General features: G+C 37.7%; 1 protein-coding gene across 6 annotated transcripts; it reads right to left on the reverse strand.

The window, feature by feature from the left end:
* Positions 1 to 2539: 2539 nt before the first annotated feature.
* On the reverse strand, positions 2540 to 49283 carry Pdzd8 (PDZ domain containing 8). 6 transcript variants are annotated; one of them, XM_074111368.1, is made up of 16 exons: positions 49067 to 49283; positions 41316 to 41369; positions 38517 to 38688; positions 28363 to 28545; positions 25428 to 25620; positions 24537 to 24747; positions 23905 to 24070; positions 22741 to 22941; positions 20582 to 20782; positions 19575 to 20188; positions 18446 to 18659; positions 17845 to 17950; positions 11826 to 11948; positions 7300 to 7423; positions 3688 to 3880; positions 2540 to 2844 (listed from the first exon to the last, which is right to left on the reverse strand). In XM_074111368.1, the coding sequence occupies exons 3-16, from the start codon at positions 38667 to 38669 to the stop codon at positions 2695 to 2697; spliced, it is 2832 nt and encodes a 943-aa protein (XP_073967469.1). In that variant the 5' UTR covers positions 38670 to 38688; positions 41316 to 41369; positions 49067 to 49283; the 3' UTR covers positions 2540 to 2694. The 6 variants fall into 6 exon arrangements, 5 of the variants coding, with proteins under 5 accessions (XP_073967469.1, XP_073967464.1, XP_073967474.1 ...); XM_074111363.1 differs by lacking the exon at positions 41316 to 41369; XM_074111373.1 differs by lacking the exon at positions 41316 to 41369 and having other exon boundaries at positions 2754 to 2844; positions 3688 to 3893.
* Between the last annotated feature and the right edge of the window lie 4727 nt (positions 49284 to 54010).

The raw sequence follows: 54010 nt of genomic DNA on the forward strand, positions 1-54010 counted from the left end.
ACTGTAACAAAAAAAAGAAGAAACTTCTGCAAATTCATAGGAAAATATTAGTGTTACGTAAATATCCCATATTTCGGCATGTTATATAAGGGTCTTCAGAATTCGTTATTTACTTTTATTATTCCTGTACAGATAGGTAATACTTTGGAAGCTTGTCAGTGATGGATATTGGGAATTCGGCAGTAATGCAATGCACGTAGGTATTTATTATATAATTTTAGTTCAAACTTTATTTATGTAAATTATAATTTATAATGTAATCTTCTATTGAATTAATAAATAAACTAAACTAATTTTATATGAATTTATTTTTGGACCCCTTATTTGGCTCCTAATTAGTTCGTGATGGCTCTGCTCTTAAGTTCATGAGTTCGTGGCCCCAGCTGTTTCAGGACAGGTAAAGGTTTCCAGACAACTTTGATGATAGGTAATTTCTTCATAAAAGACGGCTATAAGTTTGTTTTTTAATTCCGGATTCATAAGTAGGTATATGGCAGCCCTCGTACTGTGTCAACGTCAACTAACCAACAATTTAAAATGAGCTGTATTTTTATACTTGTACAAATACGAGTATCTACATGTTTTCACCCTTTTCAAATGGTATTTTCGAGTGATGACAATTCAAACATCTTACCCGGGGTACCTATCATCAGGCATCTACATACTTAAATGTTACGAATGGTTGTATGCAGTACCCCTAGTGTAAGTTTTAGGTTACAAAATACGTCTCGATCGCGTTCGCGTTAAAATCTCAATTTGTATGGAAACTCGAACATCGCAAACGTTCCGCTAGAGGCGCTGTTCGTGTTTCCATACAAATTTAGATTTTAACGCGAACGCGATCGAGACGTATTTTGTAACCGAAAACTTACACTAAGGGCACTGAATGTTATCTAACTGCCAAGTTAACAATATTGAGTAATTATTTGCTAACCGGCTTTTTATTGCGCACTCACATTACTTACTGTCAAGTGCCATCAAGTACCTACTTACTAACGCAGTTAAGAATGAAAATCGTATACCTTGGGGCTCAAAGGACGTAAAGCACAAAACACAACTTTTCAGGAAAAGCAAAAAACTGAAAATAATAATAAAATAGTTTTGTTGTTTCTAATGTCACATAAAAGTCTTCTATTGACGAAGAGGTTCGAATTTCTTGTAGTTTTTGTTAATATACTCCAATTGGATGCAAACTGTATGTGTATGATTACAGAGTATACGTGCGCTATACGCCCTGGTGAAAACATAAGGATTGAATCAGATGTAGGTACTTTAAGACTTAGTTAACTTTTGGTTCACAAGGGTGTAAATCACATTATCACAAATTTTGCTTTCAATGGGTCGTATAGGAAAGTTCAACTTCTTCTTATGGCAATAACTTAGGCCGTTTCAAAGAGTAAGAAAATCGTATTATTCCATACTTTTGATTATATGAGGTTGCGGTCTTAAGAAATCAAAATAAACGTTAAAATATTTGGTGGTCGTAAAGGAGGCTTTTACGCCGTATGTCTTAATTTTTTTTTAGAGGCAATAAAGGGAGTGTAGAAATATGGGTCGCTTTAATACCGGTGTTTTATATTTACTGCCTTGATGATTATACAAAGTAATTTATTGTTCTTTATATCCCAAATTTTGAAAATAATTGTGTTTAGGGACTAAAACACCAAAGGTCGTAAAGGACATTTATGAATGAATGAATGAATACAGATCAATAGAGAGAGAAAAAACTGTATAAGATGCCATAGAGAGTGCTTTTACGCCCAAATGTCCTTTACGCCCTTTGAGCCCCAAGGTATCGGTATACAATGTGCGGTAAGAACTCAAAATAATTATGACAAATGAGTATTTGCTCAATTTGAGAATAATTTTTCAAGAGACAAGGTACCTACAAATCAAAAATATCTGAACATGCATCTGCGCCGAGAGTAAATAGATTCGTGATCACATATATTTTTGATCCTCGACCGTACTACCTTTAATCATTATCCCACTATACCGCTGAGTATCGGCACAAAATTTGGCCCACCCTTCATACAAAAATTACCGATTCTGCATACATTTGAGGGCAAGATGTTTTGCCGCTCAATATATTAACAATGCGAAAGTTTGTAAGTCTGTTTGTTTGTTTGTTACTTCATCACGTCTAAACCACTGAACCGATTTAGATGAAATTCGGTATACAGATAGTTCGAGTCCCGGGGAAGGGCATAGGCTAGTTTTATCTCGGAAAATTGCATAGTTCCCGCGGGATATCGATAGACGAATTTTGCACGGACGGAGTCGCGGGTAACGGCTAGTTTTAGATCTAATGGCGGATCCAACATGGCTGGTACACAATACACATGGACAGTACTGAGTTTACTTTTAATGTATCAAGGTTCATCAAAGGTAGAACTTAATCAAAGCCAACGAGACGAGATAAATAACTCATGAGACAGAAAAGGAGCGGGATAGTAATAATGACGCATCAGACAAAGATGAAGTATATCTCGTCTCGTTGGCTTTGCTTCAGTCCAAGAGGAGGAATAACAAAACACGCTGACAGTTGACACATTTATTGAGTATAATAAGGGTGTGCTCAGGCGGACTCATCACGTGCGCGGAAACATCAGACAGGGATCGCACAGTTTTCCGTTCTACAACGCAGGTTGACTTGGACAGTGGGTTAACAAAAGACAGAGACAGTTGACACGTTTATTGGTTTACGGGCGGGTCGCGGCCCTGCGCGAGTTGCGCGGCGGCGCAGCAGTGCAACATGAGGGCGGTGAGGGCGCAGGCGCGCGCTTCGCTGCCCGCGCTCGTGTCTTCTGATCCCGCGCATAGCTCTTCGCGGACCGCTTGTAGCTGGAAAATAATTTAGGGGCTGTTTCACCATCCATTGATTAATTTTAATTTTAACTGACGGATAAATGTGTTTGTCCGTCTATTCGAACAAAACAAACAGAGACAGCATCACATTTATCCGTCAAATAAATTTAATCAATGGATGGTGAAACAGGGGGTTATAGTTGAAATAAAAATTGTCAATTTACTTCAATAGTTGCTATGATAGTACCTCTACTGTCTACCCAGTAAGGCCAAGGGGGCTTATTGTCTAACACACTTGGAATCACAATAGTTTTCACCGCTTCTTTCTGTGGCATGTGTAGGATGAGAGTAGAAAGAGATGGTGAATGCGATCGCAAGCGCACGTGCGTTAGACTCTCTCTCTCTCTCTCTCTCTCAGCCATTCACCGGGTGTCACTCTTTACCGGCCCGGATATTACCGACCCTGGCTTTCGTGCACAGTCCAGTTTATAAAGTTGTGAGCAAAACGACTCTATTGTTAACGGTGTGGAAGCGTGTTCAGATATTTTTGATCAAATTATTGCTCAGAAGTTTATGAACTCAACTGTACCATCAGCCAAATATGTGGTCTACTACCCTAAAGTTGATAATCGTTTGCATTTCATTAAACAATAATGCCAATAGACGTGTCTGTTAACTTGAAAGTTCGACTTTAGCGACATATTCATTTGATAAGTAGTAACGTGTTTAAAAATTGATAGACCACTTATTTGGCTGATGGTACCTACACGCCCATAAAAGCTTATGCCAGTTTCTATGGACGTGTACACGAAAAACAGGGTCGGTATTACCATTCCGGTAGTATCCGGGCCGGTTAAGTGTCACCCCACCCCCACTCACCATCTCATGTATCTGGTGGGGCGCGAGGCTGGCGGCGAGGTCAGGCGCGGAGTCCCTCGCCGCCGCGAGCAGCGCGTCCGGCGGCAGCGCGCTGCGCAGCGCCGGTCGCAGCATCGCCCCCACCCCGCCCCGCGCCAGCCACGCCGCGCCGCACGCGCCGAACGGGTTCCCCGCCGCTTCCAGCGACTGCTTCCTGCGCGTCATGGCTGCGCGTCAAAACGAGGCCGGCTATTGCTTCAAGCGATACAGCTTAGCTCGGGATAGGGTTTAAGCGACACAAGCGTAGCGTGATATCTTTTGACGCGATTTTCACTCAATATGGAATATGGGATCCTTTCGACTGCCATAATTTATAAGTCATAATTTAATGTTTGTCATAATTTTTGCTAGTCATTTTTTTCCGCCGAAACCATACTTTTCATAAATTTTTAAATGGTCATTCCTGTAGAACTTTATAGGTATAGGTTAGTTTAGATTTGTTTTATTACAATTCTGAAAAATAAATGGTTTCAGAGAAAAAAAGAGTGTAATGTTTGGGAAAAGTCGACGACACACCCGAAGTAGCAATCAATTATTTTGAATCAAATGAGTGACATTTTCATATCCATTAATACGAGTATGGGACTTTATTAATTTAGGGGCTGTTTCACCATCCATTGATTAGTGTTAACTGACGGTTAGGTGTGATGCCGTCTCTATTTGTTTTGTTCGAATAGACGGGGACGGCATCACATTTAACCGTCGGTTAACGCTAATCAATGGATGGTGATACAGCCTCTTAGTGTCAAATGACAGAACGGCTGTACGATTGGTACTGAAGCTAATTGATATAGCACGATAAAAACGAACTATTGCGACAAAAAAATGTTTGAATGTCCCATATTCGTACCATACCCGGGACTTTATCAGGACGATATTTATCTGACATTACTTCGACGCTTCGACCATATTGCAGCAGCTGTGACTCCGTTTTTCTTGTGACCACACCATCGCCAAGGTAATTTTAGCAATATATCGTCGTTATACAGTTTCGGGTGTGGTACATTACTTAATTGTCACAGCGTAATAAGTTTTAATAATGAAACACTTCTTTGCTTCGGCTCCAACTATAGTGTGAGCCTGAGCACCTAATTTTTTCAGAAAGTTGGTAAAAAGCCGTCAATTTGTAGGAAATTACCTCTGTATGTTGTTTAATGTGACCGTGGAAAAAAAAACAATAATCGCTAGATTTAGGGCCTGTTTCACTACTTGTCGACTAGCTTTAAGTGTCAGATAAAAGTAATGCTGTCTTTGTTTGTTCGGACAAAACAAACAGAGACGGCATCACTGATATCCGTCACTTACAGTTAGTCGACAAGTGGTGAAACAGGCCCTTTGCCTCACTACATGTTATTATTACGCTATGCCAAAACCAAGAAACAAAAAAGCAGGAATTCCAAGGGGAACCTACAGACATAATAAAAAATTAAAGGAAAGGAGCAATTAATAATTTTAGGCACAAACACTTAGTATACGAAATTTTAAAACCGAAGTTTAAAATATAATTGTAATACTTTTTACTAAGAAAATAAATAGTAGTGGCTTAAAATTCTTATTTAACTTTTCTTAAATAGCGGTGTCCTAGTCAAATTGTAGTAACGCAGCATAGCTCCTTGCACCCGAATTGATGGGCCAACGCAGACGAAGATCAAGATTGTATTACTTCCTGCATGTATACAAACATATACCTAGTTGCAAGAAAAGGCGAGTCAGAAAACAGTTTCATAATAATCATTATTCATCTTTCATAACTATGACGTAAAATAACCTTGTCATCATGAATATGCACGAAATAAGAATTATTACGATACTTAAATTATTCACCAGCAAACTTGCTAACTTGGTTGGAGTGCTATCAATGGACCCATTCTTTTGTTAGGATCTGGCCCAATTCGGAACAAACTCGACTTCGCATAGATACAAAGTTTACTACGTAGTTTCGAAAATGTCAAAACTTTTCTGTTGAATAAATAAACTGAACCGACAAAGTATCTGTTTCTGGTAAATTAATTGATCGCGGAAGGCTCAGCTCGGTGTTGGACGTTGAGTTTATAGCCTTCGGTATTTGTTTAGCCGGTGGTTTTATCTGAAAAGATCTACATTCTTACTGTTGATCTTCCTCTAATATTTCGTGTTATTAAGGCTTCGAGCCTAGCAAGCTTACACTTAGAACATTTTACCTTGTATTTCTATCGTAAGAAATAACGAATACATACAATAAGGTAGAAGGCACCATCTATCTATCGATTGATGTAAGGTCACCCGGGGCTATTGTAGCTGGGGGGATATTGTATCTGAGCCGTCTGATGGCGTCCTTACGACGCCATGTTCTTCTCGGCCATTTTACGTTGTGTTCGCCAGAAGATTGTCTTTACACAACACACATGCACATGGCGAACATGGTGTCGTAAGGACGCCATCAGACGGCTCAGATACACTATCCCCTCAACTACAATAGCCCCGGGTCACTTTACTTTTTATGAGCTGTCAAAGTTCATGTTCATAAATAATGCACTAGGCGCACCCTCACTGAACAGCGGTATGTCAAGACATCGACATCTTATTTGGCCACCTCAATCGACTTATCGTCACTACTTTGAAAAAATCTCGTATCTAAAATCAATATGTCAACAAAATTGAACCTTGATGTAATGTCTATAAAGTTCACTCAGAAAAAAATATCTATTTTGAACTACGAGTTTTTTTAAAAGTAGTGACGTTATATATCTAATTTTGCAGTTCATTAAATAAAATCAATCTGGATTTCGATGTTAAAATAAAGTGTTATTTGGGGCACACACATATTTTAGCCAAGATGACCTTAAATCATGATCATAATGGGGCAGGTAGAATCCGTCAATAAAGAGTAGAAATCGCAGAAATCAACTCGAGGAGCTGTTTATCTCGATATACTTGAGCAATTGCGTGGATCAACTATTTCTTATTGTTATTCTGTCCCGTCAGCGAGGGGACAAAAGTAGTACAGTTTAATAAAATAAATATTGTGTCACATTATACTAACATGCTTATTAGATGACCAATGATGGAAGGGGCTTAAAACTGCCACAAAAATGTATGTTTAGCAAATTGTAATACTATAAACTTACGGTCTAAAGAGTGACTTAGGAGACCGTAACTATAGCAACGAGTGACAAGAAAAAGTTGATCGACGCAATTAACAGAACCTTTTTGATTTTGTAGAAAATAGGCCCTCTTTCTGTTTGTACTTTCTACTGTCGGATCGTCTACTCGCATTGCGTAGAAATAATTTCGAATATAAGAATCGAAGCCGAACGCTATAAATCAAAAGCGGTTGTAAGGGATTAGCGCATCACTGGCCCTGGGGTAGTGCAAGAGGAGCAGTCGCTCTAAACGTCAGATGGCAAGGGGCGCCATTGTACAGTTTCCAGTGCGAAACAAAATTTTGATGGCACCTTTTGAGAGGCGCGGAAGCGGTGTGACAATCTCGCTCTACCTTGATCAAGGGCTAGGGCGGCGCTGGATTAGCGGGCAAGTTTTCGGGAGGTAACGGTGTAGGGGGTAGATTCACCTCTACCTGTATTGCGTGGTCACCTGGGAGTGTGGCTGGGCGAGGGAGGCAGCGAGCGCGAAGAAGCTGCCGTCTTCGGGGCAGAGAGGGAGTGGGCCGAGCCGGCGCGACGCAGCCCGGCCACTAGCGCGCTCATTGTACCACCACCTGACGGAATTGCACTTAGTCTTCAACTGTTCCTGTGTGTACGCTTCTTATGTATCACGACACGACACGTCAGGAAATTATAAATTTCGGCTTTACTGTTGAGTAGTTCATAAAGCGTGCAAAATGATTTTTTTGCTGATGACACATTTAGGTAGATAAACCAAATTTTAAAAAGTATCAAGTTTTGCATTATATAGTAATCTGCAATAGATTAACCTGACATTACTTTAGTGCGGGAGGGATGGAGTTTAAGAGGAAAAACCTGTGCCCAGCAGTGGGACGATGTACTAGGCTAGTAAAACAAATCTAGCCCGTACCTCAAGTATTCTATTTACGAGTCTTTACGGTAAAAATATTTAAGTCAGTATGTCATTCTTACAGTCACACACCGTGGCGTTCTAATTTTAAGCAGCGTTTCCACCAGAGATGTGCGAGGATGTGTTGCGAGGTATATGTTTTTCATGAACCAATTGTGGCCAAACGCAAGCCTTTACTGTATAAAAAAAATAGAAACGCTTCATTTACCTCACCACGCTCTGCTCAGCTGTTTCCACCAAAGATGTGTTGTGCGAGGATGTGTATAGGTAGAGTCATTTCTTGTAAATATTTCATTTACAGTATGTTTTAGCTCTTAAGTTAAATATGATGTAAAATGAGTTTTTTGAATAAATTATTAGTATTATTAATAATAATAATAATATTATTCGCGATGACGCGTGCCGTGGTTCTTATTACACTGTCATTAATGTCTAATTTTGACAAAATCACGCGTCTTCGTGGATGGCACTACGTATAAATGAAGCGTTTCTATTGGTTAATGAAAAACACATACTTCGCAACACATCCTCGCACATCTCTGGTGGAAACGCTGCTTAGATCAACTGACAACAATTGCGTTAGGATTGCAATCCGGATAGTTCGAAATCCGAAATAACCGAAAAAATCCGGATTTTTGCTGTCTTTATAAATTCGGATTTTAAACTATAAATCCGGTTTTTTCGGATTTCAATTTAAGTTGACATTTAACCAGAATCTATTGAATTTCGTTACTCGCATTCATTCATGTGTTCGCTTCGCTGCCAGCCAGCCGTCATGTTGCCTGCCACGTGACATAACCTTTGCGCAATAAGAATCGATTTTGTAAAAGATCGATATTATGGAATGCGATCTGCAATTATTTAACCGATTCTCGAAAATCCAATCATATCTCAGATTGATTCGTTTACTTAGAAGACCGGATTAAAAAATCAAATTAGGTATGCTATTGTAAATGTTCCTTAATTGAGAATAAACATCTGAGGTTTGTGTGTGCCTTTGGCATTGAAGGTTAATTTTTGAAATACCTTTTTTATGTAATTCCTTAGGGTAGGTACAATTTTTTTTTTACTTTTGGTGAAAATAAACACTCGTTGGGATACTCCTTTGCATTAGAGCAATGATACAAGAGGCATCTATTTAAATTCAATAACAAAATAGCTATACGATATTGAAAAAAAAATCGCCACCGAAATTACGATATTGACAGCGAAATTTCTTCTTTATTAATTACATAGGAAATTAGTTTCAAATTAACTATTACTATGATGTATGTACGTAACTATAATTTATTTTAAATTATTAATTAAAATTATTCTTTGTTCCCAATATTTGAATGTAGGTTCGATCAAAATAAATCGAATGCGAAATCGATTCGCTTGACCTTTCATAATCCATAATTTGCAAAGTCGCACTTGCACCTACTGTAAATGATAGACACAATATATAGGCATGTTCATTAAGCAGACGCGTTTATACTTGTTACTAACATTCATCCTTCCACCTCCGCCTCAGAGTACGCTCAAAGAAAGCAGGGTGATCCATATAGCCAGAATGCCACAAAAAAATATACACACGCTAGTATCACGGTAGTAATTGCTCATTAATAGCATGCTTTTGTGCTAAGTAATAAGCATAATCCGTACCTTTATATTTCACGAGAGCGACGCGCGCGAGCAAGCGAGTGAGTTTAACATGAAACTACCGTTAGGTTCCCAATCCGCACTGGGCCCGCGTGGGAACTATGGCCCAAGCCCTCTTGTTCTCAGAGGAGGGCTGTGCCCAGCAGTGGGACGTGTATAGGCTGGGATGGATGGGATGGACCGTTAGATTCAATCATAATGAGCATAATTAGTAATTTCGCTGCCATATCTGTAATTTCGGTGAACAAAAATGCCGCCGGAATTACGGCACCGAAGATTACGACAACAAAGTATTTTGGCGATTACTGCTAAACTATTATTACATGAGTACTATTAGCTCTATTCTGAGAAATAAGAACAAAGTCAACTAATAAACAAAAATAGAAACATTGAATTAAAATCATTGTATATCGCACAACGGGGATCCACGGAAATTACTTTTAAGATGACCCATACACATCGCGCGAAAGACTTGTACTGATGACTGATTGGCACACAAAATTCGGTAGTTGGAGGATCACTCTGCGTGATAACTAAAACAGAACTAATGTACTTTCCCATAAAAATGTGAACATAGCGTATCCTTCACCATAAGATATTAGCAAGTATTTGCGCAAAGTGATATTGGTAGCTCGACGTGTGAGTGTGACAATCACAAAATGGTCAACCTATTTTAAATAAATATGTATTTAGCATGTAAAAAATATTATAGAATGCGTTATATAATTAGCTTCATTTTTATGTACATTTATTAGAAAAAATGACTCCTAGACACAAAGTTATGCTCAATTGATTCAGCAAAACCGCAGGCAGACAGGCTTCACAGACAGACTTACTGCAGTTAGTGTTTCCAATCAGAGTATTAGACTGATTAAACGCGTAATATAATAAAACACAGTTTTATTTTACATTTTCTTAATGTAATTCCATATTTTTTAAAAATTATGTTAAAATTCGAAAATCCGGATAATCCGGATTTGTATGTGTTGATAAACATAAAATCCGGATTTGAAAAAGACCGGATTTTGCAATCCCTAAATTGCGTAGATATAATTGCTAGGAAGGAAAGGTAAAATTTTGTTTCTAAAAACATAGATGGTGTCTTATTATTATTGAGCAAGTGAGTAAAATAATGGCAGTTTGAATATTCATGACATAAGTAAAGTACAGTTAGCTTAGTGAAATGTTCAGTTGGCACGATTGTTTAATATGAGCTGGATATTGTACTTTCGGCTGTTAATTATCGAGAGGGACAGATATTAAAATTAATGACTGTTTTATTAGATACTTGATATATTTTTACAAAAATGCTTGTTAAGTTTATGTTACACTGCCATTTTGTTGTCTTTACGTTCGTTTCGCTAACACAGATTGGGGCTTAATTTACATATACCTAATTAATCTTATAAAATAACTAGCTGCTGCCTGCAACTTCTGCAAAAAAAACCTTTAACTATAAAATTTTCTAGGATAAAAACTATTCAATGTCATTCATAGGGGTTCCAATTTCACCTGAATCAGTCTAGAAATTTAAGTATGAAAATGTAAAGGACATACAGAGAGACACGGTTACTTTCTTATTTGAAACGTTTGTATGGATGAGACATCATTCATACATAAGTACATTTAGTAATAAGTATAACAGTTAATTACCTATTTCCTCAATTCCTGAATATTCACTTTAGTTTTTACAGGAACGAATAAATAATTTAACTTCACATTTAGGAGTGTGAATAAGTAACATAAAACATAGATCAGATTGGGTAAACGCTGCACGTTATGTAACTGTTAATTAGTAGGTTTTCAATAAGTCTTAGTGTGAATGTAGGCTAATTATTTAATAGTCGGAGATGTGTACAGTTTTTTTAAATGACTGTGTACATAAATAAGAACGCAATCCTTGGAAACATTGTTAACTAGAGCGTTAATTTAGGACGATAAACGCAAGGATTTCTCAAGTCGATACGAAAAATAAAGCTGTTTATTATTGTAATTAGGTGATTCAGACGAGGGTTAGGAGCAAGATACCATCAAAAGGATACATATTACGTTGCGAAAATGAGTCCTAATGTTGGCAATACATAGTCTAAATACTTACGCTGTAACAATGCTCAAGGTACAACATACTCGTAAGTATTGTATTGTGCGATATATCGAGCTTGTACAACTACTCGTACAGGGGAACACGTGACGACAGATTCAAAGACACGGACAAAGGGAATACGGAGTAGGATACCGTTCACAAAGACGTCTGACACATAATATGTATAAAAAACCTGTAATGTGTGTTCATGAGTGTTGGTAGAGTCCGGATCTGTTAAAAACTTAAGTGTCCCGTTCGTCAGCATTCGAATAATTCGTCTGTGCACAAACAAATAAAAAATGAAATGTTTGGTTCGATATTTAAATAAATATTTCTTCTTTTGTTTTTGTTTGCAACTGACCTTCTTCGTGGACGTCGAGGGAGTCTTTTCTCTCTGGTTCGTCATCGGAGTCGGGGTCAGCATTGGAGTCGGGTTCGGTCATGATGAGCTCAGGGTTAGGGCCGGGACCGCCTGCCGCCGCATCTACAGTAAAATATTTTTCACTTCTCATGCTCGTAAAGTTCGTGTTTATGCCTGATCTAGGCGACATAAAATGACTTTTTATGCACTAGTGCATATAATAAAATCTTCGTCAACAAAGAAGTTTATAATTTTTTTTTTTGATTTTTAATTTATATAAAATTAAAAATTAATCAAATCAATCAAAATAAATCAATAAAACTAAAAAAATATAATTATATGGTAATGCATGAAAAATAAAATGTACATAGTAAGTGAACAATTGTTTCCACTGTTGCTATTTCATTTCCTCTCAATCGGAGTAAAAAGTAGTGTAAAATTCGAACATCAAACCCATTTTCCCTCGACGTGTCTATCCACCCTCACTGTATCGGCTCGGGTGGCTATTATGAACGTCTCGGGTAAAATAGCTCGTTTAATGCTCTCGTTGTACAATCTACCATTTCACTTCTCATGCTCGTAAACTTCGTATTAATGTGGGATTTAGGCGACATAAAATAACTTTTATGCTCTAGTGCATAAATTAATCATCGAAGATCAAGGCAACCAGGCACCAACAGCCACAAAAAAAAGTTCATGAAATAAAGTTTTTTTTAATGATTCGTGATTTATATGAATAAACTAGCGTTTACCCGCGGCTTTGCACGCGTAAACCATTAGATACAGCAGTTGAATGAAAATTCCGGGATTTTATAAAATTTTCGTGGGATTTCTCTAAAATTAAATCGTGGTTTTCATTGACGTTATATTATAACAACCATGCCAAATTTCATGAGTCTAAACCCAGCGGTTGTTATTTCGAGATTTTATCTCTATCCCGTGGGAATATCAGGATAAAAATTAGCCTATGTGTTATTCCAGATTTCCAGCTATACGAGTATACGTACGAAATTTCATGACTCTAAGCCCAGCGGTTATAATTTCAAGATTTGATCCCTATCTCGTGGGAATATTGGGATAAAAAGTAGCTTATGTGTTATTTCAGATGTCCAGCTATCTACATACCAAATGTCATGACTCTAAGCCCAGCGGTTGGTATTTCAAGATTGTATTCCTATCCCGTGGGAATATCGGGATAAAAAGTAGCTTATATGTTATTTCAGATGTCCAGCTATCTTCATACCAAATTTCATGACTCTAAGCTCAGAGGTTGTTATTTATAGATTTTATCCCTATCCCGTGGGAATATCGGGATAAAAAGTATCCTTTGTTTTAATGCAATACAATACAATACAAAGACTCTTTATTGTACACCAGACATAGTAAGCGATACAGAAACCAGATACACAGAGAAAAAAAAATTACAAGGTGAGCAATAGGCGGCGTTATCGTTTAAGAGCGATCTCTTCCAGGCAACCTTTTTTACAGAAAGAAGGAAGGACTAGTTTACAACAGGTGGTGCATCAAAAGAAGATCAGAAAATTTAAACGTAACAGCAATACAATAATCCAGGTTATAAACTAGCTTTTTGCCAAATTTCATCCAAATCCGTCCAGCCGTTTCAGCGTGAAGAAGTAACAAACATCACTCACTCACTCACAAACTTGCACATTTATAATATTAGTAGGATTAACAAAACTACATATGTAAAATACTTTGCCTACACAATAAATACCTTATACATAGACAACATATGCAATCGGGTAAAATGACACGTTTTATGCACTTGCATTACATTACAATCTACTATAAAAAAAAGTTGAAACATTATGGATTAAAGACACGAGATTTTATATGACAAAATAAAAGTGAGCGTAATTAGAAATCCACATTGACCACTCAGATAAAACAGCTAATTCGCTCGTCTATCAAGTCGTTAACGTTTCTAACGCAATATAAACATAAACAGGGATATTAACTAAATAATTTAAGTACCTATCTACCGAAGTAATATCGGTTCAGAGAGATTACGTTTAAGCACTTAATAAAGGCGTGATCGGAATACCAATTACTCATGGCAATATTGGTCCACACTTTCCAAGTGTAATCCAAGAGACGTGTCATGTTTGAAGAAATATGTAATAGGGAGTCCTTAGCGCAAAGCAAGAGTATCCTCAGTACTGCATGAATGTTGATAAGGGTTAAAATTGAACGGCAAAGTGATTTTACTAATTAACGAGACCGCCGAAATGGCGCTTCAGACTAATGAAAAGCAGTCATAAAAGGATAAACGGATAAAACTACGAAAAACCTGTAGAAAATGGACGAAAAAGTTATAAATAAAGTATATACATATTATGTGCTTTCATTAAAAAAAAAACTCTTTTATATCGCACTCTACCCCACGACCACGAGCCAGGGGCGGGTTTTTTAACATGACGAATACCATTCAAAATTGATAAAAAAGATATTATATTTCAAAAAGTGGCGTATACTAAAATTACCGCTCTCAGTCATTTCTTCTAGCAGTCGAAAATCAAATTCTGACGGTAATTTTCCACCACTTTTTATATTTAGCAACACTCTTTAAGACACTCGCTGTGCTACGTGCCTAAAGCTTATTTAAAAAAAAACTATTGCGTATCGTATCAATTGTTACCACCGTTATTCGCGGGGCATCAAGCGAGTAAGCAGTGCTAACATCGTAGAATCGTTATAAAATGTGAACTGGAACGCAGCTATGTCTTCCGCGTCGCAGTCGATCCACATTCGTAATTTTCACGCAATATCTACGCAGCGTACTGTTACTAAGCGAGGTCATTTTGATCACACAACCGCTTTGATTTTAGCACAATATTCCGACTGTACACACTAGCATAATTTAGTCGAATATAAAAATAGAACATATTAGCTAATGAAATTAGCTGGCCTTGTTCTCACTAGCCCTTGACCGCTGCCATTGTTTCGTTAAATTTGCCAGTATACAGGGTGTAATCGTTAAGTGTAGCCAGGCGATTATTCTGTAATTATAACAGATACCTATCAGAAAAGTATAAACTGATATCGAAAGTACCCAATGAGTAAAATCACATCAATACCTTAAAAAAAACGAAACAGAAATATCTCAAATATTAACTTCAAACCCTCCCATACATTTGAAAGGCTTTAGTTTAAAAGGCCTAGTCATTTCACCATTATCATATAATTCATGAATTATGTTATTTTATACAAGTATAAACCACAACCACATTTCAATCAATTATCATTTTAAAATTTTAAGAAAAGTTCATTTAAAAAAAATTAAGAGGGCCCGTCAATGTATCGCACAACAAGAGCGTCACTTCGAGCAACTGCTGTAAAGAAAAAATTTACCTACTTACTTCCTTAAAAAAATAACTGTTAGATTTATTATTTAATACAAGATGGTATTATTATTTCAAACTTTATTCGTGTAAATAATAAATCTTAAACAGTCTTAAGTGTAACACCTGAAAAATATCATAGTTCATGAAAATAAATATTTTGACTTTGACTTTGACTTTCATCTCTTACGGTAGGCCAACAGCCTCAAAGAACGTCGTACTAAATGTATGGACGCGTTTAATCTTAATATTTTTAATATTATTACTCCAAATAAAATAAACATTGGGTAACGTACCTACTTTCGATATCAGTTTAAAGTTTCCTGATATCAGTTATATTTACAAAATAATCGCCTGGCTACACTTAACGACTACACTCTGTACCTATATAGTTATATATTGTTTAATCAAACAGAACTCTGTAGCGCGAACGTGCTTTGTTAATATTTTTTTTAAACACTGTTTAATTAAATCATAATAGGACAGATACTGATTATTGCATAACGAAATAAAAGCTTAAAATCAACACCAAAAAGTGCCATTTTAACCCTTAATAAGGCCCCATTTATTGGAGCATACTACCACAGAATCAAAAGCAGCTATCGAATATATACCTGACAAAGGATGTTTTTAAAGCTAGTAGTATTTTCAAGTATTACAATGGATATTGTAACTTATATATGTTGTGGACCAAGTGATAAATTGGTCATTATTCATAATGTCCGGGCATTATGAATAATTACCAATATGAGATAGCAATTTGATATAAACTATTCATTAATTACATTGCCCGGGCATTATACATAATGTTTATCCCCTATTAGGCAAAGTTATAAAAAAATACCCATTACTATTTATTTTTTATTTGTACGTAAAATTTAATGAATCATTAAACATCTATCAAAATCTGTAAAGTAAGTTATCTTAATAGTAGAATTTTATTCTGGCACTCGCCGGCCGCTGTCACGGCACGCTCGCTTCGCTCGCTCGGCTCGTGCTTGTTTTGGTCACAGTTAAACCTAACACGCTCCTCCTCACTGCGCTCGTCGTCGCACCTAACTTTCCGATAGAATAAATCAGACTTCAGCTAGCCAAGAATCAGTTGTAATCAAATTGCCCAACGATCATGTACCATTATTCATAATGCCCGGACAATGTGATAAATACTGAAGTTTAGATAATTATTATCACTTTGCCCGGTATAGCTTGTCATTGTTCATAATGCCCGGGCATTATACATAATGCCCTTATCATTCACTTTGTCCATAACATTATAACTAGTACAATAAGGTTAACCTCCTGGGTTCCAAAGTGATAATACTAGTACATATTGTTAGCAATAGAATTGCTATATCTTTTGAAAAAGGAATAAAGTGTCATTTTCTCTGTATCATTCAAATTTAGAAAAACACAAATTCAACTTTATCTATGAAACATTAAGTTTTAAATTTCGATGTCATATTTTGTTGTATGGTGGGCCGCAGGAGGTTAAATTTCCAAGTCAATGAATGTGGTCGCTAAATCACCTCTACCTTTTTTAGGGTTAATTACTAGAAAATATTTAGCAGCATTTTTCTCTGAGCAGTGTACCTATCATTATAATCTGTGCCGCACGTCTCTATATTTCGTCGGGTGCGCATCATTGTAAATGCGTTCTTCATATATCTTTATTATAACACTTTAGAATAGATTGCGTTATTATATTTTAAAACGTACCTAATAAATCTTCTACGACGCAATGCCGGCTTCAAGTGCCGAAACAAGTAATATAATGAAAGCGAGCAGCGGTAAATGGAAAGATAGAGTTCTGTTGGTAATAATCTACCTACTTAGACGATGACAACAGCATTTGCCAACATTTCAAATAGGAAGCAATCCAAAGCAGTTTACGCTATGAACTCTGTATTTAGCGTAAGAAAAGAATTAATTAAATAAATAACTAGCCAGTCAAGTTTCAATCTGTTCTCGATATGGTACGCAACAGGAAGCTGCTAAAGGAAAGACAATAAAAAGTATAAACCCGGCTATAAACATGGCGTAAAAATGGAATTATCATTCCGTGAGTAAACGTTTCCAAAAGCAATATGTTTTTCATGAAGGTCATCGTCCGTTTTGGACGTTACTAATACACACGAAAATATTTGGCTCGTTTTCAAACAAAATGTTTCGTCGAATTTAGTGCGTTGCAAAAAAAGATGAGTTCACTGCATCATTTTCCTTTATTAATTTGGTATTAACTTAAATTTAGCTGGTACGACCCAGTGAGTCTTGGGGTGACCGTACGCAGCACACATTGTGTTTTTTGGACACACAAACAATCATGTTAATGAGCGGAAAGAACGGTAGATATAATAATATGGGATAAATATAGGACTATTTTTGTCATACCTAATCATAAACTTAGGTAGAACTTTTCTTGTTGTCTTGTAATGTAACTTGATAAAGTTCAAGCTATTTCATCTTCTCTAAGAATATGTGCAATATGTACATTACGTATTTATGTATTTATTTAAAAAGTAACAATTGATTTATGTAGTAAGAAAGCCCTTTGTCGTGTGGCTTAAACGGGATGGGTACTCGAACTTTATAACATTGAAGCAAACTTTTGCTTTTTATCCAAAATAAGTGGCACAGAATGAAAGTGTCAACGAACTCACCTTGTCCTTTCGGGATGCAAGGCGACGACTCCTGGCATTTTGTGACGCACTTCTTGTGGCAGCATAGCCCGCAGTTGCGGCATTGCATTGCGTCCTTTAGCCATATCTGTGGAAAGGAGGGGGGTCAAATCCGGTTCGAAGGGCCAAGTTAACTGAGTAGGATAAGTGAAAAGAGAACCGATCGAAACAATTACATACGAGGGATTCATATTTTTATCTTAATCTATTACAAATTAGACAATTTACGTAGTCTCACTGTCTATCTACGGAGTATTTTTACAAGCTTTTATTTAACATGCAATGGGTCAAACCTTGCACGTATGGTCGGATTGACTTGAAATTTAGTAGCAATACTTACGTACTTTGATTTTCATGTCAACGGAAGTAGGTAGGTACAGTCAACTAAAGGTATGACCAGTAAAAAAGTGCAAGCACTGCTGCTTGACGCCAGAATTAGCGATTAAGATTGTGGTAGTGAACCTCTTTTTGCCATATATCTAAAGCAGTGTCTGCCGCAGGTAGAGTCGATAAGTGAGAAGTCACTATGACAGATCAAAAATGGCGTGAAAATTCCGGGCTCGGGTCGGTAGTAAGCACCCACCTTCTTGTTACAGAAATCGCACTGCGTAGACCTGTGGAAGTGCGTGCGCACGAAATCGTGAGCCGCCCGGGTGGGTTTCGGGGGGCGGGGCAGGTCGCGCGGGGGGCGTGGGGTGCGGGTCCCCCCGGCGCCCTCCCACTCCCACCAGACAAGCGCGTCACCGAAGCACAGGCACGGCTCGAAGCCGGCGTGGGACGCCAGCTTGTGGCTTTTGCTGGGTTAGTCACAGAAGCTTAGTCATAACAACCCTTCGTATTCCACACAATTAATTAGAAAAGTTTAGAAATCCCTGACATTGATTTCAAAGTTATATCTATCTGAAACGGCTGAACCGATTTTTATCCAGCATAGCTAAGGACCACTGAAAGGAAACTCGCTTTCACGTAAAAAAACCGCATCGAAATCGGCCCATCCGTTTCAGAGCTACTATGCCACAGACTATGCAATGCATACAGACAGGCATAAATTACATCAATCAATCGCAAGCAAGACCGTAACTTTATACGGATGTCACGACACTAACGCCATCTAGCGATATTCCTGTCAGGAAACCCTCATTGCTCAAATATCAGGTTATTGAAGCAATTGTTTCTATTTTATGACAAGTAATTATTCTGCTAAAAAAAAATTAGATTCGGGCAAACAAGATTATGCCAGATGAGGGGATCCCTTCTATTCGTCCTATTATTAGGTCTGTGTTAAATACCCAAATTCGTGAGGAAGACCACAGATATCAAAAAAAGTTGGTGAAACTGTAGTGAGCGATGAGATATGTTGTAACATGAAACAGTCATTAGAGCTGCGACAGCGAAACGCAAGATGTATTAATGTATTAGTTAGTAAACACATTTTGATGCAGTTGGAACAGAAATCGAGCTTCATCAAACATCTTTGTTGACATCGAACGATGGTCCCTTTAAACGACTAAAAGATAGGCGTAACATATAAGAATCTGCGTATGAAACGTTCAATTGACAAAAGCCTCACTCTCAAAATAAAACTGACAAACGTCAAATGTTATTTATTAAATTGGCCCTAATTTAGTTTCACAGTAGACAGTAGAATAGTTTTTAATAACGCTTACTCTAAGGATTAGGTATAATTAAATTGTTTCAAAAAAGGTGCATACCTGAATTTGATATCAACATCGGGCGGTAAGAATTGGTACCTCTTCATGTGATGCGGCACGGTGGAGTCCTGGCATTCTGACAGTAATGCCGCTAGCGGTATATTCAGATACCCTAGCAACACCTCCTCCTTTTCCCCGGCCATCGTCGCCCACACATTCAAATTCAAATACTTATGGTTCTCGTTTAGTTTGAATTCTGTTTCCTCGTCGAACGGTATAATCGGTTTGAGTGGGACGCTCTTCGTCCAGAACATTTGGCAAATTTCTACGTGTTCGGTGAGGCGCGGTCCGCCTGTTTCGAATATCTGGTCTTCGTCGTCACCTTCGGCTTTTTCCGGCTTGCACTCGGAAGAGTCCATGCGTATGATCGGTATATCGTGTTTGATCTTGTTGGCAGCGGAGGCTTGTCTTAGAGGGGTGCTGGCGCCTGAGGCGGGAGGGGTGGAACCGGCGGAGCTGTCCGAAGACTTGTTCTCAACGGAGCAACGGCGCTTGCGGAGGCCGATGTTGGAAGGCGAGGGCGACTCAGATTTTGACAGCTGTCGGTGCGGCTCGGGCTTATGCTTCGCGTCAACGTCAGGAGCTTCAGGTGGTTTTGCGGCTGGCTCCGGTTCCTGGGAGAATAAATATCTATGTAGCAATCCAATAAGTTTAGTTTTTTTTTTCATTTGATTGAAGGCCTGTTGTTTAGTGTAGTCGGTAGACCTCACAACTTTCTCCTTTTTCGGGAGGCATCTCCCACATAGGCACAGTGATATAATGCGTGTCATTGGCACATTTTAGTTGGAAATCTTTGCAATATATCGGTCATTCATCACCGCTTTTTATGTTAAACATAATCGTGTCAAAAAGTGAGACTTATTGGTTTGAGCAAACTCAATAACCCAAAACAGGGCGACCAGCGTCACTCCCTGAAAGTCAGTTCTATATCTACCTACTCCAAAGCGTTACTTTAACATCTTCAAACAGAAGGAAGTCCTGAGACCCCAAATAACATAAAGATCTACCTGTAAGCTGGTCTTAGAGCCGGCCGCACGCATGCCCTGTAGCCTCACCCCTTCCATGACTTCAGAGACTCGGCGGAAGCTGAAGTTGCGTGAGCGACGGCCCTCGGTGGAGTCTTCGCGGCGCACCGACGGCGTGGGGCCGCCGCGTCGCAAACGGATCGTTACGGCGCGACGCTCGATCAGGCGGAGGAGCTTGCCCACCTGAAGGATGCGTGAGGTTAGGTTTGGTCACGTCAAAGAGAGAGGGGTCTCTTGGTACGGGAGCCCCGGCTAAGGCAGGGACAGCCGGCAGATGTCCTGGTAAGTAGTCTTTCTACCAGGGCTTCCGCAAAGTGGTGAGAGGGAATATCGGTAGGTTTTTAGTTGGTTGGTCGGGGACGGTGACTCAACGGGGTCACGCTGTTTTGTCACCAAATTAAGACCAAATTACTTTTAAATATTATTGATTATAAATATGTATCTTAATCTGTAAGGTATTGCATGGGCCAAGTTGTCCGACTCCACTAGGGAAGGAGTTTATGGGAGAGGGGAGTCCCTCATACTCGTAACTTACGCGCCGTCCCCAAGGCGCGGTCGTATGCGTAACGCATTTTCCCATCTCAAAAAGAGAAGATCACGTCACAGGTTAATAACTGAGGTTATATTGAGGTCAGAGACAGTGCTCACTTCACGCATTAGATGTTTTTTTATGTAGCCTGTATTATGTCCCACTGCTGGGATTATTATTCCACTTTTATGAATGACGTACTGATTCCATTCCCTTTGACAGTTTCCACTCGAGAATGTCTATGATCACTCCTAACACTATCAGCGTTGAGCTGGCTGGAAGATGAATATGGCAGGTTTTATACGGGAAAGTCGAATCTGTTACTAACTGTCTTTTAATCTGTGCCAGAGTCTCATAGCGCTAGAGCCGTGGTAAAGCATGCTCTTGAGTACCAAGCACCTACGCGTTAGAAAGGACAAATAGTAAAAGACATATTTACAAAAACATCATGTGTGGGGCCGCTTGGAACGAGAGAAAATTTAATATTTATTGACAACAAGAACTCGTTATTTCTATGTAAGCGAATATATCTGAGATTTAAGGCCCATTGAGGTCCTGGTTGTAGGCCCAGTGTGCCCTTATGGGAAAGACGGTACAATTTGGGATGCTCTTACGTTACTGTTAAAAAAGGCGCCTACTTAAATAATATAGCAATGCATGTTTGTAAGAAGTCAAATACATGTAGTAATAGGTAGGAAATTTCGGCATTTTTAAAATGTTGTCTAATTTAAGAAGTTAGTAATTTTCAGTCTTGTTGACATCGAGATAAAGGTTTTTATTGAGGTTTTTATCTGCATACTTAGAAAGGTAAACGTCCGAGTGCTCGACACGCTAATGTCCAATAGACGACACCCAGATGTCATCTCTATTGATAATGACATAAGATTAAAGATTCCAACAATTGGGACGGTGACGAGCACTCGTGCGTTTACCTTATACGTGTTGTTAAGTCTACGATGCAATACGGTGAAAAAATGTAGACACAAATGTGGATAGGCAATTATATTTCCACCTTTTCATCGTAATATGACAAAAAAAAATAAAACATCTTTTTGCAATTTACTATACAAGCTTTGGGTTTAAGTCTGAGTTTATTACTTATAGTAAATTCTACTACGTAATAGGTATGTATTCCAAAGGAGAAAACTGTGTGTGCGTGACATTTTGACAAGTAACTGCGGTGGATTCTTCTTTGCAATAATGTTTTTCCGAAAGAAAGAAGAAATAAATAAAAAATATATCGAACGGCAAAAAATCTGGCCCTCAAATGTATGGAGTAATAGGAAATTTTGTATGTAGAGTGGGCCAAATTTTGTGACGGTGAGTATACTAAATACTAGTAGGAGTATACTTTCCAAACTTTTACAAACTTTACAAATAAGCTTTTCGGTATTGCGGCAAAAGGAGCAAACTCATTTAAAAAAGTCAATATTATATAAAAAGAGGGCCCTTGCCCACTTACACTTTGACTTTGTAGACTTGTTTGTTTGTTACCTTTTCTTAACCGCTGGACCGATTTAGATGAAATTCGGTATAATTTGAATATATTTTGAATTGCAAAATTTCCGCGGGATAGGGATCTAGTTGCAAAATAAACTTGATTGTGTCTGACCTGCGCGACGCTGCTGACGGGTTTATTATCAACAGCCAACACGACGTCATCGCGTCTCAAGTCAGCACGGTACGCGGGTGACATGGGCACCACCGTGTCGACCAGCACCGCGCCCACGCCCTGGCAGCAGACCAGCCCCAGCGCGCCCGCCACCGCCGGCACCAGCACGTCCATTACCAGCACGCCGCGCCGGAGGGACACCTGGGATGTTTACTTGTTAGTACCAGCGGTACGAGCAAACCAAAGCAAGCGGCCCTTCCAAGGCAGACTATTGACCTGAGGCCTTATTGCCTGTTTCTGACGCTTGCGGTCGTAATCAAATGACAGTTTTTGTATGCGGAATCTGTCATTTGATTCCGATCGCGAGCGTCAGAAACGTTAGGCAATACGGCCTCAGGTCAATTTATGTCGCCTAGAATCGAGCATAAATACGAAGTTTACGAGCGTGAGAAGTGAAAATAGGATTGTACAACCAGAGCATAAAATGAGCCATTTTACCCAAGACGTTCATATAGCCACACGAATCGTCACAGCGAGGGTGGATAGACACGTCGAGGGAAAAATGGGTTTAATGCTCGAGTTTTACACTCTGGTTTTCACTTCGATGGCGAGGAAATGAAAATAGCAACAGTGGAAGCATAAATACCAACTTTACGAGCATGACAAGTGAAAAAGAAATGCTCGTAAAGCTCGTGTTTATGGTGGATCTAGGCGACATAAAATGACTTTTTATGCTCTAGTGCATAAAGTAAAATCTTCGTCTAAGACCAAGGCAATCAGGTGTAAACAGCTACAAACAAAGAAGTTTCTACAAATATGTTTAAATAATGTTTAATTTATATAAAACTAAAAATCAATCAAATAGATCAATAATGTATAATTATAGTAGTAATGCGTGAACAATAAAAGGTACATAGTAAGTGAACAGTTGTTTTTACTGTTACTATTTCATTTCCTCGCCATCGAAGTGAAAAGCAGAGTGCAAAACTCGAGCATTAAATCCATTTTTCCCTCGACGTGTCAATCCACCCTCGCCGTACCGGCTCGGGTGGCTATATGAACGTCTTAGGTAAAATGACTCGTTTTATGCTCTTGTTGTACAATCTACTATTATAGACATCCAAGCGAGTGTATGTAAAGGAGAAGCGAATGTAGGTAACTGACCCAGCCATGGGAATCGACGGCGAGCGCGGCGCGCAAGGTGCCGGGCCCGCCGGGCCACTGCAGCCGCGTGACCTCCACCAGCCGCACCGTGAGCCGCCCGTGCGGCGTCGGCCCGTCCTCCCCCTCCGTGCTACCCGGCTCCGATTTCGGGAAGAACGGCTTGTAACTAAGAACAATGTTTGAGGTTAGGACGAGGAACGGACACCATTCGTTTGTTTTTCAGATGGATTCTTTGTACTTATATTAATAATAAAATAAGTGCTAAGGTTTTGTGTGAGTGTGTGAGTGTGTGTGTGTGTGTGTGTGTGTGTGTGTGTGTGTGTGTGTGTGTGTGTGTGTGTGTGTGTGTATACGAGTATGTATCTTTTGATAGCGTTGATTTAGAAGTTGTTCTTTAAACGTCAAAAAAAAAGTGTCCGTAATGTCAGTAGGAGAAGCGAAAAACAGGCGACATAGAAAAATAAAAACGCACACTTTTTAATCCTGTTATTACCTATTACTTCAGTATATTACTGGCCAGACATAAGTACAGTCAGAGCAAGTTGTAAATCCAGGGGAGAGGCCTATGCCCAGCAGTGGGGCATTAGCACAGGTAAAAAAAAAACTAAGTTCGTGGATAGACCAGAACTCACCGAATTTTATAATTAGGCAGAGTATGTCGCTGTGCTACGGCCCTTCTGATATGTGCTGCGACCAGCGAAGCCAGCCTGGGCTTGAGCTGCCTCCCCTGGAACCTCCCTCGTACGCGGAGCTCAAGCTTCGGTGGTGCCTCGAACGCCAGTGCCCAGTGCGTGTAAGGCGTGCGTCGGAACATCACTCGTATGGTTCCGCTTATGCTCTCGACTGTAAGAAAATGCATTACTTAAACACTGAGAATTGTACAATTTCTTAATTTCTTTTGCCAAGTAATCTTGTTGTAAATTTTTATCACTGCAAAAAGTTGTCTATCTACTCGACAAACTGAGGTTTCAACTCAGCCATGCAGCAGCTTATGTTCTGATTTAAAAATAAGTTTCCTAGTTTTCATATTATATACCTCGTTGAGTTTCTTGCCAGATTATTTTCAACAGAGGTTTTTCCGAACCGGTGGTAGATTTATGACATTCATTCATAAGTGCTTGAAGCCTAAATTGAATAAAGATATTTTGACTTTGACTTTCTGTTAAAATTTACATTTTTAATAAAAGCTTTTCTTGCTGATTGTACTTTTATGTACCATCAGCCAAATATGTGATCTACCCTATGCTAAAGTTGATAATCGTTTGCATGTCATAAAACAATATTGCCAATAGACGAGTCTGTCAACTTGAAAGTTCGACTTAACTGACATATTCATTTGATAGGAACTTGTTTAAAAATTGATAGACCACTTATTTGGCTGATGGTACCTATACCAAATTTCAAGTCAATCCGACCACTGGGAGTGGGTCAAAATGAACATTACGAGATTCGACCCAAGAACAACAAACAGCGCTAATTAAATAAATGTTCGTAACAAATGGATCATCATACTAGTTACGCACCCGTGATGGAGATGTTCGCAATCTTCCCGAGCAGCATGATAGCGTCCACGTCGATCTTGAAATTGCCGTCGTAAGCCAAACTGAAGGACAGGTCGAGGGAGCGCAGCCGCGCCCCGTCCTCTTCCAGTTCCCCGTTGAGCACGCGCAGATTCGTGATGCTGGGGAACTCGGTGCCGACTTCCAGCGAACGGAGCTGCCGACAGACTTTCACATTAACGTAATAAACACTATAGATTCGTTAATCCCGAGAGCGCAATAGGACGACGATAATGATGATGATCCAAGTTAATTGCACAGTTTTAGCGGGATATTTTAAAAAAATAAACAAGAGCGTTTTAGTGATCATTCCATGCTTTGTTTTTTTAGCATTAGAAAGAAGATAAGCGATCTTCACGTATCTTTTTATTGAAGAACACTTTTTAAAAATAAGGCACAGCAAATATGTAAGATTTAGCAATGATCATATAATTTATATGCTTTTGGATAAGTAATAGTTACTGTTTTTTTAAAAACGTTTTTCAATAAAGGCTTGTCAAGATTGTTTACTCTATTTCTAATGCTAAAAACACGAAGTATAGCGAGACCTCTAACGAGTATTCAAGCGAAACGACGCTAAATTGAGTTCGTGGGCTTCGAGCTTTTTTCGAGTATCCGTCCGAAATTATCGTGAACAATAAAATTTTTGACATGGATTTACTAGAGCATTTCCTAGAATGATCGTGTAAATGTTCGTAGCATTGTTTGGCTCTGTTCGATGTACGGTTCGACAAATTTAATAAAACAATATATTTAAAAAATATAAAAGATTTAAAAAATATAAATATAGAAGATTTGAATGGGACTGTTGAACTTTTAGTTAGCTACTAAACCGAGTTCTAGCCCACTAGACTTGTTTCCTTTTTTTTAGTATTTTTAAGGCAGTCGGGTTTTTTATTTTTTAAATTTATTGTTTTATTTTACACTTTTTTGATATTTTTGTGAAAACGGTAGATTAAAACTATTATAACCCATATATATTTAGAGTGGGTTAATTATTAGCTTTCATTTGATACCCTACTTGACAAGTTTTTTTATTTTTTTATTTTACAATTTGGCACCAAAAATCCGCCATTAGATTTTTCAAGAATTTCATGGACCCAGTGTCACTCGCGTCAACAAAACAAATCCAATGACGTATCATTTATCAAAATCGGTTCAGCCGTTGAGTAGTTACGAGAGGACATAGGAATAGACATTCTTACATACATGCATACGAGGAACACACATAACCCTCCTTCTTCGCAGTCGGGTAAAAACTGCGAATGCTCAATGTTCTGTTACAAGTGAATGCTAAACTTTATCAGCATTTTCTAAAACCTCAACCAAGTAAACGGGTAAAAATTCCAGTACTTAACTATTAAAGACATGGAATTCCCACGCCCGAACAATGAAATCGCACGAAGGTCTAATATCGGATTAAGAATCGATTTGTCGAACGAGGTAAACAAATAGTTACGGGGGCGGGCGCGGGTACTCCAACAAGTCTATCAAGTAAGCAAAGCCGTCAGCAAAGGATTTATGATATTGATTTAGGGTACCTTTCGTCACTTATTTCTTACTAACGTTTTCTTTGCAGCCAACATTAAACAAAGAGGTAGGTAAGTTGTAGACGGGTTTTGATGTTGAAGTATGTATGTATAGAATCATTTTTATTTTTGGAGCTAATCAAAATGAAGTAGGTAGGTATACCTACCGTATGCCATTTAATTACACAAATAACATTGCCACTTTTACACCATAAAATTATGAGTAGTTATTAAATATACAAGTTTCCAAATCCTATATCCTACTAATTTTATTAATGAGAAAGTTTGTGAGTATATATGTGTGTGTGTTTGTTACTCCTTCACGCTAAAAAGGCTGAACGGATTAAGATGAAATTTTGTGTACAGACAAATGGCCACCTGGAATAATATATACCTAGGCTAATTTTTATCCCGTTATTCCCAAGGGATCGCGATAAAAACTCGAAATTTCAACCGCCACTCAGCAAAATTCCGGAAATTCGATTCAACTGTTGGTTTTGTAATGGTTTACGCGTACAGATGTGCAAGTTGCAGAAAGTTTTCAAGAAGTTGGGAAAGTTCTCGGAATTTTCTGTTTTTTTTTTTACAAGAAATATAGGAAATTTAATTAAGAAACGGAAAGCTTCAATCCCCGTACAAAATTGTGAGTTTTCCGAAATTTTTCTATATGAGTAATTCCGCAATTTCGAAAAGTTTCCTTTGGCACATCAGTTACGCGTGCAAAGCCGCGGGTAAACACTAATAAAATAACAGTCTCGTAAACGTTACATGTAAATGCGAAAGAACTTGAATAGGGCGAAAACACATTGAACGATTTGTGAATCATATATTAACGTTCAATACTTTTAATGTATGCGGGAGGCGAAAACGCCTTGTGATGTGGAGCATTCCGTGTCAATAACCCCCAATATATTAATATCTTTAGTCACGGAACTGTACAAGAGTATCAAGAATTATTCAAAACAACTTTAATCATCATTCTTTATTTGCCGAGACGACTTTTAAGCACCGACCCGTCATCTTGGTATCATTGATCAATTATTGATGACCAGAGGGCCTACTCCGAAATTTGAAAATCGAAGTTCGTTCGTATCGTACCGTCTCTCTCACTCTCGTATAAATAGTACAAGCATCAGAGGGACGAAACGATACGAAGTTCCATTTTCGAAGAAAAATATCCTACGTCGCATTCCAGAAATCCAGCTATCAGCATACCAAATTTCATCCCAATAAAGTCAGTTTAGATGTAAGAGTAACTAACTAACTAACACAAGCACACGCACGCAAGTTCATCAGTAGTAACAATAATAGGGTTAGCATGCTACATGTTTAAAGGTTTAAATTTCAACGACTTTCTTCCAATTACTCACCGTGAGCGACTCAAAGATCTTGCCCGACGAGGTTTTGGCGAGCAGCTCGGCTAGTTCCGTGGCCATGCGCCGGCGCAGCCAGCGCGTGTCGGCCGTGCTTTGCTGGAATATGAACTGCAGCATCGCGTTTAGGGCGCCCTCTGGCGTGCTGCCTGCGCCACGGGTCAACTCGCTCAGCACCTCCTACGGAACAAAGGCATTTGTCAAAAACATGATCATCATAAGCCGGAAAATGTCCATTGTTGAATAAAGGCCTCCCTTTAGGGCCTACGCTCACTGGCGCGCATGCGCGGAGCGGGTGCAGATGCGGGTACTGGTACAATCCGTCGCACGCGACGCGTGTAGTTAACGCTGCTCATACTGTTTTTGAATAGGCGCCCACTTGCTCTGTACAAACCGTGTCAATTAGCGTAGGCCCTAAAACACCCCAAGGAAACTAGACGGACTGACAGCAGGAGCAACAGCAGGCTTCCTACTAGCCAGGCAGGCCTCCCATAAGTTCCTATTGGGAGGCGTATACCGACGCCTCACCTTCTGGTAGTCAATAACATCCAGTAACATGTACCTTTATCGAGAGAGTAAAGAAAGCGATAATATTTAAACTCCAGTTAGCTTTAACGAGAGCGAAGGAAATCCATAGAAGTTTGCAGCTTTTAGTCAGGGGTGAAAACTCTGATTTTTGATCCGATTTCGGCTGAATTTCAACAAGCATTAAACTACTAAACTCAGTAAAATCATGATTGTTCTTGCTTAAGGTACTTTTTACCAGACTGCAAGGGGCGAGGTATTGTTTTTGTTGACTGTATGTTTAATGGAATCCAATTTAAATGGATGTACTTAATACATTCTAAGTTGAGTTTAAAACATGCGAATGACTGGACCAAAATGTCCATTACTCGTATTTTTTCATGTTCATCATAATTGTCAGAACAAATATAGTATAAATTAAAATATTGGGCGAAACAAAAACCAGCAACGAACTCGAAACTACCGGTTTAGCGATTACCTAGATTTAAATAAACTGTAATAACTTTTTATCTTCTTTACGCAATATTTATTCATAACCAACTCCATATCTTCTAATTTTTACTTAATTAAAGACTCATGATTCAAGTTGGGTAAACAAATATCATTGACTATTTATTATACATTATGTTTCGTTAATCTAAATAATCTATGAATAGAAATTACTTAACTGTGAAAAACGAGACTTCAATTCAGTATTTTAAGCCATTATTATGCATAAAATATGTATGTGAGTACGTTTTACTTAATTAATGATCACCGTTTATTCAATAATTCGCTCGGCTGCATTTTAATTGCTCTGACCGCATAAAACATTAAGCGGGGAAACCGTGTATTTCGTACATTACACGTACGAACATTAGGCCCAAATTGAAATGGTCACCCTAGCGGGAATAAACCATTTAAATACTGAATCACACGTCGTTAATCCAAATTGACCCCCACTTATTAACAGTGTCCATGCACGTTTTCATTAGGTATCCAGTTGCATGTTAAATATAACGTTATCGTCTATTGAGTAACATTTTTTTACAAACCAGTACAAACATTTGTTCGTTATATAATAGCAAGCAATAAGTATTATTTTAATCCATAAAATGGGTTGCCATTGAAGTAGATAACATATACTTTCACCAATGCAACTCGTAAATATGCGGGAATAAAAAATGCTGCATTGAAGTCTCATCTGTTTTAATAAGCACAACTTCTGCTGTGCTGATTTGAATAAAGAAACAAAAGATAGCCTTAAATTTAGTGCGGATCCGCGTCCGAAGCATACCAGGGATTAAATTAAAAAAGAATTAAAAAAATCTTTCACTGATTATACCTTAATCTCAACAATGTGTTCATTAGGTGACGTCGTAGAAACTCAATTCTCATCGGATTGCCTATTTTTAGGGTTCCGGAGCCAAAATGGCAAAAACGGAACCCTTATAGTTTCGCCATGTATGTCTGTCTGTCTGTCTCTCTCTGTGTAGGTCGTATAAAACCATTAGGGGGTTGCTAAGACGATTTTTCGATTTAGATGTGTTTGCGAAATATTCAACTTTAAAGTGCAAATTTTCATTAAAATCGAGCGTCCCCCCCCCCTCTAAAATCTAAACCGGTGGGTGGCAAAATTTGAAAAAATTCAGGATGGTAGTGTAAACTTTCAAGGAAAACTATAACGGCTAAGTTTGCTTGAGAATTATTAGTAGTTTAAGGGGCTGTTTCACCATCCATTGATTAGTATTAACTGACGGTTACATGTGATGCCGTCCCTATTTGTTTTGTTCGAATAGACGGAGACGGCATCACATTTAACCGTCAGTTAACACTAATCAATGGATGGTGAAACAGCCCCTAAGAGTAAATAGCAGCCTAAGGTAAAAAAAATATACATAAACAATGGAAGATTCCGTATAAAATACTATATAAGTTTTTAATATTACTTAATTTTTTCGTAATGGCTACGGAACCCTATTTCGGGCGTTTCCAACACGCTCTTGGCCGGTTTTTTTACTAGACACCAGTGATGACAAGTCTGGAAAAGCTTAAATTGTGTACGCTAACTGAGAGGTGTTGGATCCAAAAACATATCGGACTTACGAGTACTTACTTATACGTATCTCTCACTCACCGAGTTGCCTAACAAAGAGTTTATACTAGTAGTGTATATCTTAAGATAATATTGAGCGTAGTCCAGACTCCAGGATCAATATAGAAGAGTATATAGGACTGAGATCCAACATATTTTTATCCTGAAAATATATTCGCTCTGCATTGCAAGCAACAAACAAATCTAATGAGCGGAGCGGGACGTAAACAGGTTACCTATCTAATTCAGGTGGATAAGCAATTTAGATATATATATGCCGTAGGTACATATCTTCGAGATCAAAACAAGTTCTTCAAAAGAGAACTATTTTTTATCCTTCGATGTACAGCGATTTGTTGATTTTATATTCCAATAGAGCTCGTTGTACAGTGAGTCAAACGGTGTATGTAAGAACACAAATAATCATAACTTGCGTCGTATTCAATTATTGATACGTGAACATCACAACTGATTTGATGGAAAGAGGAAAATTGATTGACTTCGAACCGCTTGATAACGTTCTATAAGTAAAGGATGTAACATGACACAGTATAATAGGTATGTGTTTATTTGACGTCATATGAATATGATTTACCCAAGGCGGAAATCAGAAATCATCTCAATGGAAACACCATTTGAAAATGGTGAAAAATTGTGCGCTGAATTTTAAATACGTTTAGATGTAGAGTAGAAAATTGCAGCTCTAATTAGTTTTGAAAACTAGGCCCTTCTGGCGATCTTTGAGATCAAACTTGTGAAAATACCATTTGATAAAATTATGTAAATGCATGTATTAGCTCCAAACTAATCGGGCAAATAAAAAATTTCGTCTGGTATAGTTGTGATAATTTTGTCATATTTACTAGTCCTACTTAATACTTACTAAGTACACCTATTGTCCTACCACATAATTGTGGTATATATTTATTATAATCACATCTTAGGAAGCTTTACAACTTAATGAGTAAAAGTCGATCAAGGTTTAATATTTGTCGCATATCAGTACGGGACTCTATACTGACCGATTTACACATTTTTAAGTTGTGAATTTTGAGACTACTCATATTATTTAATTAGAACCATGTTTTTTACTTTTTAACACAAACTAAAAGTATAAGTTTATTTCCACTATTTAAAAAAAAATATTTCAGCAGCATTATTGCATCAACATGCAAAATATATATTTACCACTTTCGAATGGTATTTTCGAGAAATGTGATTTCGAAAATGGGCAACCTTAAAATACCTAATACAGCCTTCATTAGCCTTAAAGTTTTATCTTGATAATATAAAAATTTTCACAGGCGAAAGCAAACTTTGGCACTGACGAGATTTTTGGTTAGACCAGGCAGCGCTCATAATACAAGAGATACATTAGCAGTTAACCCGGTAATGATCGGTTTGCTTATACGTAAAATTTAGACGAACGTAGTAATTAAAGGGCACGGGACGCCCACGCCGAATAACGGCGTTAAATAAAAACAAATATTTGCTGAGGCCCCAGTTCACATGCCGTTAGCACATAATTAGGGTGTACGATTACAAAGCGAGGGATTTGGGACAAACCGGCCTGTTTGTTATACTGACATCGTGAATTTTGTGGTCGCCTAGTTTACGCTGCGTACCTACCGCGGATAGTTTGACATATAAAATATGTTTTAGTGTTGCGGTAGTGCGGAGTTCCGTGGATTTGGCCCAGCCTGGGAATACGCATGGAAGAGATGAATTTATGACACTATTCGTATTCGCCTGCGAATTCATTTCTGCCCGACCCTTGGAAGTTCAGTGTTTATTAGGTTCATATCAACAACAGGTCGGTTCTTTTCGACCTACTCATAAGTGCCACGTTCAATTCAAGCAGTTTCAAATTGGTTCTAGATAAAATAAAAATATTGAAGAAAGAATAATATCGTTTTCCCACTAAGTATTTGCAGTTGTGGCCACGACGGGAAAGCATTAAAGCAAAGTAAGATTGCTAGTAAATTGACTCAGCACAGCACACCTCACAATGCACCTTTAATAAATCAGAAATGTTCTGAAACGATTGCTGCAGCTTTTATTTACTGAAATGATAATGTATTTTTATGTAGTTGAATTGATTGCACACGAAAGATTCTCAAGCTGGTCTTTACCTTCAATTTTGTTTTTATGAGAACGAGTTTTGATACAATAGGGAACCGTGTGACAGTGCTTGATAGAAAAAAGATTAGAGAATGGATGAACTAAGAATCACAAGAATGAAAAATGAAGAATCAGCTACGTAATTTATTTTCACGTATTTTTTATCAGTGATCAGTGATCACTAATTGCTGCGTCTAAAGTAGGCGTTCCACTTGATGATAACAGATTAACATTATGTGGTAGACAAGCGATTTACAAAAAAAGATAACGGATGTGGGTGTTTCGTGTTCAACTTTTATTCTTAAAACTTAATTCAACTTTTAACTTGAATAAATTACAGTTTAATCTAAATAAAAAAATTGTGAATTCTTCTATATTTTTAATGTTGATAATTGATCTAAAGACGTTAATATTTTTATTGCTGCGTCTAAAGTAGGCGTTCCACTTGATGATAACAGATTAACATTATGTGGTAGACAAGCGATTTACAAAAAGAGATAACGTGTTTCAACTTTTATTCTTTCAACTTTTCAATTTTTGAACTTAAATTAAATTCAGTTACTTGAGTTTAAATTAAAAAAGTCTAAAAAAAAAATTATTCTATATTAATGTTTTGATAATTGATCTAAAGACGTTAATATTATTTTAGTAAACGAGCGATAATCTTTGCTGGTCCATATAATAAACGAGACTAAGAATACACATATTAAGAAAAAATAACCATAAGTAAAACTTAACTATGAACTAAATACCTGCCTAACTTAAAAACTGAATACCAACTAAATTAAATCTAAAAAAGGCCAAGTAACATGGTGTCCAAAAGGCTGGCCATTTAATAATAATACAATTAAAACTAGCGTAGCGGGTCTACGGCGTAGCAGTTCTACGCTACGAAATAGTGGTACCGGTTTATCAATACGCTTTAATTAACTTTTATGCATCGAAACAAGTGCACTATTAGATTATTTTAATTACATACCATACCATATACATAAAAAAATATTTTTACCCTTTCTTTTTTCTATTTAACTACATAGCTTTTGAATCATCACTCTATAATCTATAGCCTGAAACCAAACACAAAAACAAACAAGTAACTTTGAAAAATAGAATATCCCAACAGTAGTGCAATAAGCTTATTAAAGACGAAACTAACAAATCTTTTATCGCGATTAATGTCTTACTTATTAACCCTAATCACTTCCACTAATAGTTATGTATTTAAATGAAAACCTGTAGGTACCTGTATAAGAGTTACTTAGTACTTACATCTCTACCTGCACATAAAACAAACATGGCTTCACACTCAATGAAATTAAAATATTCCAACAGGCACCTAATAAGTACAGCAATAAAATGAATAAATATCCACAATATCGGCAAACGCGCACGCAACACAAACAAGTGAATAAATAAATGGACAGTTCGTGTCGTCTAATTAAACATCGATAGTTATGACAATAATTATCAGCTTTTATTTAACTGTGTGCCAGTTAAATTGATAATCGAAAACCAAATTGAAACCAACCCAAGAAGCTAGGTAATTTTAAATAGTACCTAAATTTCCAACGGGAAAAAAACAGCTCCTTAAAATGTTGACTTAAAACAAAAACGCAGCTGAGCGATAAGATTTGGTATCACCAAATCAATTGAATCGTGACCGAGTGTGGAACCTTTTTATAGAAAAAGTTATAGTGACCGAAAGGGAACTCAGCTTGCTGTGCGAGCGTTCTACTCGTAGAATGGACCAGAAAACGGATGGTTTTTTCAGTAGCTCTACTGAAAAATAAGTCAAGTTGGAGTGTGAAGCAATCTCAAAAATAATGTGGTCCGTTAAAACTTTTGCGTTATTTTCCATTGCATTACAGATAGGTGCATTAAAATGTAAATGTATGGATAAAATCTATGCATCACGTATTATGTACATGTATACTGTACAATAGTCACGGATACCGGAAGCACGTTACGTCAAACATGAAGGTCAGAGTCACAAGTTCAAATAATAGTCTTTTATTAAAACCGAATCGGCAGGTACGTAATTGACGGGTGTGTATAATGTAATTATATTTAGGTACTACTAGCTGATGCCCGCGACTCCGTCCGCGTATCCGCGTTCCGTGATAAAAACTATCCTATGTCACAAACAAACAAACAGACGAAGTTTGTAACTTTCGCATTTATAATATTAGTAGGATAGCGCCAGAATCAGGAAAACGCACGTATCGACTTTTAATTGCGTACCTAACATACACAAACGTAAAAATACGTTAGAAATTATTTAGGAGTTAAAATAAGACCAGACGTCTGACTTTCATTGATCTTCTCCTTATTTATAACGAATGCTCTCATCCAATAATATATCGAGAATCTTAGTTCAAACAAGATAGAAAATGTTTGGTTTAGAATTCGAAAGTAAGCGGAAAGTTTATTTAGGTCCATCCACTATGATAATAAAGCATTTTTATTAGCTTATTCTGTAAACCCGCGGTAGCGTAGGGTCTCTCGAACAGATTTGTCTCTCTAGATCTAATGGTCTCTCAAATGGAGGGTTGTGGTTTCAAAGCCGGACCCGTACCTTAAGACTTTTGGAATTTAGGTGCAAAATTATGTTTGAAAATTACCACCTTCATGGTGAAGTAAAACGTGGTAAGGAGCTGGATACACCTGCGAAGCAATGCGGGTTTTCCGACACCGACAGGTAAAATATCGCTAGATGGCGATAGTATCGTGTGGTCCGTTTGACGTTTCAGTCTTGCTTGCGATTGTTAAACAAACATGAAGCGGAGCTCTCTTGTTTTGAGGCGGAGCAGTAGGTTGTATATATTATTTTATATAATTCTCAGAATTTACGCAACAAAAAGGAAAAATACTGAAACTAAAATGGCCAAGTAAAACATGTTTTCCTAGATAGATACATACATAGCCCATGTACGTTTGACTGATTTGATTAAAGCTTCATTATTCCCTTATGAAAGCCCAGCTGACAATGCTAAGAGCATTCACATTTGGTTACCATATTTTTTTAATTAATATACGTACAGTATACGTGGGCGGTATTTCTAAATACCGAATAAGCGGCCGCAAAACGTTCCATTAATCATAGAAATCAGCGTCAGCATTTATAACGAATTGTTGAACAATCGGATAGGAATGACGATCATTGAATCGTAATAGTTGAGCTAGCTTTGTGCGAGTGCTAGTGCATCTATGTTAGTGGATTTGTTAACAAATATCATAAAGAGAAAAAAATATTGCGTGTTGATTTCTTGGCCCACCAACTTAACTGACCAATTTAAAAATATCTATCGCACATAGAAGCTATTTACTATACATACATAGGCATAGGAATAAAGAACGTGCCAACTACCCCATGGGACGAAAGTTGCTAGCAATATAATAGGCTCGTGCAAGTCTATGTAAATGATATTGCTACAATTTAGTAGACAGTTAATTTTTAGATTAATTTCCTGATCTTGTCAAAAATTTAACGTAAATGATGAGTAAATTTCTAAATAGATTCGTTTCGAATTGAATTTTTTGTACACTCGCTCATATTACAAGATATTATTATTTTAATAATTGAACACGTGATGGTAAAAAGAGCTACTCAATTTGAACTGTCAGCATGAAAGACTAGTTCACTCGTACTCGTTTCGTAGGTATTGCAATTTTATTAAATAAACACGTGCCGTAAAAATAACAGGATACTTACATACTTGAATTAGTAACACGATGGAATTGGTCGTAAAAAGAAGAGTTTGCGTTCTCTGGGTTCACATCGGTTAATGCGGTCACGGAGCTGCACCTCGGAAAATATACCATTGCCTACCTTATTATAAGTATAAGCTTATATACAAGGAACCACAAAATGAATCGAGAATATTACAGCCAGTGGTTTGGTAGGTTCTACTGAATACCCATTCAAAAGTTTTTCAAGAATTATAAATTGAGATAGAATTACTTTTTGGAGTCTTTTTGTATTTTTTAATTTCAACTCCAAATTTTATTACTTTTTACGGTCATCCCGTTAAATCTATATATTTCACACGAAAATACAAGCTGAAACGTTAGCTTAGGGAAATAGCACGCAGCACGGATTGCTGAAGACCTGGGTTCAATTCCCAGCGCTGGTCTATTTTTCTGGTTTTTCTGTGCATCCATGTTTCAGCTTGTATTTTCGTGTGAAATTTAGATGGGGGGGCTCGCAATGATTTTAAAAGACAGGAAAGAAATTTCCCCCACTTACTGAATCGAAAAATCGCCTCGCTCGCAATGATTTTAAAAGACATAGTTGCTACAAATATTCGTGCATAATTACAGCTTCCTAGCACTGATAGTCTCTGAGCAAAGCCGCGGACGGACAGACAGACATAGCGGAACTATAATTTAATAAGGGTTTAGTTTTTGCCATTGTGGCTACGGAACTCTAAAAATGGTCTATCTATGTATGTAATTCTTTAATAATTCTTTTTTGTGTTCATTATTGTCAGGACTAGGTTTATGAGAAACAAAATAAAAAAGAAATGAGGGCGCAGCCGCGGGCAACAGCTAGTTCACAATAAAGTATGCCATAACAAGCAAAAACCCCGTAGAGTTGGTAATAGTACATTGTGTCTTAAGGGCTGTAAATAAGGAATTACGAACGAGAGTCTATGAGTGTGTACGTGTGTGTTTAATGAATCGATGTTCGTAATTCTAGTACCGCCCGTGCGACATACAATGTTTTTCATCACATTTGCGAGTAAAATTGTATATTTGTAAAAGAAAAACTAATATATTTTCAATAATTGCCGATGCCGTTGACTACGCTCTTGGCAGCGCCAGCTCCGCGCCCCCCTTCCCCCACAGCATGTGCATGTGCCCGACGTGCGCGCGCCGCGCTCCAGCACGCCGTGCAGTATCACACTTCTGGGCTTCATGACAACAAAATTAGTACGGGACGGGCAACGACTCATTTACCGACCACGGGTTTCATGACAAGCACATTAAGGTCGAGGGTTTTATTTGGGGGGTTGCAACCAAGGTAGCTTGCATGTTTCAACACTGTTTACGAGCAAGTGTGATGAAAAAAAAGATAATTATATATCTGTCTCTAGATCAAGACGAATAGAATGCCACGTCATTTATCATAATCTATTCAGTCATTCATTCATCGCTCCTGTAAAACCTTCAAGTAAAACGAGCACGAAAACTGTTTGATTACTTACAGACACCAGAATAGAAGAAATGAAATAAATAAAACTCAGAAAAATAGTTATACAAAATAAACGGGTTTTAAAACTGTAGGTTGCATCCAATAATGAGCGTCACTGCTCCCAAACCGATGAACCGACCAATTTGATTTTGCTACGGAGATCAAATTTTGCGTCCTGACGCGTGGTCGCTGCTAACGCAGTTGTGTCCATGCCGCTGTAATAATCTATTTACTCACCGTTGGTAGCGTAACCGGGTGATTGGTCAGTTCGTCGGCAGGCGGGCTCTTATCGAACGGACGCAGGAAGTACACGAGGATCGCAATGGGTACCGCCAAAGCAGAGGCAGCGCCAAAAAGGGCTGCCAGAAGCAGCCACGTCCAGTCTGGCATTGTCGACGAGTATTATAACCTTTAAAAAGGAACCATTATTAGTTTTGTGAATGCCAATTGGTGATAGATAATGTGATGCCGTTTTTGTTTGTTTTGTTCGATAAAACAGACACGGAATTATTTTTCTCTGCCACATAAAATGTAGGTGTGAATAAGTGGTGAAACTGACCCTAAATATATTAAAATTAGTACACTTTATTTTAACAGCTACTACTAATATAAATATATCTGCGTTAAGCTGTCGTCTCTGCCACCTACTGCAAATACCGCTCTTAGACACTGATACCCTATGATATATCAGTATATCAACGTATATTCTAACGTACGTATATCTACATCTAGTGCCATCCACGAAGACGCGTGATTTTGTCGAAATTAGACATTAACGACATTGTTATAAGAACCACGGCACGCGTCGTCGTGAATGACTCTACCTATAGGTAGATATTTTTTTTACTTACCTACATTGCAGATTGCATAATATTAACTACCTACGTGACAGAATTGCAACTCGTGTTTAACAGCCTCTTTTTTCACCTATGGCCCTACTCACCGCCGATAGTGTGGTGTTAGGAACAGACACAGCTTAGACTCTTTCGGCTAATAACTGCTAAAGAGCATAGAGTCACTTTATGCCGATGATAGCGGTAGGGAAATATTTCATTGTATGAAATATCGGAGTATCTGTAAATATGGTCAAGGACTTTAATTCGTGAGCCACCATGGATCATTTTAAAAGGAAAAGTCAGTACGATTTTCCTTGCTAATTAATGCGATGTCACTACGACGTTTAATGTGAAATGGTTCCATGGCAGCTCATGGATTAAAGTCCTTGACCGTACTTACAAGAAATTGGATGGAAACGAACATAACCAACAAAAAGTTGGAAACCCCGACATTGTCATTTTAAAGTTCAATATTTCAAAAACGGCTGAACCGATTTTGATAAAGCATGTCTAAGAACCATCGCTAGAAAACCTGCTTTCAAATAAAAAACCGCATTCAAATCGTTTCACCTCTTTAAGAGCTACGGTGCCACAGACATACACACATAGCGGTCAAACTCCTGTTTTTGCTTCGCTCGGGGGTTAAAAACTGAGCTATATCCAATCGCAAATCAGTTTTTAATAAATAAAGTGACTACTGCTGAGTGTACTCGCAAATAAATCGGCATCAAAAGAAATGATATGTAACTGAACACCTACCTTGTACCTGGTAATTAAACGACTTGGTATTTTGTTCGCGCGACGTGCCAAATCTTAGCTTATTGCCAAAGCACTTAGACACTTGGAGAGATATTTAATTAAGCTCTGTTAATGAACTTAACGATGAGACTCGAATGGCAAATTGATACACCTTAAGGCTGAATTAATTAACTTAAAAAGGTAGGAAGTAGGTACTAAAATGGCTCTACATTTTTATATAAAACTTCGAGTAGATTTCCGCGCAGTAGCTTTTTTTAAACACAAGGATAATCTGCATGTTATATTTTCCTTCAAAAGATATGTCTGCGAAGAATAAATCTAGCACAGTTTCCTCCTTTCAGCGCTGAGCAACACTAGAAATATGGAGTAATCCTATTGGCGGCTATTTAATCTCAAGTTTCTGGTAGACACTGAGACCTCAGGCGGTACACATACACACAACTATACGCCTACACTGCCTCTAGTTTGCCTTAGTTGGCCGCCTAGAGTGGAGCGCAAGAGCTAAACGCACGAAGAATGAATTTGTTTCCGTGAGTGACAAGTTGACACTTCGAAGTTTAAAGTCCAGGAACCTCTTCATCCTTAGTCGTTTAGGCCAATGTTGGCACCTCGCTGCCCCAGGCGGGCAACAGTTTGAGAGGGTAATTCAGTGACAGCGTATTACCTCCTGCCAAAATACAATTTATGGGATATGGTAATTGTTGGTGTCCGTTATCACACTCCATAGCCTGGTAATCCCATAGCCCATTCCACATCGCTACCTGGCAAAGTTTAGCAACTGTGGAGTACTGTCCACTAGAACATCCTCATGGTGTATTAGGGATAAACCTCCATAGTTGTGCTCATCTCGTTCACATTATATGGTACCAAAGGCTCTTCATGTTGGTTTTGGCCCCATGAATACATTTCAAATGACCGGTTCTCCAAGGGCCCATGATCAAGAACCCGTAACAATAACAAACTATAATTCAGTTACGTAAAACACAAAACAAAACAATAGGTATTTAAAAAAATTATATCAGTTCAAAAATCAAATCGGTCATAAATTCAAATTATAAATTTCAAAATTATTAAATTAAATTAAATAAACATTTGGAGAGGTCATAGTAACGTGACATGTTTCGCTAACATTCTAGGTAGTCACACTAGTTAATTGCTGGACCCATTTATTCTTCATCCATACAAGACCAGGTGACTTTTTCTCATCAGAGCACAAAAGTCAACTCTGTTCGTAGCAATAATGCAACTTAGGCAATAGGGTAACTTGAGCATGGTATGAAATGCTTTACGATGATTTCTTGACTTAATAGCTTTTCTTATTAGGAAAATCTACATGCTGCAGTGACTCCTAGCGCCTCTAGTAAGCAAATAAATATAGAAACTCCGACCAAATCCTACATTACGCTATCGAAGTTTCTCAACTCGGACGCACATAACTTACCTACAACTTTCGTCGCTCTTTCTTCGAATTTCGGTCCCCATGCATAACGCCTGCCTGAAGAGAGATCTTTCTATTGTAACTTCTCCCCACTATTCATATTATTACTATTATAAATGTTTATGGAGTGATTATTTGTCTAGAATAAAACAAAAAGTGCTCAGATTCTCTACAGAGCATTAACGTGGGTTTCTTTAATATTAGAGAAATTATTCTTTTCCTAATCAAAGTAGCCGCTTTGTCCCGTTTTAAGATTTAAGTACATAGAAAAGAGAATATTTCAAATAGGTACACGCGGGCTCAGCTAGTAATTAATATATACCTATGTCTTACAGTTCGTGCTCAGTAATATGTAGAAAGCGGGGATTTTGTCAAGAGCCCGGAAGAATGTCAGGAGGCAGGTTGAAAGTAAGTGGGATTGAATAAACGCGACCGTGACGTAGAACGACTTGACCGAATTTCCGGAAGATGTTAAAGTAGGATCATGAAAAGAAAGCTTTACGTGGAATATTGAGCTTTGAACTAAAATAAATTTATTACGACTTATCGTGACTACAGTCTCACAAGCGATGTAAATGAATTTTTACTTTATTTTCTTGGAGATAAGGATAAATTATGATTGGTTTTTTGGAGTCTTTTTGTATATTTTATTTCAACTCCAAATTTGTTACTTTTACGGGTATCCCGTGAAACCATATCGAACCAATAAACCAATCATAATTTGATTGCTTAGCAGCGACATCTCTTGTCTGGGTGAGCGGTTGGTTCCGAAAGAGTGTGACGTCTCTCGATGAGAGCGGAACATAGATGTCGCTAGTGCTGCTGCATAAGTAGCGTAGTAGAAATAAGCAACCTGAGATATGTATGCATAGGAAAAAATCGTGTCTAGATTCCTGTCCAGCGGTGGTGGGGGTTATAGCACGCAGCACGGATTGCTGAGGACCTGGGTTCGATTCCCAGCGCTGGTCTCTTTTTCTGTGCATCCATGTCTCAGTTTGTATTTTCGATAAGATAAAGCCTACGAATAAATAATAAGTCAGCAAGACTAATTCAGAACAAATTTCACACAAAAAGTGGCAATACTATAACCGAAACGACTTATGATTCAAATAAGATTAATTTTCGAGGTTGCAAATAGACGTGCTTGTTGATTGGTTAAAATTCAGAAACAAAGCACAGGATTGGTTTGCGCGCGTGAAGCAATGTCAGATGCACGACAAATGACGCGCAGAACACTGTTTTAAAAACCGTGTTCGCAAGGCCATTTTTCTAACGCAGTTACAATTTCTGGCTTATTATTTATTCATAGGATAAAGTAAAAACAATGTATTGAACCATTCAATGTCTTGAATTTAAATAGCATTATTTTGTACTTAAATGAAGTTCAAGTTTCAAACGAACTAATTAATAAAAGCTGTTAAAAATACTTATCAGTATATTTGAACTTTCGCATCTCAACATCCCTAACAAAAAACCGCAACTTGTAAGCCTATTCTGTCCCACTGATGAGCGTTGATAATAAGTTGATATCTTGAAGAACAGAATTTCCCGAAAATGGCTTCCATTAATTCCACTTCATTCCATTGATATAAGTGTGATTAAAAATCACTAATCCAACTATAACGTATCCATCCATACGTATAAAAGAGTAATTGTGACTGACTGATTGATTATCATCGTACCGCCTAAATAACTGTAGCTAAAGACTTGAAATTTAGCTGACGTATTGATTTAGATTCTAAGAGGATATAGAATAAAATGGATATACATTTTCACTTCGTTGCTCTATCTCCGTAATTGCCTAAGTATTTTAATAATTCGTGCGTTTCTCATGGGCTCTATCTAATAGTTTGAACTAGTCGACTAGATGTTTTATAGACATATTCTTTGAAAATTATAATTATGTAGAAGTGCAAAGAAAAGGATTTTTTCTAAATAGGTACACACGAAACGGGGAACTGTATTGCTCTTAAATTAGAAGTTAGTATGTTGTTGGCGGCTACTGACCGCTATTCACCGTTTGCCGTTTATCTCATGAACCCATGAAGACCACCGGAACCCATACAGGCCATTACCACGCTCGCCTGACGGTTTGAGACTCACAGCGTAATTCCATTCGAGAGAAAAAACGTTCACGACCCCAATAAACCGGTCGGTACTCATTTAGCTTAAGACGCTGTCAACACCAAAATTTAAGGATTCGGGATTTTGGCTCCATCTACTTGCTCTCAGCGCTATTCACAAGTGAGCGGCGAGAAGCTTAACTATTTGCATTCGGCTAGCGATCGCGATCAGACATCAACACGCCTGCCGGTAGATGGCGTTAAACTCCTGTAGGGTTCCTATAGAGCGCAGAATAAAACAGACAGGACATCGTTAAAAAAAGATAGTTGGTTTTTAATTCATTTTTGTAATTAAAGCGTTAACAGATTGAATGAAATTTGGATATGTAAAATATGTAATACGTAAATAAGTAATGAAAACTTTTGAACAGATTTAATGAAATTTGGATATGTAATATAAGTAGTTAAGATTTATTAGATAAAACGACAGTATTTTTGTAGGTGGGTAGGACGCCGTGTGTATCTTGTTAGCGTTTGCTTGGCTTGATGAAATTTCGTTGAGAAATCAAAGACGAGAATCCAATTATAATTCAACGTTCGGAGCGATATCTAGGTTCTGGTACGGCGGACGAAACTTATTTACACGAGCGTTTGAAATTCGAAACATTGTAAATAAGAGGAGTAAGAAAGAGATCAGCAAGTTAAATAAATTTAAATCCCAGCCTATATACGTCCCACAGCTGGGCACAGGCCTCCTCTCAGAACAAGAGGGCTTGGGCCATAGCTCCCACGCGGGCCCAGTGTAGATTGGGAACTTCACACGCACCATTGAATTGCATCGCAGGTTTGTGCAGGTTTCCTTACCTTCATCGCAAAGCTCGTGGTAAATTTCAAATGTACCTAATTCCGCACATGAATTTTGAAAAACTCAGAGGTGCGAGCCGGGGTTTGAACCCACGACCCTCTGCTTGAGAGGCGATAGGTCAAACCACTAGGCCACCACGGCTTCAAATTCCGTAAATTCAAATTCAATAAATTTGCTTCCGTCTTATTAAGGCCAGAGGCCGTACCTATTGCCCACCGTTTCTGACGCTCGCAATCGCAATCAAATGACAGATTTCTCATACAAAAACTGTCATTTGATTGCGATCGCAAGCGCCAGAAACGTTAGGCAATACGGCCTCTGGTCATTAGAAATCGATCAAGTTTTGGTATAAATTCATATCTTCTCTTTTTTAATCAAGTAAAAATATATATTGTAATGAACTAAAATAATTTCCTTGCTCACCCATTTGCATTTGTGTGTGTTCTTACAGTGTGGAGGTGGAGGAACTGCATGAACACGCATATTTTGCATAAAGCTATCTTAAGGTCGCGGGTGAGCAAGGAAATTATTTTAGTTCATTGATATGGACCTCCGCAAAGTAACGCCTGATTCAATAAATTAATATATATTGTAGTTAATGAATAGACCGAATCACATGCAAATACATGTATTTGCATGTTTTACCACAAATCTTGTGATGATACATGTTTTTATTATATTTACAATATTTTAGGGTAGGATGGTTAATTATTCAGCCAGAAGTAATAGTGCTATAAATATCACCCAAATTCATATACTGCCCAGTTACCCTAGTGGTTGTGGAAAGATCTTTTTTTCTATTATAAAAATATTTTGATTAATCGAAGGCACCATTTTAGTACTGAATATTTAGAACCATACCTTATTGTTAGGCCGTCTTGCAGGAAAAAATAAATCAAGATTTAGTAGTTAAACCTGGCTTAAGCTTGACAGTTCCATACATTTTGACACTACTAAACTGAGCTTAACGCTAACTCGAGATTTATGTGTTTCCAGCAAGTAGCCATTAAAGTCTAGGTACTAGGATAAAAAAAAAACGTAACTATTAATTTACTTACGTATTGTCAAAATCTTGATTTTATAATAAATTGTGTTGCATATTTTGACGGTGTCTGTTTGACGGACTTTCATGCATAATATTTCGAACATTTATTAAGAATATTTTTACATGCATATTTGGAGATTTTTATATTATATTATAATCCGGTCACTGTTAATGATGAGCGTCTTGATTATAATTTATGAACGATTCAAAACACGAGACGTTAAAATTCGCTCTAACAATAAGGTGTCCATCAATGCATCTCGATCAACTCGATGTAAGCATGGACTGGTTTAATGGTTTAAGTTTTTATTTATCGACGTTAGTTTAAGTATTTTTAAGTTTATGAAACCCATTCTCGCAAGTAGATAGTTAAAACAGAAAAAACCGGCCAAGAGCGTGTCGGACACGCCCAAAATAGGGTTCCGTAGCTATTACGAAAAAATTAAGTAATATTTTTCTAAGGATTGCGTATTTTATACGGAATCTTCCAAGTTTAGGTATAATTTATACCTTAGGCTGCTATTTACTCTTAAACTACTAATAATTCTCAAGCAAACTTAGCCGTTAAAGTTTTCCTTGAAAGTTTAATATACTTACTACCATCCTGAATTTTTTTTAATTTTTCCAGTCACCGGTTTAGATTTTAGAGGGGGGAGGGACGCTCGATATTCATGAAAATTTGCACTTTAAAGTTGAATATTTCGCAAACAAATCACTGAATCGTCTTAGCAAACCCCTAATGGTTTTAAAATACCTATCCAACGATACCCCACACTATAGGATTGGATGAGAAAAAAAATCATCCCCACTTTACGTCTATGGCAGGTACCATATTTTTTTGCACCATTTTGTCGGCATAGTTTACATATATATCCGTGCAAAATTACAGCTTTCTAGCATTGATAGTTCTTAAGCAAAGCCGCGAACGGACGGACAGACATACAGACAGACAGACATGGCGAAACTAATATGGGTTCCGTTTTTGCATTTTGGCTCCGGAACCCTAAAAATGAAGGTAGGTACTGTGACCATTATTTTGATTTTTTCAACTTTAACAATGCCAATTAGTGCTCGGGGCAGCCGATGTAATGTAAGATTCTTGTTAAAAGTTTTCAGTCGAGTGTTTAGCTCTCGAGCCGGTTTCGAATCACTTGCAAGTAAATAGGGAAATATGCCTCTTAATATACAAAAGAAGTCTTTGGTTACGCGCCCTTGACTGGTTGCACCTACATGGATTTAGAGGACGTTCGACAATGGGGGAAAACATATTGGTATTGTTCACTTTTTGTACCTTTACCCTTTAGTATAAGGTACGTGAAAGCTTCCAGAATTTCCAGAAATTAATAAGGTCGAAGGTACTTACGTACATATTGCTCGTTTTTCGTTGTTTTCATTCATCGGAATATTTTTATAGCGTATTTATTGACTTTCTTGTTAATTTTCTTTTGAAATCATATTTTTCACCAGTTTACTTTTATTTATTTTTAATATATGTACAGTCGAAATCAAATATTTCGGAGCGGCCAAGGTGATCAAAAATATCGAAACATAACCTTAAGCTTAACCTTATAATAGAGTGCATGTTCCGATATTTGTGACCACCTTGGCCGCTCCAAAATATCTGATAGCGACTGTACAGGGCGTCCCAAGACACACATCACACTCACCCACACACACATGGAGGGAAAGTATCTTATATATTATTTTTCTAGATGCAAAATTTTTCTGAAAGGAGACTTCATTTTGATTTTAAAAACAATTTTAAGTCGCTTTGGGCTTACAACTTCTAAATTGCATTTTAGGTACCTTTTTATCAATATTCTCAGATCTCAAAACTTCTTGGTCGCAAAATACCTAAATTGCAGAATGCCTAATTTTGTTTTCTTATAACACCGGAATCTTAATATGGCTGAATTTCAAAATACCTTAGTCTCATAATACCTAAACTTCAAAATCACTTTCATGGCAAAACAACATATGCTTAAAACAACCAAAAGTTAAAATAGGTAACATAATATTTTAAATAAAAGAAGAACATAAAATTTTACATTTACAATTTCAGGAAAATAAATACTTAGCCTTTTCTTTGACTTTGCTGTGCTTCTAAATACAAATTTTATAATTTTAATGCATTACTAATAAGTATTTTCTTGAGAAATAAATACATATTATTTCCCTATGAAAAGTAGGTACATGACTTATCCAACGATATCCTTACTGCGAATACAGGGTGAAATACACGAGAAAAAAAAACACCCCCACTTTACGTCTATGGAAGAAACCATACAAAAAAAATATTTTTCATTTTTTTATCATGTTGGCATAGTTGCTACATTATATCTGTGCAAAATTACAGTTTTCTAGCACTAATAGTCTCAGAGCAAAGCCGCGGATGGACAGACAGACAGACGTGGCGAAACTATAAGGGTTCCAATTTTGGCCATTTTGGTTGCGGATCCCTAATGAAGTCTCCTTTCAGTAAAATTGTCTACCGTCTACCTATACAATATTTAAGGTACTTTCCCTCCATGTGGCATGGACTTGGGACGCCCTGTATTTAATCTTGAATATTTCAGCAGGTGGTTCGGTTACTTTGACTGAACACACCTGTTAAATGTTTATCATTTTTCAATTGATGTTGACATTGTTTTCATTCATTGATGAATATTCAAAGTTTATCAAGTCCAAGGTGTACAAGTACGTACATTTTGTATCAAAAATTCCGCTGAGAAGGGGTTTAAGGGGCAATCATTCAAACTTGCTCAACCATTTGCTGCCAAAGTGTGCCAAGTGTAAACTAAAATTTAAAGCACCTAAAAGCTTAGGCTTGTACAATGGAACACTGAATTGAGTGAATAAACGAAGTTGTTTACAAAGTCGCGTAGGTAGGTACCGTCTGTAGGATGTGAAATTAATGAGGAGTAGTCGGAATGTACATTTATTTCATTTCTCGAAATGTACCTATGCAATTAGTCGAGCGTGGGTCTCTGTGCTTAGGATTTCCAAGTCCGTACGTGTGAATTTTTGGCAACGGCAACATTTTTTTGGGAGTATATAGAATTTTTACGAATGAATGAATTACATTTAAGATACTTGTATGATTATAATCTTAGGTTTCCGATCAAGAATGCTTCATTATTTCTAAGCAATTTGTACATTCACATGGTTTTATGACGTTATCAAAACAGTGCTTTCGACTAGAATATGAACTCCTTTGATTGTTGAGTTTATCATAGTATCGGCTCCTCTAAGTAGGTATTTCATCTAGATGCATTGATTTCATCAATTTGTCTTATATCATCATCAGTAAAAATATGATGCGTGAACTCCATAGATTTCTCTCATACGACGCACACATTTTGTAAACTAGAGCATGCAGAGATACACATGAGAAACAAGGGAAAAGAAATACAACAAAAATAAATACAGAAGTATTGGCACAATATAGGATAACACAAATACATAGTAATTTTCTAGCTAGCACGTAAATAATCTAGCTACTACAAAAAACATTCGCAGGTGCATGACTGTATTTAAAATGTGCAGTATGAGATAAAAAATATAGTAAAATATCCTTTCAAATTATGTGCAGTAAAGTGTCAAAGATCATCTGTTGCATATTGACATCAACAAAACATTAATAAGAACAGAATGCGAAATCCAGCAGCATGGCAGATGACAATGAATTGAAAGTAAAACAATGCGAGTACACGAGCCAACGTCTCATAACTTAACTAATAACATCAAAGCATAGCCATGCATGCTCTCCTTAACGACTTACCTTCTATAAGATTTGCCTACCTAAAAACAATAAAAACTACCTACACACGAGTGATATACTAGACAACAATTGACGAGGAATAAGTATAACTTTAAATATGATAATGACTATTCGACTACTCGTATATTCGGTAAAAGGACCGTAAGTTGGACAAAATAACGGTGGCTACATTTTAAAAGGGCCTGCCGGACCACCGGCTCCGAGCGCAAACCTTACATTACTGACACTGACTGTGAAACTACAACGCTGATAAAACACCTTGAAGACGGCATGGGCATGCGCGGAGCCTCGCCAATTGGACCAACGGCCATATCGGTGGGTCCAAAGCGCCTGATAGGGTGCCGATGCATTCGCTCTTTTGCTTCACCAATTTATAATTTGTCAATCATTAGCGAATCCCATTTAACGCATGATTACACATTTGCATACGCTGAGAAAAAAAAATGTGTGGACTTTTATCGATTGACACATGTGCATTTCCATTTACTAGTTTCGTAATGTCGATAAGGTGCAACGTAATTTTGAAAATTGGCACGGAAGTTACGCTGCCAAGGACGCTTGCGCGTAGGGCCGATCGATAAACGCTATATTATTATTTTCTAACGGCAAAGATATAGCCCGGGCACGCCGGGGCCAAAGGAGAATCGGCTTTCGACTGACTACGTAAAGTGCAGATTTTGATTTTAATCAATACATCATAGGCAGCTTAACCTAACTACGGGTCGACGAAAGAACCAATTGTTTACAGGCAAATGTCAATCTAAGAGCATGTTTGTTTTGTGCTCTGTTATAAAAGCAGTTCATATTTGCTCGTATTACAGTATCAACCAACGTACAGTCGAGTTCATATCATAAACTTGTGAGCAAACTATAAACACGATATCTGAACTGAGATATCTGAACACGACTCTATTGTTAACGGCGTGTTTAAATATTTTTGATCAAATTTTTGCTCACAAGTTTATGAACTCGACTGTACATATAGTAGGTACGCATCGGAGAAGCTCGTATAACTTTACGCTTTGTATACGATATTACATAGAGACTAAATTTCACTGGCTATACTCACTACGTTCAGAGCCCTTAGCCTAAGAATTCGGACGCAGCACGTCTCGAACGCGTTTGCGTTAGTGTCAAATACCTACCTACGAGTACTTATCGTATGAGAACAGTTTGTGTGACTGAGACGACTACGAGTTCGTAGAAAGTTAAAGAAAAGGCTAAGCGTACTTATTCGTTTTCCTGAAGTTGTAAATGTAAAATTCATGTTTTTTTTTAATTCAAGATGCTAGTTACTTGGAAAAAATGATCCTTCTGATTGAGCCTTTTGATCGGTGTCATGAAATTACGGTTTTTTTTTTACTTTTTAGCGGGTTCGATTCCCGGTTCAGACAGGCGATTATTCAAAAATCTTTGAATGCAGTTAAAATTGATTTTAAAATCAAAAGGCAGTTTATTTTCAGTATTTTTTTAACACACTTTCCCTCCATGTGGCCTAGTCTTGGGACGTCCTGTATAATGAATTTAAAAGGTAAACTATCACAGCCTAGTATATATATAGGCTTCACAAGTTAACGAGTAATATTCTATCAAAACTTAATATTTGCTGCGTTATTAGGAACGGAACCTTACACTGCGCGTGGCCGGCTGGCTTTTAGGGTTCCGTAGTCAACTAGGAACCTTATAGTTTCGCCATGTCTGTCCGTCTGTCTGTCTGTCTGTCCGCGGGTAAGCTCAGAGACCGTTAATACTAGAAAGCTGTAATTTGACATGAATATACATATCAGTCACGCCGACAAAGTGGTACAATAAAAACAAGTATAAAAATAAATTTTGGGGTACCTCCTATAGACGTTTTTTCTCGACTAACCCAATATTGTGGGGTATCGTTATATAGGTAAGTATTTTAAAACCATTGGGGGGTTGCTAAGACAATTTTTCTATTCAGTGATCTGTTTGCGAAATATTCAACTTTAAAGTGCAAATTTTCATTGAAATCGAGCGTCCCCCCGCCCTCTAAAATCTAAACTGTTGGGTGGAAAAATTTGTATATCAAATTTACAAGGAAAATTATAGCGGCTAAGATTGTTTGAGAATTATTAGTAGTTTAAGAGTAAATAGCAGATTGATTTTTTCGTAATGGCTACGGAACCTTATCCTGGGCGTGTAAGACACGCTCTTGGCCGGTTTTTTTTTTATTGAAATAAAGTGAGTTATTTATAAATAATAAATAGGTAAGTTAAATATGCAAGTTTTCGATCGACCAACTTTATTTCAAAATGTATTTCATTTCTGTAAAGTAATGTAAAGTTGGGAAACTTCCAAAGGTAATCTCGGCGTAAGGGACTTAATTGAGTTTGAGTTAGTGAAAACTGTCGGTGATCTCGTAATTCATTCCACTGGTCGGAGTTGAGTTTGCCAACTTCCTACAAACATTTGATTGCCTGAAGTCCAGAACTTATTTAAATCAACTCGTGGACAAATTGACTTAATAGGTTAAACTTATGGACGTTTTCATTTCAATTAAGTATAGGTACCTCCTTAATCGACGTCTTCTTCTGCACGGAATTTGTTTATAACCCGCGGAAACCAAGCATTATTTCTATTATAAATTATAAAACCTGCCTGTACCTAACCTAATTTTTTTTCATTATTTTAAATTTCCATTTTGTCGGCGTGGTTAACGCCCTCGTATATATATTTACTCGTGCAAAATTAAAGCTTCTAGCACTAACAGTGTCTATGTTAAGCCGCGGACTGACGGACGGACATGTCAAAACTATTTATAAGGGTTCCCTGAGTAGAGAGCCCTGCAAAGCATTAAGGAAATTCACTAATGTACATGATTAAAATGGTACCATTTGGTTGTCAATATACTTGTATGAGAACCAAGTAGGTACCACTATGGTAAAAAAAATCAGACTAACTTTTACTTTTTTTTGCAGGTGTGTGCCGACTCTACCAAAAAAGTTTAGGTTTTCAATTTTCATCGTGTCAATATGTTGAAGGACAACTGGTTTTATTCTCAAAACTATTCGTGCTCCAGTTACATGTCGACAAGCACCGTCTTTAGCAGGGAGAAACAAACTAACAATGTCCGTGAGCATGTAGCTCATATACTACAAGAACTAACAACAATGAGGAATGGATGAAAATTTTAGAAACGCTAGAAACTTTTTTTATCGATCATCATCATCATCATCATCCCAGCCTATATACGTCCCACTGCTGGGCACAGGCCTCCTCTTAGAACAAGAGGGCTTGGGCCATAGTTCCCACGCGGGCCCAGTGCGGATTGGGAACTTCACACACACCATTGAATTGCTTCGCAGGTTTGTTGCAGGTTTCCTCACGATGTTTTCCTTCACCGCAAAGCTCGTGGTAAATTTCAAATGTAATTCCGCACATGAATTTCGAAAAACTCACGAGGTGCGAGCCGGGGTTTGAACCCACGACCCTCAGCTTGAGAGGCGATAGGTCAAACCACTATGCCACCACGGCTTTTTCAAACCACTATGCCACCACGGCTTTTTTATCGATAGTAATAACCTTTCTAATTAACAGAAAAAAGTATCAGATTTTTAAGTAGCATCAATTAATTTAAAAAAATGAAAGAGTTTTCTTTACCGCCAAATTACGACAGTCCGGTCGGCTACGGGTTGTTCCATAGTCCAGAATAAAAAACATTAAAAAAGAATTTATGTGTCTTTGATTCGATCGTTTTGACAGGTGACACTCTTTACCGCCTCGGATAATACCGACATGGAAATACCGACCCTGTTTTTCATCTACACACCCATAGAAGCCCATGTCAGGCTTGGCATTGGCAGGAAAGAAAACTCGTTCATTTTCATCAAAATACATATGGGCAACACACATATGTGTTCATTCACTCATTCAATCCATTCGTGCCAGCTTTTGTAATTCGACCTGTAACTCTGACAGCTGTAAATTTTCAGCTGCTGGTATTTTTTCATTTTAAAGCTCGCATTAATGAAAATTGACATGGCAATTACCAACTTTAATTCCAAGTTTAATTGACACATGGAAATAACTGATTTGGAACTGGAAAAGTTTGGCATTTAGAAAAGTGCCTTACAATCGAATTTAACATGTCACTGTCCTAATTAAGTCCAATAGGCGGCTATTCGGCACTCGGCACACATCACTCGAAAATACCACTCGAAATAGGTAAAAATCTGCGCAATGCTACAATTTGCTGGTCTAACCACCATTAAATTCAAATCAAGCACTATTTTTAGCCACTTCTGAACGATATATCCAAGTGATGTGATTTATAATATCGGTCCCTTGTTCGCAGAAATAAACGTTATTTCCACCACTGGTAACGCTCACGTTCACAGTACAAAACAGTAGGTACGTAATTTTAAACGCAGTTTTACATACCTCAACTTTTATTGGCGTTTGATTCGATTACGATTACTTGCTGGATCCAACCAATAAACGGTCGCTATCGTTTGTAAGGCATACCTAGAACGCACTCTAACAAAGTAATATGACTGCGACATCAAATATTGAATCCAATAAAACTTTATTACCTTGTCAAGAGCGCATCGTTGCTACTTCAAAGGCTTAACTGAAAACCTTTCATGTTTTAGTGGTAACGTTGCCCGAACGAGTTAAAGCCTCCGTAACTCATGGGCATAACAAGGTAATTTTATTAGGCAAAGTTCAGACGCGTTGCAACCGCCTTATGCCTCCGTTCCAAGTGGTTCTGACTGTAGGTTCATCTACGTTATCGAGTAAGTACAGTCGAATGCAAAAATATATCGACGCTTGAAAGAGAAATTGACTAAGCGACATTTTTTAAAGGTAGTGAATTATATACATGTTTGGAATCAGTAAAATTTACTATACATGTTTGTATACTTTAATATAGACGTTTGTAATCAGTAAAATTTACTGATTCCAAACAATATGTAC

Source organism: Choristoneura fumiferana, chromosome Z (assembly GCF_025370935.1).
Source record: "Choristoneura fumiferana chromosome Z, NRCan_CFum_1, whole genome shotgun sequence".
In the NCBI taxonomy this organism is placed as follows: Eukaryota; Metazoa; Arthropoda; class Insecta; order Lepidoptera; family Tortricidae; genus Choristoneura; species Choristoneura fumiferana.

What these genes read in the sequence shown, in the direction of transcription:
- Pdzd8 (XM_074111363.1), bottom strand. Translation starts at nt 38,669, where the DNA reads ATGCCAGACTGGACGTGGCTGCTTCTGGCAGCCCTTTTTGGCGCTGCC. An exon ending in GCGATTTCTGTAACAAGAAG is followed by an intron (nt 17,951 to 18,445) that starts GTGGGTGCTTAC and finishes TCCTTTCCACAG; the next exon opens with ATATGGCTAAAGGACGCAAT. An exon ending in TCGCCCAGCCACACTCCCAG is followed by an intron (nt 3,881 to 7,299) that starts GTGACCACGCAA and finishes CATGACGCGCAG; the next exon opens with GAAGCAGTCGCTGGAAGCGG.